We start from the raw sequence: 63,246 nt of genomic DNA, 5'->3' as shown, positions 1-63,246 counted from the left end.
ACCGTAATTCATCATCATCCCTTGTGAGGGCATCGACGTTAGGCATGCTTGGCAAATTATCAAGGTAGGGAATATTTCGCTCATGAAATGGCACGTGGGACTCGTACACTCTTGGTCTAGCGGGAGGTGGAGGAACATGCTCCCTAGTCAGCTCAGGTTCAACATTCAGTTCCTCCTCCTCATCATGGAAGGGTGTGTCATCCCCAGACTCATCCGCATTGTTGTCATAATCACTATCATCCTCCTGACTCTGCGCATCTGCCAAATCACGAGTAAAAACGCCGTCTATGGGCAACTGTGTGAGGTTAGGAGCTTCAAGAAGCTCGTTTTCACTGCACAAAAAGAACAAAAACATAAGTTACCCAATACTCAGGAAAAATACTTTAGATATAGCTATATCACTTTACTTACAAATCGTATTGTCTTGACGTTTCATGATGGATATTTTCATGTTGGTGATGACTCCCAGATGGACCACCGTGGTCCAATACTCCAGACCTACGCATATTCCAACTAGGGGCGGGGTCATAACTTGTAAAATTCAAATTCGGACGGTACCCCCTATAAAAAAATGAGTGTTAATACAAATTCAATTAAAACATGAAAAAAAAAACATCGCTAAGCGTAGTAAAATTGAAGTTTACCAGTTGTCTTGTTGATTATATAAAGTGGAAAAATTATTTTGTGGCTCCTCATTCGCCGGTGGTGACAAGTTTAAATCAAGGCAAGCTCTTTCATCAGCAATCTGTCCGGCAAAAACTGCTCCAGAATAACCACCCGATGACCGGGGGTTATCCCTGCTATGCATGCCCTCATTACTGGGAAGGTCCTCCACCTTGACGTACATTTTCAATAATTTTATTACAATAAATTCCCTGTATTCATCTGGAATCCGCAAAAAATCTCTAAGAGTTTCATCATCCTCGATGTTAAACTCATAATAATAAGCAAATCCCTGCGGAGTCACTGAATAAGAAAATCTACCGGTTACTTTAAGGCTAACCGAATGCCTCCGCTCACTCATTTTTTTACTTAACAACGATACCAATGTATTGTACTCCATATTAAGCGGCAATTTAACATGACACTGTGGAGGTGAGCTATACCTCACAGAGTTATTCTCCACCACAACCTCACCCCCCAATACAGTGAAACCCTTATTTTTGGCACTTCAGACATTGTAAAAAAATGATTGATAAGGAGAAGAGAGAATAATGAACGTATGTTTGAAGTTTAAGTATTGAATGAATTTTTATAAAATTGAAACGCCTATAAATAAGGCAAGTCCGAGCTTGGGGTGTAGAATTTTTCAAAGTAATTCGCAGTATTATACTGCATTTTATGTATTTGAATTATTACTGCGAAATGCTATTTCAAAAATGAGCTGGGCCCATCTCAAGCAATTCTCAGTATAATACTGCCAATTGCATAAAAAAAATTATTTTTTTTGATAATTCGCAATATAATACTGCGAATTGCTTTAACGGCCAAAATTTCAGTTAAAGCAATTCGCAGTATTATACTGGGAATTACCTATTAATGTAACTTTTTTTTAAAACATTAGAAAAGTGCTTTTTGTACAAAAAAACATCATTTAAGTTTCGGACTCGATGAGGAATATCTAATGTCAGGATGCCATGTGTATTTGTATACGGTTAAAATCAGACTTGTCTGGAACGAGGCATGCCAAGGTTCGATCCTATGTTATATCGAACTGCAGTGTAAATTAGATTGCCGAGTTCATGACTCAGAGACCGATCGAGATCGAGGTCGGCCAAGATTGAAACCAAGCAGGATAGAGATCGAGCAAAATTGAGGGAAGTTAATCAATCCAAATAACGGAAAGCCCAAAATATCCGCAATCGGGCGAGGATCACGACGGGAATCTCGACGCATATCAAGAAGAAGCTGATTAATTAGCTAATCATTGGATTTCTTACTGTATTTAGAATTGTATCAAAGGTAGGACTTCTCTAGTATATAAAAAGGGCATGATCATTTGTAAAGATCATGATATTCAGGCAATACAAAGCAATATACTACCTTTTTCTTAAGCTTTCAATACTCTATTGCTCTGTTCATATTTCCCAATAGAATACTCGTTTGGTTCGAGAGCGACCTAGCTCGAGGGCCAAAGCCATACATTTATTTCGGTTTGCTTTTATTTTTATTTGCAGTCAATTTCAATATCTACTTACCTATTTTCTCAGTGTGTGCCAAGCAAAATTACGTGTCTTTAAAACCACATATAAATTCAATTGTTACCTGTTTTTAGGGTAAACAGTATTATGTGTGAATTGTTTGTGCTTGTAACTCCACTTATATTTGTTAAATATCGGGTTTCAATCACTCACAAAAAATTCTAACTTCCTAAAAAATACTTTGTTTCGAAATATTTGAATGGCGTTGCTATAATCCAGTTGACTTGTCTAGTTACGTCAATGTTGCAAAAGTGCAAGTATTTGTAAATTTGATGGTCCCCTCTTACGTGAATAATAATTACTCCTCTTGGATTTTCAACCTATCTTTTCTCTCTTTCCCTACTTTTTACTACAGAAATCGAAATGTGCATGCCCAGCTAGTGCTAAATAATTCATCAATTCGCTTTTTTTGGACAACACATATCTTTTTTGTTATTTGTTGCAACCTCTAATCATGGAGCTTTTGAAATGGAGGAAATAAAGTTAAAAAGAAAAAGCAGAGAACCTTTTGAAAAGTTGATTATTACACTCAAAACTAAACGCAGATCATAATTAGCTAGAAACACATCAATTAAAGTCCCATCAAATTATGAATTCAAATATGAGCTGGCTTTACTAAAACTATCCTTAATGTTTTACTACTATCTTTCATCCGTATACGAATTTGACGAGGAAGAATTGTTGATACTACTAAATTTAGTTTTAAACTATAGGACTTTTGGATGAAAATTTAAGATTCTTCTCTTTGTCTGGAGAAGGAGATAACCTATTATGGTAGAGACTTTTTCTATAAACAAAAGCTTAAACTCGAGGAAAAATGAGATTTTACCTTCCTTTGGCACGTCAAGTTGGGCCATTGGGTTAAATGTTTCAAGAATAATAAAAAAAGATATAATCAGATTATAGATAAGTTTTTTTGTGCTTGAGTTTCCTCAGTTTGATAAAAAATTATGGTAAGCTTTTCACGGAGATTATTGGAAATGAAAATATGCTTAGGGTTAAGAACAATGATAATGTGGGGTCCATCCCCATTGTAATAAAGAAAAAAAAAGGAATGGAGTTAGATTTGGAACAAAGCAAAATCGGCTAAGTTGGGCAATGATAACAACTCGCCAATTTGCAAGTCTGCAACTTGCAGAACCAAAATTGGTTTTGGTTGTCGTGGGAAACATTTTCTCACCTATAAAAGGAGAGCTTCAGCTCTCATTTTAAACACACAGAGAAAGAAAAGTAACACAGTAGTTGCAGAGAGTATTTCTCAGGCATTGTGAGAAATAGATTATGTAGGAAAAATAGAGAGTGTGAGCGATATTGTAGTGAGGTGGGAATCTTAAAAGAGGGCTATTTCTTTTGAGTGTATAGTGGTCCCTGAAGTATTTTACTCGGACTACTAGGTGTAAAATTTCTCATTATAGTGGATTACTTTGCTCCTCTCGGGCATCAGAAGGATTTTCCACATTAAAAATCTTTGTGTCCTTGTTGTTCTTTTTATTCTTGTTGATCACCGTATCTCGGTACTACATTATTGTTCCGCTGTTATTACCGTGAATATTATTTCTGTGGGGGGTTTATTTCCAACAACTGGTATCAGAGCACAGGTTCTGCTCGTTCACAGAAATATTCTTCACTGTCGGTAGTACTATACTCGGTGAAACAAAAATGTCCGGAGTAAAGTACGAGGTAGAAAAGTTTAACGGAGATAGCGGTTTCTCAACATGGCAAAGAAGGATGAGGGATCTGCTTATCCAACAAGGATTACACAAGGTACTAGATGCTGATGCCATGAAAGCTGAGGACTGGACTGACTTGGATGAAAGAGCTGCTAGTGCAATCAGGTTGCACTTATCAGATGATGTGGTAAATAACATCATTGATGAAGACACCGCACGTGGCATTTGTACAAGGTTGGAAAGCCTATACATGTCCAAAACACTACAAATAAATTGTACCTGAAGAAGCAATTATACGCCTTACACATGGATGAAGGTACGAATTTTTTGTCATATTTTAATGTGTTTAACGGACTAATCACACAGCTCGCCAACCTCGGAGTGAAAATCGAGGAAGAAGATAAAGCCATCTTGCTATTAAACTCGTTGCCATCTTCGTATGATAATTTGGCAACAACCATCCTGCATGGTAAGACCACCATTGAGTTAAAAGATGTCACATCGGCTCTTCTACTCAATGAGAAGATGAGAAAGAAGCCTGAAAATCAAGGATATGCTCTCATCACAGAAGGTAGAGGCAGGAGTTATCAAAGGAGTTCGAGCAACTATGGTAGATCCGGAGCTCGTGGGAAGTCAAAGAACCGATCCAAATCAAGAGCCAGAAATTGCTACAATTGTGATCAACCAGGTCACTTCAAAAGAGATTGCCCAAATCCAAAGAAGGGCAAAGGTGAAACCAGTGGCCAGAAGAATGACGACAACACAACCGCCATGGTGCAAAACAATGATAATGTTGTCCTCTTTATAAATGAGGAAGAGGAATGCATGCACCTGTCATGTCCAGAGTCGAAATGGGTGGTTGACACAGCAGCATCTTAACATGCCACACCGGTAAGAGATCTTTTTTGCAGATATGTAGCAGGTGATTTTGGAACTGTGAGAATGGGTAACACAAGTTACTCAAAGATTGCGGGGATTGGTGACATTTGTATCAAGACAAATGTCGGATGCACATTGGTTCTAAAGGACGTGCGACATGTAGCTGATTTGCGGATGAACTTGATCTCGGGAATTGCTTTAGACCGAGATGGATACGAGAACTATTTTACAAATCAAAAGTGGAGACTCACCAAGGGATCATTGGTGATTGCAAAGGGAGTTGCCCGTGGCACGTTGTACAGGACAAATGCAGAAATATGCCAAGGTGAATTGAATGCGACACAAGATGAGATTTCTGCAGATTTGTGGCACAAAAGAATGGGTCATATGAGCGAGAAGGGATTGCAGATTCTTGCCAGGAAATCACTCATCTCGTTTGCCAAAGGTACAACAGTAAAACCTTGTGACTATTGTTTATTTGGTAAGCAACATAGAGTCTCATTTCAGACATCGTCTGAAAGAAAATTGAATATGCTTGATTTAGTATATTCTGATGTTTGTGGTCCAATGGAAATTGAATCGATGGGCGATAACAAATATTTTGTTACTTTTATTGATGATGCTTCACGTAAATTGTGGGTTTATATCTTGAAAACCAAAGATCAGGTGTTTCAAGTTTTCCAGAAGTTTCATGCTCTGGTGGAAAGGGAGACGGGTCGAAAGCTAAAGCGTCTCCGAAGTGACAATGAAGGTGAGTACACTACAAGAGAATTTGAAGAGTACTGTTTAAGTCATGGTATCAGACATGAAACGTCAGTTCCTGGAACCCCACAGCACAATGGCGTAGCCGAGAGGATGAACCGCACCATTGTTGAGAAGGTGAGAAGCATGCTCAGAATGGCTAAACTGCCTAAGTCATTCTGGGGTGAAGCAGTTCAGACAGCCTGTTACCTGATCAATAGGAGTCCATCAGTTCCATTGGAGTTTGACATCCCAGAGAGAGTTTGGACCAATAAGGAGATGTCCTACTCACATCTGAAGGTGTTCGGTTGCAGAGCTTTTGCACATGTACCAAAGGAGCAGAGAACAAAGTTGGATGATAAATCTATTCCCTGCATATTCATCGGATACGGAGATGAAGAGTTCGGGTACAGATTGTGGGATCCCGTAAAGAAAAAGGTCATTAGAAGCAGAGATGTAATCTTTCGAGAAAGTGAAGTTGGAGCTGTAGATGATCAGTCAGAACAGACAAACAATGGTATAATCCCTAACCTTGTTACCATTCCTTATTCTTCTAACTATCCCACAAGTGCAGAAAGTACAACCGACGAGGTTGTCGAGCAGGGAGAGCAACCTGGTGAGGTTACTGAGCAGGGGGAGCAACTTGATGATGATGTCGAGCAAGTGGAGTATCCCACTCAGGAAGAAGAACAACCTCAACCTCTGAGGAGATCAGAGAGGCGAAGGGTAGAGTCATGCAGGTACCCTTCCACGGAGTATGTCCTCATTAGTGATGAGGGGGAGCCAGAAAGTCTTAAGGAGGTGCTGTCCTATCCAGAAAAGAACTAGTGGATGAAAGCTATGCAAGAAGAGATGGAATCTCTACAGAAAAATGGCACCTACAAGCTGGTTGAACTTCCAAAGGGTAAAAGACCACTCAAATGTAAATGGGTCTTTAAACTCAAGAAAGATGGAAATGGCAAGCTGGTTAGATATAAAGCTCGATTGGTGGTTAAAGGCTTCGAACAGAAGAAAGGTATTGATTTTGATGAAATTTTCTCACCTGTTGTCAAAATGACTTCTATTCGTACAATCTTGAGCTTAGCAGCTAGCCGAGATCTTGAAGTGGAGCAGTTGGATGTGAAAACTGCATTTCTTCACGGAGATTTGGAAGAGGAGATCTATATGGAACAGCCAGAAGGATTTGAAGTAGCTGAAAGGAAACACATGGTATGCAAACTGAATAAGAGTCTTTATGGGTTGAAGCAGGCACCAAGGCAGTGGTACAAGAAGTTTGACTCATTCATGAAAAGTCAAACTTACATAAAGACATATTCTGATCCATGTGTATACTACAAAAGATTTTCTGATAACAACTTTATTATATTGTTGTTGTATGTGGATGACATGTTGATTGTAGGACAAGACAAGGAGCTGATTTCCAAGTTGAAGGGAGACTTATCTAAGTCCTTTGACATGAAGGACTTGGGCCCAGCATAACAAATTCTGGGAATGAAGATTGTTCGAGAGCGAACAAGCAAAAAGTTGTGGCTGTCTCAGGAGAAGTACATTGAACGTGTACTGGAACGCTTCAACATGAAGAATGCTAAGCCAGTCAGCACACCTCTTGCTAGTCATCTGAAGTTGAGCAAGAAGATGTGTCCTACAACAATGGAGGAAAAGGAAAGCATGACCAAAGTTCCTTATTCTTCTGCCGTCGGAAGTTTGATGTATGCTATGGTATGCACTAGACCTGATATTGCTCACGCAGTTGGTGTTGTCAGCAGGTTTCTTGAAAATCCTGGAAAAGAACACTGGGAAGCTATCAAGTGGATACTCAGGTACCTGAGAGGTACCGCAGGAGATTGTTTGTGCTTTGGAGGATTTGATCCAGTCTTGACAGGCTATACAGATACAGATATGGCAGGTGACAATGATTTGTTTACATTTTCAGGGGGAGCTATATCATGGCAGTCGAGGTTGCAGAAGTGTGTCGCACTTTCTACAACTGAAGCGGAGTACATTGCCGCTACAGAAGCTGGCAAGGAGATGATATGGCTGAAACGCTTCCTTCAAGAGCTTGGCTTGCAGCAGAAGGGGTATATTGTCTATTGTGACAGTCAAAGTGCAATAGACTTGAGCAAGAACTCCATGTACCATGCAAGGACCAAACATATCGATGTAAGATATCATTGGATCCGAGAAAAGGTAGAGAGTGAATCTCTGCAAGTCCTGAAGATCTCCACAAGTGAGAATCCTGCAGATATGCTGACCAAGGTAGTACCAAGAGACAAGTTCGAGTTGTGCAAAGAACTTGTCGGCATGCACTCAAGTTAGATGTCCGGTGTTACCTCCTTCAGGTGAATGGGTATAGAGGGGGAGATGGGGTCCATCCCCATTGTAATAAATAAAAAAAAGGAATGAAGTTAGATTTGGAACAAAGCAAAATCGGCTAAGTTGGGCAATGATAACAACTTGCCAATTTGCAAGTCTGCAACTTGCAGAACCAAAATTGGTTTTGGTTGTCGTGGGAAACATTTTCTCACCTATAAAAGGAGAGCTTCAGCTCTCATTTTAAACACACAGAGAAAGAAAAGTAACACAATAGTTGCAGAGAGTATTTCTCAGGCATTGTGAGAAATAGACTGTGTAGGAAAAATAGAGAGTGTGGGCGATATTGTAGTGAGGTGGGAATCTTAAAAGAGGGCTATTTCTTTTGAGTGTACAGTGGTCCCTGAAGTATTTTACTCGGACTACTGGGTGTACAATTTCTCATTATAGTGGATTACTTTGCTCCTCTCGGGCTCGTGGTTTTTTCCCTTATTCAGAAGGGTTTTCCACGTTAAAAATTTTTGTGTCCTTGTTGTTCTTTTTATTCTTGTTGATCACCGTATCTCGGTACTACATTATTGTTCCGTTGTTATTACCGTGAATATTATTTCTGTGGGGGGTTTATTCCCAACAGATAAAATAATATTATGTTATATGTTGCCATAATATAGGTAGGAATTTGTTTTATGCTTGGAAAGCCTCTTTCGCGCTCTCTATCTCCCTTTTTTTGGGTTCCGATGGACCGCATCATGGGCTAGCACTCATTGTATGAGTGAAATACTACTTAATCAAGTGAAAATGCCAACTTAAGAGCGAAGTAAGTTTGAAATAAGCTTAGACTTGTGATTCGAAAACCAAGTCAGAGATTACTAGATATTTCGCAAAAAGAATTTATCCAACTATTCTTAATGACAAAATTTAGTTCCCGTTTGGTCATAAATTTTGGCTATTTTTTTCAAAATAAATTTTGAAAACATAATTTATTCATGGAATATGATCAGTTTTTGAAAAACAATTAATTTTTTTTAGTTCCCAAAAATTGGTTTGGGCACTTTTTAGATTAATTTTTTTTTCCACTCACAAATTTTAAGTTTTCTTCAAATAAAATGTATGTCCAAACACATCTTTAATTTTAAAAAATTATTTTTCAATACAATTTAAAAATTTATTTTTTTAAGAATAAACCAAATCTGTATCCGAATGCTATCTTATTCTAACTGAACAAAATTTTCCTCATTGCAGAAGGACTATAAACGAGTGACTGTGAGTCGTGACTTGAGCTTGTTGATATTTTATGATTTCGCAAGCATAGCTAAGGCGGCACGCGAAAGTACTCATATTGACTTCTCTGTCTCGTTTTTGACAGCTTCGTAATTGTACGTATATACACTGTGAAATGACAAAACCTCTTTTCAGTCTTTGCACTGTTTGGTTGTTTCGTTCTTTAATCATATGCTCCACTGAAATATTCATATGCCGGGTCTTTTTTTTTTTTGGTTCTCACTCGGTGTTCGGTATCCGTATTGAAGTCCGACTATATCTGGATTTGTGCCGCATAGGGCCCCATTTGGGGGAAGCGCTTCCTACCAAGGATATTTCTATACCCAAAGTTCGAACCCAAAACCTCTAATTAACGAAAGAACAGTCTCATCTACTGCACAATATCCTTTGGTGGTATATGCCTGATCTTTACTTGATCTTCACGCTGTCATCACTTCTTTTTCCTAAGTCCAATTTCACTTAGCAATGGAAACAAAAGAAAGGAAAAAGAAAAAAGAAATGAAGTGCTAAGTCCAATTCATGGCTGTTTTAATGTTCTTAACACTTACCTAATAAGTATGTTTTGATATTATTACTTAAATAATACATTAAGTGCTTCGTTACATTGAACTCTAAAAAAAGTTTGTGCAATAAAAATATTTTCCTTCGAAAAAATAACACATGTCAATTATGAATAAAAGCCATTTTCCTTTACAAACATTTTAACCAGATTTTATTTGATATTACGATCTTCAAATCAATGCTTAGGACATTTTTGTCAACATTTACTACTCCAATTTGTCCAAAACACTATAGTTTAGTTGGTCTATTATTTGTCACATGCTTTTAAACCCATCATTTAAATCCGAAGTGCTATTTTTTTATTTTTTTTACAAAATAATAATAATATTTGTTTCATTCTAAATACACCCTAAGATTCAAATGCAACAGCTTGGGTCCTTTTGGTTAATTAACTACCCTTGATAATGTAGAAATAGCGTCCTCTTGTTACTTCTCGGCTTTCTCTTTAACAAATAACCACTATTATGAAATATCAAATTACACCAGTGAAATTTCAAGACAATGGCAGAAAAGTGGCTATTTTTGAATAACTTACCAATTAGTACAATCTCAGGGAGAAATTCAAAAATAGCCAGATTTACCACTGGTCGTTAAAAAATAGCCAAGTTTCAAAAGTCATCGAAATTTAGCCACTTTAAATCTGCGCGAAAACACTGTTCAAAATCCGGAAAAATACGCCCGCAAATTTTATGGGAGTTCCAGCATAAGTATGCTTGAACTCCCGTAAATTTTACGGGAGTTCCAGGATAACTATGCTGGAACTCCCGCAAATTTTACGGGAGTTCAAGCATAATTATGCTGGAACTCCCGCAAATTTTACGGGAGTTCCAGCAAGTATAATTGTCCAGTATAATATACTGGAGTTTGGAGCACTGGTGCTCAAGTCTCCCGCAAATTTTACAGGAGTTAGCAAAGTATACCGGTCCAGCATAATATGCTGGAGTTCGTACACAAATGCACCAGAACTCCCGTATATTATACTGGACCGGTCCTTGTTGCAGCAAAATAGTGGCTATTTTTCATTGACTTGATAAACGCTGGCTATTTTTCATTGACCAGTGTGAAAACTGGCTATACCATGATATTTTAACACAATCTCACTTTCCACACCGATATTCTTGTGGGCCTTTACATCAACGAGGAATGTGGATTGACCCAAATTCGTCGGTTGTGGGAGTTGTAGGTCCGGCCCAAGTTAGGCAAAGTAGTTGAAATAGTAGGGTTTACATAAATGGGATACGCCGTCACACCCGGGGAATCAGCTCGCATTTCTTGGTTATGGAGTTAGACAGGTCTGACCCTAGTTAAAACAATTTGGGATTGATGCGTAGTGGTTTTTGCTTAAGATTTATTTACTATTTCCAGATTGGATTTGATAATTATCTTGTGTTCCAATTGCTTGTCTTCTATATATGATTACTTTCTTATTTTCATATCGATTATATTATCTTTATTTATGCAGTTTCACAAAACATCTGGAGATTCAGGTTGTCTAGGCTTTAATTACATGCTCTAGCTTTGTATCTTCTATGTGATGGAAATTACTCTTTTAGCTAGTTTATTGGAGTCAAACCATTCAATTTTCACATTTAAAGTAACATTATGCTAGATTTCTATGTCCAGAAACTGTATATATCTATTTAGTGTTTCCTCTGCTACTAGATGCATAATATAAAAAATATATCCCTTCTAGTTGTTCGGCTTTGATGTTATTTGCAAAATGAATTATATTAATTTTTATATTATGTGGTTATAAAGAGAATTTAATATTTTTCAATAGGTTTCATGCCTGATCATTGCCATGTTGCTAGCTCTTAACTGATACATCTCTTATACATATCTGTTGGATTATTGCACTATATGGTTATAGAAGTTTCATTTCTCCGTCTGAAGGATATAGGTTTTGTATTACTTTTATTTGTTATAGACTCATATCTTCTTATTCTTAGGCAAAATATCTTTGAGCCCTAATTAGATTATGCCCAAATGTTTTATTTTATTTTTAATAGAATTTCTTGTACTTATTAGCTATGACAAAAATCCACTTTAAACAGTTGGTATTCCCAGTTTCCTAGTAACAATGTCGAGAAAGAAGCGACTCAAGATATTCAGATTTTAAAGAGGTTGGAAACGTGCTGCCTTAATGATGAGTGGTGAGTCAATTGGCGGAGAGCTCTGTCCTAGTAAAGTCTGTTGGTCATATTAAAATTATACGCATTGTAAAGAAAATGGTTCTAAGTAACATCAGAAACTTGAAGTGGTAGGGAAAAAAGTTGTAGGTAAGTGCAAAGGTTTCCTTTAGTTCTTAAGACAGTTACTAGTTTATTAAGTTCCGAATAAGAGATTGAAGAGCCAACACATTTAAAGAAGTGAAATATGAGGCTTACAATTTGTTGAGAAGTGAATGTGGAAGCTCACATATTTGACTTTTCAAATCTCCACTCTCCAATCTTTGATTTGGAGCTTAATAGGCCCACAAATGTCTTTAGAGCTAAGGGCAAACCTTTGCACGTTTCTGCAATTCTTTTTCCAACCTCTTCAAGTTCCGAAAGTTTCTTAGAATCCATGTTCTCAAATGCGCCTCTTTTGTATAAAGGCCAACAACTTCACTGGACAGAGTTCCCACACTAATTGGCCACTACCCATCATCAAAACAACACTTTTCTTATGCTAATTGGCTCACTTTGACGCGTTAACTACAATGGCAACCTCATGGAAGAGTGCGGAGATTCCAAATTTTTAAGCAGACTTCATCGAGAAAGAGGCAACTTGAAACTGCGAAGTCTTGACTTTTGGGGTTCCTGCACCCATGCTTTTTATTGTCATTCTCCATTACTCTCGTCTTCCCAATCTCACCCCAGCAAATCTGTAAAGTCAATTTCCTTCTCTTCCTTGCAAGATTTCATAGTTTGTGCAAAAAATTCTCATCTCCTGTAACATCTAAGTTTAGGTTTACTAAGAAGTTTGGGTAAGCAGTAGCTGTGGTTAAAATTTGATCACCTTCTACTTTGTAAAGTTACAGAAGTTATTAGTTGATTATTTTGATGTATGCTTCTCTAAAATTTATAGGCTGATAAGGAAAATTTTGATACTGTGAATGTTGGATGACATGCTTTTCAAAGATGGGAAGCGTAGGGATTGTACATCACGGTTCTGAAGGTAATGTAGTCCGTGGCTCTCCTATATTTCTTTGATACTTCAAATTCAAGTGTATAATGTTGTTCCTTTGTATTTTCATATGTGGAAACTAGTTCTTGTGAAATCACAATGAAAGGTCATAACAAGTGAAAATTGATTTTCTATATATCATAGACTAGTTTTTGAAGGCATTGCAGATAAATTCTCTCTCACTTGTGGGATTACACTGGTTTGTTGTTGTTGCAGATAGGATACAATTGTCATCGTTTAGTGTTTCATAGAAGATGAGTGGATGCTGAACTTTACTTTTATTTTTTACCCCGTAATATTCTATTGTAAAAAGTTGTTATGTATATACTGAATTTAGTAGTGGAAGGATAGACTGCTGAGACAAAGGCATTTTGCTTGAATACTGCACAAACATATCTACCATGGATATGCACAGTCCTAGAGAAGGCCAACTGGTTTTGGAAGGTATTGCAGATCTTTTCTAATTTGATCTACTGTATTTTGTGTTCACTTCATAAGCCACAGCCTCTCTTGTGTGCTTTTGCATATATCTAGTTGTCGATACTTATCATAATGTTTTTTTTTTCTTTAATCAATTGAATTGGACCTTAGTCTCTTGATCTATACGATACAGACTATATTTTAGATCAGGGTATCACCAATTGAAGATCAGGCAGTAGGATATTTCGAAAATAGCTTTCGGGACCCGGTAGGGGTACTTTGAGTTTCTGGTGTAGCCCTCCAGTTGTGGCCCCTGCGAAGAGTTGGAGAATGATTTAAGATCAACGGAGCTTCTAAGAATTAAAGAATGAATGAGATAAAGCTTCATAGCAAAAGCTTGAAAATAATGTATGTGGAGCTTGGTTTGTTGAAGAGACACAGGCAACTACGTCTGCAGGAGGCATTAACCATCTTCTAGTACAACCTCGAAAATTTTGAAGCTTGAAGATCGTGTATGTAATAGCCTGAAAATAATGTATTTTCAACCCTGGATTAGTCCACCAAAACTTAGTCCTCTCCAATGGTAGATTAATGATTGTCTTGTTCATCAGATGTTACAGTGAACTTTTAACGATTGAATATCTGAATGTGCATGCATTTTGTATGTACCCAGAACTTGTTGACCCTTTTACTGACCATTTCAATCCAATTCTCCTGCTACTTAGCTAAGTTTGACTGCAATGTGCAGAAAATCGAGAAACCAGACCGAACCAAAGTAAATGGACATGTATTTGTTTACTTTTAAATGTTGTGATTTAACAGAGGATCATTGGAGATTGCAGGAGTGGTGTGTCATTTGAACCCAAGCCTGGACTATACTACTGGAATAGTTCTTTACTACAAATTTGAAATTGTTTGGAATGAGGTGTGTAAAATAAAATTGAGAGCTATTAGCAAAATAAAATTCAAAGAGCTGCTAGTTGCTACCTTGTCAAAGTCATGCCAAGAATATTCTGCAGAAGGGCCAAAAAAATATTCAGACTACAAAATATTGGTCATCTCAAAATTTGCTTCAGCGAAGCTACTGTTGCCTCAAAGTGAAGCTGAACATGTCGAATTTCGCCACATATGGCACTCTCTTCAGACCTTAATACCAACATCTCCTGATCCATTACGGTCTTCTCCTGATCTATTGCCTCCATCGTGTTCTTGGCTGCCATAAGTTCTCTCTCCAGATCTTTTATCTTCATAACCTTCTCTTCAATCTCTTTTTCAGCTCTTGCATTCTCAAGATTGCAGTTTTTTATTCTGCCATCTACTGCTTCCAACTTCTCTACAAAGTGATTTTGCCTCTCGTTGTTCAACAGTATATCATTCAAGCCACGTTTATACAGAATAACATCAAATCCATTTTCCTCCCAGTCCTTGACAAATGCCAGCATGTCATTAATGAGAGGTGAATTACTAAGTTCTGTGGATGTTAATTTTGGTATCTTCTCAACAACGTAAACATAATTTATCATCTTTTGTAAAGCCATGTCTTCTCGTTTATTCTCCTCATATTGAGCTAATGGTGAAAAATGTGGATTTTGTGGACTCCTTGCAAATACTTCCGCAGATTCAACTATTCCCCAAAGAGTGGAGTTCTTCCTAAATGGAAGAACAAGACTCTGCTCAGGCGTACTGATGGAATTAAGTTCAGTATCTGGCGTTCCATCAGGTTGTTGAGTACTGGTCTCAACACATGGTTGGTCTGCTGCAGCAGAGGCACCTGCAAAATGATGACTAGATTAACCATGCTACTAACAGGGCTAAAAGAAACCTGATCAGGACAAAAATGATAGAAAGCTGAGCAATATCGCAAATGACAGGCACCTAAGTAGAGCACTATTTAGTTGGAAATAGCAGTGCAAACTGACTTATCCGTTCAATCTCAAATCTTTTATTTTTCAAAAAGACATGATTGATCACATCATTTGAAAATGAACATGGAAATTGTCAACTGGGCAACTCAGGAAGCTGGCTCAAGTACTACTTTGATTGGTAGTGGACTAGTGGTTATCTTCCATCTAATATTTAACATTAAGTAACCCGACTAGAGTATACTTTTTAAGGAAAATACTAATGTGGCTAGCCAATCTGAATAAGAAAGGAAGTTTTGAAAAGTACTTTTTCCTTCTTAAATTCTTGAAAAATCATCAAAGTTGAGCTTGTATCATATTTTAAGGTCTAATTGAGCTCAAACTCGTAAAACCTATCCATAACTAACTCCAGTCTTGCACAAGCGCTTCGATATTCAGTATTTTCTGTTCAACTGCAGTTCCTGTTGTAAATGAAGACATTCAGGATGCCTAATTCTAGAAACCTCTTTCATAATATAATAGTGTCAAATAGTGCAGACAGCTTGGAGTTCTTTAAACTCCTGGTGCAAAAGTAGTTATCAAGCTATCGAAATAGAAGTTAAAACTAGTAGGAATAAATTAAGTATTTAACATTAAAATGCAATCACTTTGAGAACAACAAACTTTGAAACAAGAGGCTAAACACATAGGAATTACTAAACGCCATTAAGATGAGCAATCGCAAATAGGATTTGTGACAATGTAATTGGTTAAATTGCATTGCTTTACCTGCTGAAATATTTATACCACTAGTTGAAGATAACTCAACTTGCTTGGTTGCATTCTGTTCATTTACCAATTCATGGAGAGTGCTTTCAACTACTTGTTTCTCCACATCTGTCATCAAGCAGAACATTTATGCAATGAGCAAACAAAACTGTACACCAAAATCAGTTACCTTGTGGCACAGCAAGTAATCGGTGGTCAGACAGGTCCCCAGTGTTTCTTTTGCTGCTACCCTGGATAACAAAGAAAAGAAAGCAAACACCAGAATTGATAACGAACAGAAAAGCGAACTAATTGAGGAGAAATTTCAGGGAACTCAAGCTTATAGAATATTCATACTCTAATCAGTGAAATCTTTTACATAATAGAATAGACACAGATGAATGAGCCCTATAATAACATGTTACCTCAACAATCAGAAATCCAGAATCACTTTGCTTTCCATCCTTATCTCTGGTGCGCTTGGGAAATTCTTGATTCTCCAACGCAAAAGAAACATGTTTTCTACTTTTTAACTTCTTCAGCGGCTGTACCCCGCCAGTCTCAGTATCCAACATCTCCAGTCTCTTCTTCAAAGAGGCTGTATCCTTGATGCCAATTTAGTTGTTAAGTTCTTGACGAGTAGTTATCAAAACCCAAGTAGAGAGAAAAATATAGTAACTTACCCCCATCATTAGAATGTTCAGTTTCAGCTGGTGAACAATCAATTCTTTCCTCCACGCCATGACTTGATTGATTATCAACTGAACCAACTCCTCTTGGTTTTCCGATCTGCAAAAGTCAGCACCAAAAACAGTCAAGCTCTAGGAAACTCTTTCTCTCCTTCTATTTTCCTACTGTGACACATTTGGTATGTAAATCAACAGCCTTTGTCTAAACATTGCTGAAGCAATCAGCTTATAGCAACTGAATATGTTTATTTGACAATCAGATTGTGAATATTCCAAGTATGTTGGCAATCATACGGGATGTATTCAGTACCCAGTGAAGTTCTATTAACTATATATCAGATCTTAGAGCTTATTAATCAAAATACATATTGGAGAAGCAAAATATGTTCTTCAAGTAACATGATTTTGGAATCTAGTCTCTTTTGCTTTACAACTTTATTGCTGGGCTGGTAAAGAAAATAATAAGACATCCAAATTTACCAAGAGAAAAAGAAAAGGGCGATTTGCAGTCGTACCCTATATTTGTGCCACCTTTTAACCTGTACCCTATTTTTTAAAATTATTGATTTGGTAGCCAGCTGACAAAAAATTCATAATAATATAACAATTATACCCCTGACAAAAGATGCATCATGCATTAATCGCTCTACCGTTCTCCTCCATCACTCCGTCAATTGCATGGGGCGCCCTATTTGGTCCCCCTTTTTAACCTGTACCAGCTTTGCTTTTCTGTTTGCATTTGTACCTTTTTTTTTTTTTTTTTTGCTAAAAGCGTTTTAAAAAGACGATTTTGCCCTTCTTTAGTAAAAGACTACTTCCTCTCCAAGTGTACGGCATATTGTCTATTGTGTCACTCTCCCCTTCTTCGCGTTTTTGATTTGTTCTTCTCTGAAATCAAACGGTTTTCATCATTGCATTCTTCTTGATTTTGCACCTGTTTGTTCCCCAACAACATTACGTATAATCACAGGTACAATTTTAATGGTTGCTTTTGTACATTGCATTAACTTTGTATGGGATTTTATTTTAGTATTATTTTTATGATTTAATTTTTGGATTTTTTGTTGATAGTCATCTTAGTTGAATCGTTTCCTTTTTTTATTTGTGGTAAAATAGTTTCCTAGGATTTACTTTGATTAGTGTATTAGTTTTGTAGGTTTTACTTTTACGATTGTGTTTTTTGAAACTCTGTTTGTGTTTTTTATGAAAATTTTATATATTCTTCGGTGAATTTTGCAGACGTTGAAATTTCTAAAAATTTTGAGAGGTAAATAGATGATGCTATTAAAGTGTGAAGTTTATAATACTTCAAGGATAACTTAATTCTAGGAGCTAAAGTTCTGTTTTGTGTTTTGTATAAGTAAAGTATGTCTGCAGTTTTTGTTATATTTTTTATGAACTTCAGCATTATTGGAGTTGAATTTGTATTCTGTATTTGTAAAAATTACAGCACGTTTTGGCTGAAGTTTTTGTTTTGTAATTGCTGAACTTCAGTATTCTTTATAGCTGAAGTTTCGTTCTGTATTTGCCGAACTTCAGCATTCTTAGAGCTGAAGTTAGATGGCTTTAAAATATAACTTAGGCCAAATTGTGCTGAAGTTTTAACTGATTTTTTTGATAATATTCTGAAGTTATTTTTCCTACCTTTAATTTTCTTTTTGAACAGATGGCATCTGTGAAATCCAAATCACCTAAAGATCCTAGAATACGTAAAGCTCCTTCGGTCCCTGCTGATGTACCTACAAAACCAGGACAGAGATGTTATGAGTTTGGAGATTGGTTTAACTCTCATGCTTACCGGAAGGGGAACCATGATTTGAAGCGTTTAATTACAACGCCTATATCTCAGAGAATCTCTTGCATATGAGGTAAAACTATGACCTATTCTTTACTCTCTTCTTAATTCTAACATTTGTCCATAAACGCTAACTAGAGAAATTAGAACCAGCTGATAGAATTCATCTCAAACTTCCTGTGTCTCTACACCTAAAATTTCTTGGCAAATAGCTATTGCGTCTGCAAATGGATTGCTTTTCCCAATAGTAGTACCTTGAATCATATGTAGAAGATGTGAGAAGAAGAGAGAGTGAAAGCTATGGTTGTGAAAATACATATTTAACTCCATAGCTTTTAGAAGCAATGGTTGTAAGAACACTTATTTTGAATTTGCTAGTGCTTTCAAAATATGTACAATAGGGGCTAGGTAGGGTAACACTTAAAAACATGGGCCATTTTGTGTTATGGTGTGAAGCCATGTGTATTTTCTTGTAATTTCTTCATTTAGAATATTTCCCACATGTGTATTTTCTTGTAATTTCTTCATTTAGAATATTTCCCACATGTTACCAAGAGTTCTACATGTTCCAAACACATAGTACCAGTTATTGGTGAAAAACTCAGAAAGCATGGACACAACATACAACATCGATACAACATGGAAATCAAAGGAGCACAGCATACAACTGGGATATAAATAAACTACTTATTACTTCATAAAATAAAAAATAAAAAAATAAAAAAATCAAAGACAGAAAGCATGGAAATCAATTTAAGATTAGAATTCTTTCTGTTTCCTATTACTTTAAAATGATTACTCTATCATATATTGCACACCTACTGTAGCTTAAATGATAGAAGACCTATAGAAATCCAAAAAAGATACTTAGTACAAAAATGTCACATAAGTTATCAAGCAAAGTATGAGAGTAATGAAGCATCAGCTAAGAAGAAGAGGGTAGAAGTATGTACAAATACCTTCTCATATGCTTTTTTGCTACTATCAGAATTCTTCCGCTTGTTCTGGTCAGCAGCACTTGAACTTCCAGACTGAAGATCAGGCATCTGTTATCATGGCGTGCATAAAAAAAGCCATTTTGTTACTTAAGATTCCATATGTAGCTGGAAATTTGTAAATATCCAACTTCCTTGTATATAAACAATATTTAAAATAAAATAAAAAATCTTTGCTCTTTCGTACAAAATCGACCTTAAGTAGTTCATGAGTCGGAACAGGGGGCACCCACTTCCCGCCAACCCAATCAACATGTAATCTCAAGTCATTTTGAGAAAACTCAAGCTCCTCATCCGGATCTTTAAAAGCGACCCGGAACCGGCTACCTTTACCACCATCACCACCAACAACTGAAGCAATCACTCCTTTCCACCAACCAGCGAGATGAAATGCATCAACAACATCCTTCACCTTAAAGGACCTCCGCTCATCCACCGTCGCAAGCGGCGGCGGGCCGGGCCGTAAGAGTGACCGTTTTGTAATGAACTCGCGTTTAGGTATTGATTCACTCACATCTTTTATGTCAGATAAGAGATGCTTGTACTGAACTAAGAAACCCCTTTTTTTCTTTTGGATAGGGTTTGGTTCCACAATGATGGCTTCGTACCAAGCTCCTCTATAACCCACTTCTTCTCTGGTAACTTCGACTTTATTGCCGATGCTGAAGGGCGACGAATTATTAGTTGGTGATAAATTCCCCATTTCTAACTCCGTTTCCTCCATTGTCGTCATTGTTGCTCCGTGAAATTCTCAGCAGAGAAATGGGATTGTTAAAGAGAAGCGGGACCCATATAAGTCCAGGTGTCAAAATATGATGTCCTCACACGTGTCTTCACTGTTATTATTATTTTCTTAGAAAACTGTTTCCACAAATGAATTTTTAAAACTAAAATACAATTATTTTTTGTTAATAAGACAAAATCAAATTGAAGTTGTTTATTTAGTACGTAAATTGTAATTTTGTTGTCTCATCAGTAAATTTCTGCTCAGTATGGATAAATCCATTTTACTGCTTTCGTTTTGCGATTTTTGTTGTTACGGATTTATTATTTTTGAGCCTAGCGGCGAAGCCACATATTAATAAAGGTGGTTAATTGATCATCCTTCATCGAAAAATTGCACTGTTTACATAGGTAAAATATTTCATTTTAAAAGTATATAACACATATTGAACGCCCTTTGTCGGAATTTTTTCCACTTCTTTTAAATTTGAACACCCTTGGAGAAATTCCTAGCTTCGCTACTGTTTGAGCCGATGATCTTCCAAAAATAGCCTCTCTATCCTTTTGAGGTAGGATAAGGTCTGCGTAAACTCTATCCTTCCCAGACTCCGCTAATGAAATTTTACTGGGTTATTGTTGTTGTTTGTTTTCGTTTTGCTTTGCTGTAGCTAAGAAGAATATGATTGAAAGATTAAGGTAGAAGATGATGCTTTGAAGATTTTAGTGTATTCGAGTCTCATTTTAGTAAAGCTCTAGAAAACTGAAGACTTCGAACTTTTAGGACTTAATAATGTTTTTAAGACTTTAAGTTTGGAATTGATTTTCCTGTTAAGAAAAGGGAAACAACATAGAAACATTAACATTGCAATTGCACAACTGACAAGCGAGATTTGCCTCATTATTTTTACTCTTTTTGAATACAGGAAGAAAACTCCTTATTGTATATTATCTTAAGATCACTATGAAAATCGATAAACCTATTATTCTAGATTCGCCTTTGAATAGGGCTATTAGTTTTCATATCAGATAACAATAAATTGTTGTATTTCTTTGCCAGTGTTACGTTTACAAGCTAAAAGACAGTGGTTATTTGTTATTAACAAAACAAATTGCAATTGTTGTCTAGAACTAGAAAAAGATCCAAGATTTTCTATAACAAATTAACAAAAGAGATATGTGACCTAAAGTTGTGTATGCAATATACTCCCTCCGGCTCTTGTTATCAGTCGTGGCTACTAAAAATAGTTGTATCAAATTATTTGTCACTTTAGAAGTTCAAGACAAAATTAATTATCTTTTTCCTTTTTTACCCTTAGCAATGATTATCCTTGAAGACTACACACCTAACTTTATTCAAATATCAATGAAGAAAGATTAAATAGTACTCCCTCCGGTCCACAATAAATGACCAATTTGCTTTTTTATTTTGGTCAAAATAAGTGTCCATTTATATAATCAAGAAAAAATTTAATTTGTTTTTCCAAAATTACTCTTATGTATGCATCCCTAAAAAGTCATTTACTCCTCACATTTGAGAAAAGAAGTAAGTACTACTATAACTATGGTGCAACATTTAATGAAGAATAGTTTAACACACTAACTATTTTCGTCTAGAATTTAATATTTCCTTAATGGGTGTGCCCAAAGCAAATTGGTCACTAATTGTGGACCGGAGGGAGTAAGACATGAATAAGGGTAAAGTAGTCAAAATCTCATCCTAATCAATTTTTCTTAAGGGACATGTACAAAAGAATCATGACACATAATTTGAGACGCAAGGAGTACCATTTAAATATTTGGAAACATATAATTAGAAAAAAGGCAAAACGAAGAAAACCTCAACTTTAACCTGTGTAAATCTCATATCATTTCTCCATTGGTATAGTCTACAATTTAGGAGATTTAATTGAGTTAGTGTACCAAATTGTTTGAGTAGTCACGCGATTCTACTGGGGATTTGTGCGGCAAGGTATTGATCGATCACAACCAGCTAATCAACACATAACATACACCACAAAAACCATTCCAATGTATTATTCAGAAATTGACTCAACGGCCAACGCAAATAAATAGCAGCAGCAACTTATTTTCTGTCTTGGCCTGGCTAATAAACTAATGTCAATGTCCAAGTAACCATACTCATGTCCTGTTAAGAGGAATCCAAAGTATTCACATTTTGTTGTTGGCACTTAATATGGTCAACAACATGTTCGATCCAAGCAATGGAAGTGGACATACGTTCTGCACTTTCTCAATGATCTTGTGATCTCGAGCTTTTGTGCAAATTGCTTCAGTTCTAAGTTTAGCTCATTTGGGGTAAACATGTCGAACAAACTCTACTTTGCACCTTCTTGGTATTGACATTATACATAATTACCAATACCATATAAAAAAATAGAAAGAGGTCAATGTGACCTGGAGCTATCTGTAATACCATACAACTTTCAGATACACAGTTGGATATTAACAGTCTCTGTCTTAAATATTTGCGGTCATTCACATAACTCCCTAATTAGTTTCTAAGAAACCATTTAAGATACAAAAAAGACAAACTTGTATGAAGGGACCATGTGCGGCATGTCAGCATAACCATTACCAGGCACCAAAATGAATTTCTTGCATTACATCAATGAATAAATGTGGCCCTCAGACTCGAGAGTAACCTACCTTAAGATTGCTCCCTCACAGCTATAACACACAATCATCAAAAGTTTCATCTGTGTTTCCTATATCAATACATATCACCCATGTTTGGCATGCGGTTTGCAAGTGGGTTTTTCTCTCCTTGACGGTCCACAATGGCAGCCTCAGTTGTTGTCAATAGCAAAGACACGCTGCAGTATATATCCAGTTTCTGTTAATAGAATTGAAAGATTTCACTAGTGTTTTACTGGGACATGTGATCCTTACCTGGCAGCATCCACTAATGCTGTTCTAACTACTTTCAGGGGATCAATAATTCCAGCCTTGACCATGTGTCTATACGTACCTGCTTATGCAAAAGAGCAGTGTCTTAAGTGTAATGGACAACCAAAGTATTCTACGCCCATTCACTTGTTTGACTCGTTACTGAAAAAGTAAACAAGAACTACTAGATCGTTTGACCCGTTCACCTAAACTTTGTTTATTATGTTACAACTTTGACTAACATACAATAAAATAATTCTCACAACCATATATAGAGCAAAGTATAAGTTTAGTAACAATGAGTAGATGACACTGACAGATTACTTTAAAATGCTAAACTCTATGCAGAAGACATTGTCGGGAACAAGGAACTATAGGCATGGAAAACTAATTTTTTATAACAGTACTGTTCCCCAAGAATCAAAACAATGTAATCTTCCCATGTAGTATAGAGTTTATGGCAAGTTCCCTGCAATTAGTAAAATAGCACTTCCCATGTCCCATTTAGATGGCACAAGTACAATTTTCCAAACAACTACTATGTTTTATACTTTTATTGACAACTTCTCTAAAAAGTTCTTAAATATTTTAATATATATGAAACTCCAATTTATAAATTTCTAAATATATAATAATGATCTCCAAAATTCATTCGTCTGATGCTGAAAATCACTCAAAGAATGAATGGTTTGACTGTTGCACTCCGAACTGAGTCATCCACTCTGAGAGAGGGTGGATTCTTTTACTTGATGTGTCTTGAAGATTACTAATTTCCCAAAAAAAAAGAAGACTACCATTAGGTAAAACAAATAAATTGTGTTCTCATATATAATGAACCGAACAAATTCACTTTACAAATATTAGGCAACATTTTCACAATGTGATCAGAGTATCAGACATAACAAGTTCGTGAGATGCGAGGCACAAACCTTTAGCTGCATCAAATCCTAGATTCAGATCATCTTGTTCTAAGAGCTTGCCTAGAACTAAGGCGCCATCTACACCAGCATTTGAAGCTATTGTAAAGGTAGGTGCCTGTGAAGTGGCAAAGAATTCCGATGTCAGTACAGCAAGTAACCACTTGAACAGAAACTAGTACAAAAAGAAATTAAAATCTAGGAGAAATGAACCTTGAGAGCATTCTCAATGATCTCAACTCCCTTCTTTTGGCCATCATTTGCAGTCTGAAGGTCTTTAAGACATTTGGTTGCGTATAGGAGAGCAACACCACCACCTAAGGAAAGAGCATTACTTTGTCAGGTCAACAGAAGAAGAGACAGTTTATTCAATAAAATAACATACCTGGAACAATGCCCTCTTCCACAGCAGCCCTTGTTGCATTTAAGGCATCTGTAACCCTATCTTTCCTTTCCCCAACTTCTGCTTCGCTGGCCCCTCCAACCTGAAACAGTGTGCAGATCAAACTAGAATGCGAAGAGTGTAACTGAATGAAAACGTAGGATGCTCAAATCCTGAGGAATATACCTTAAAAACAGCAACACCACCAGATAGCTTTGACAAACGCTCCTGAGCTTTCTCCTTATCAAACATGGCACTACTCTTTTCCTTGGCTATCCTTAGCTGTTCAAGGATGCACAACTTGTCAGTGTTTAATCTACCCAGGAACATTGACAGTCAATGACATCTAACCAAGCAAATCTATAAAGTCAATGACTCTCTCATCTAACCAAGCAAATCTATAAAGCCAATGGCTCTTTTTTCCAGATATGCCCAGAGGGAATTAGCCTTACACATAATAATTTGGAAATACAACAGAATGAATTAATTCAAAGAGGATAATACAGAATATATGACAGACTACACTCTCCCGGCTGTTCAAAGGTATGACAAAGTAGAGACAAAAGGAAGTGGGTACAACACCCACAGTAATTTCCGCATGACCTAAAAGGAAAGAAGAGGAAAATGCGTCATCACCTGCTCACACCTTTCTTCAATTAGCTTCTTGTCCCCACCTCCATGCAGAACTAAGGTGTCATCAAGGGAAACGGTAACCTGCTCAAAAGTGAAGAGTTGTATACTATGCATGTATGCAAACTTTTCAAATTGATGCAAAATAAAACTGAATAAACAAACCTTTTTGGCAGTACCAAGCATATCAAATTGAACTTTGTTCAGATCCAGACCACGTTCTTCACTAATGACCTGTATAAAACATTAAGCATTTGAAACTATAGAGACAAACCGACAATAATCGGGGCATGAAACTGGTGTCGAACCTCTCCTCCAGTAAGAACTGCAAGATCCTCCAAGTTGGCTCTTCTATTATCCCCAAAACCAGGAGCTTTAATGGCACAGACCTAAAAATAACATGAAAAATAAGATATTCTGGGTATGGACGAGGGAGTAATTGCAAAAAAGACGCGCAGAATAATGATCCTCAAATTTATATGCTGAAACAATATAATCAAAAATGAAAACAAGGCCAAAGCTGACTCTTCTATTATCCCCAAAAGCAGGAGGGTTAATGGCACAGACCTAAAAATAACGTGAAATAAAATATATTCTGGGTAAGTAAGGGGGACTATTTGCAAAAATGAAAAAGATCCGTATGATGAAACAATATAATGAAAAATGAAAACAAGACCACCACAAACATGGCTCGCATAGAGAAAGTTTAATACCTTAACCCCAGCACGATGCTTGTTTAGGATGAGCATAGATAATGCATCACTTTCTACATCTTCAGCAACAATTAACAGAGGCCTCCTTCTCTATGACAGAGACAGGAAAAAATATTATGATGATTAGTTTACATGTACTGCAAAAGAACAATTTCTTTACATTTTCAAAGGTATCCACTGGTGCAGCTATAGTATTCAACATATGTAACTTGCACCGACATATTTTATCGCAACAAAGTAATGTGGCACTTGTGACCATGCAACATAGTTGGCAGGCTCCCTTCCAAGATGGTTAATTAAGCTCTTTTTCAGATTTTGCCTAATTTACTTTTTCTCCTTATCATAATGAATAACACTTTTTCTAGATAAATATTCTGAATGATATTCATATTTCTTTGCCTTTTTATCACATAAATTTCTTCTTCATTTAGATAAGAAAATGGAAAAGATATGCATCGTACTTTCTGGTGAAGAACATATGTAGAAGTTAGAAGTTACTGATCCAGAAAAAGAAAAAAGAACACACACACACACACACACACAGAGAGAGAGAGAGAGAGAGAGAGAAGATACTGGATACCTTAACAGCAAGCTCCAATATCCGCACAAGCGAGTTCAAGTCTGAGATTTTCTTGTCATGAATAAGGATCACTGGATTTTCCAATTCCTGTTTACATGCAAGTCAAAAATATCATGTCGTGAACTTTATAAATTGACACAAGATGCAGATATAGTTGCATGGCATGACGTATGCATTGGCTGAGACAGCTACTTTCTATGACTTGTAAGTCAGAAACAGAAGAGGAAAATATGCCAATCTCCACCAAGAAATGGAATAATTGGGGGAATATCATTAGAATGTTTTGGTTTTCTGAGGTACTAATGGAAGTTGATAGCATCAGAATCATTGAGTCATTCTTCTATGCTTCAAGCCACTGACCAGACAATTTGGAGAAATCTAATTCTAACCTTCAATGTAGAAATTGGGGAAAAACGACTCAGCTGTAGAAATTATTACATACACATTTTTGAGTCTTTGCATCCGTGACAAAATAAGGAGATATGTAACCACGACCAAGCTTCATGCCTTCCACCACTTCCAACTCATTATCTAAGGTATTTCCGTCCTGTTAATTCAAAATATATGAGGTTTCAGTTTCAAGCTTAAACAATTCTCAATGTATTTCTATCAGAAACACCAATATGAGCATAACTTACAGCAACAGTAATCACCCCTTCCTTCCCAACTTTTTCCATACCTCGAGCTATTAGTTCCCCAATTTCACGTTCACCATTTGCAGAGATAGTAGCCACCTATTGGAAGTAAGATATTGAACTCTCAAAAAGGGGACCATTTAGGGTAAAAAGAACATGTAAGAACTCCACATGCTTCTCTGAGTTAACAGCACTAGCTTTCAATGAGTCTTCTTAAAAAAGTTATAAGGAACATACAAATTTACAGGTGCATCCAGAAACTGGTTTGCTTTACAAGTCATGCAGTTAAATTCCAATCATAGCATCATTCTTGAGCATAACTTGTAAAGATCTGATTCTAGCTCTAATGTAGGGAAAGAAAATAAATGTGTGTTTTCTAGTAAAAGGAAAATGTACAAAAGGGAAAAGGAGAGCAGCAACAAGAAAAATTATGGAAAGAAACCAGAACGGGAAACCATCATTTCATTGTATTTTCAGAAAGATGAATTTTTCCCAGTTGACAAATCAGTTTGGCAAACAAAGAGTCAAAACCACAACTAGAACTGGAAAACTGAAATTGGAAAAGCTATATTGACTTGTAGGAACAGTTGGTGAAGTGGTTTTGCCTGAAACTGAATTATAACTTGTAGAAAGTAAGGATTAATAAGTGTTTCAGATTTAAATCTTATAAGTTTGTCCACAGCCCTATCTAGTTTGGCATCCCCAAGTATATGAGTTTGCGGTGTAGTCTATTGATAGATTGGTTGATGTGTTTGTCCACAGCATGATCCAAGTTGGACATAGAATCTCTATTAGCCCTTCACCTGTGTAATCTCCTCCGGGGTGCTAATCATGACTGCTCTGCTCTTCAAGTCAGCAACAACAGCATCAACGGCCATGTTAATACCGCTACGCAAATCCATCACACTTACACCTGCAGCAACAGCTTTGCAACCTTCTGTGAAAATTGCCTGAGTAAGCACAGTTGCACAGGTGGTACCTGTTGTCACATGGCATCCAATTTAGGAAATTCGTGAAGATACATAAGCTTGGGAAGACCCTACAACCATCGTAATCAAAAAAGCGCACCTCAAAGTATCAAGACTATGATATATACTAAAGATTTCTTTTTAGGATGAAAAGATGATGAACATAAAAGCTCCTTCACCGTGGCAAATGTATCTGATGTAACTTGAAACATTTATTATGATTCACAACTAAGCTAATCCAAAGTAGAGATCTTACCATCTCCAGCAACTGAATTAGTAGCATTAGCAACCTGCTTCACAAGATCAGCACCCACATTCTTTATCTTTTCCTTAAAGCTGATGCTCTTGGCTACAGTGACACCATCCTTTGTGACCTTAGGATTCCCTTGGCTTTTCTCAATGATCACGTTACGACCCTGGATTGTGACAAAAGAAGACGAAGAATAGCCTTAAGTATGATGACAACTCAGGTTATTCTTTTCAATCAAGAGACCTTGTCAAATGCAATATCCTAGATGTTTTAGACATTCTCAATAATTCATTTAAATCTTGGGAGGAAAGTCATTTATAGCATGTAGGACCTTTAAGAAGAAAAGGATGACAAAGATAAGTGAAATCCTAACATCCGCTAGTGCTATAACCTCCGCTACCCAATAATCAAAATTAGTAAACCTTAGCAAACACCATTTTTGCATCTTTTTGGGTAGGTGAATAAAAAACAAAACATTCCAAAAGTTTCCGCACAGTGTGAAAATTGAAACTCAAAAGTCCATCCTTTGCTGTCCAATATGGTTTTTTTCTTCACCAAATACTCCATAAAAATGAAACATACCAAGTAGTATTCATATTAAGTAATAACATGTGAAAATCAGAAGAAAAAAAAAAGAAGCTAAGCTCCATAGTCCGTATCAGTAAAAATGTCAAATTAGTTTCTTTTTTCAGTTAACATTAAGATTTATTTCAAAATTCGACCTAATATAGCATATCAAGTATAAATCTTAATTATTACCTTTGGTCCCATAGTGACTTTTACGGCTTCTGCAAGCTCATTAACCCCTTGTAACATGGCTAACCGTGCCTGGCTACCAAAACTGATATCCTTTGCAACATAATTTCTTCTCGAATTAATCCTACTGGCAACCTTTACCACAAAAAAATTAAAAATAAAATTAGAAAGTAAATAAGTCAGAAATGCAATGTAGCCAATTGACACAATCAATTATTAGACATAAGTTCTGCACTCCAACAAGAAAATTATACCGAGCACTATCAATAATTAAATCAAATGTTGCAATTTCAGTTAGAGAAGGTCGTGGTAAGGTAAAGAGTAGATATTTTACCAATTTTCTGGAAGTTGAAGACCTACAAGAAGCAAAAATATAATTGTGAGGACCCAAAATATAAGTATTTGAAAAAAAAAAAAATTGCGACAAGAATATATATGTATATACCTGATTGATGAAGCAACAGCTGCAGCAGCTCTGAACATTTCCCAATAATTTTAATGTGTAAAAATTAATAAGATAGGAGCAAAAGCAGATTTCGGATTAAGAGGAAATTGGAGAATTGAGAAGAAAGTATGGCAGCTGTTGAGAGTCCCACAACTGATACACAAGTTCTCCACACTCTCACTGTTTCGTGTTTGAATGCTTTCCATAGGGTTTAAGGTTTAACAATTCGTTTTTTTTTTTATTAATTATTTTACTTCTTTTAGTTTTTGCCTCCTCCTTAGTACTAACTACAAACATATTAGTGACTTTGGGTTTGTTCGAGTTTTCAGGATTTGCTTACTATTTTTAAATTATTTCTTTTCAGATAAAGTTTTAAAGTAAGTACTTTGAAAAAGTAACTTTTAAAATTAGAAATAATTTGTATTTGACAAACCTCTCTCAAAAGTAATTTTAAATATAGAATTACTTTCTTTTGAAACACCAAATAAAATTCGGCACGGGAAAAAACTTTCGTAATTGAAAGAATAGTACAACGCATATTCATTATCTTACGAAGACAACAACCTTGAGATCTCAATACGGTTATCGGACTATAGGTTAAAAAAAAAAAAAAAATTGAGATCTTTGAGTTTTTTGCATTCCAATTTTGTTAATCAGATACTACTAGCATTTTTGTTGAGCAGATCAACAAAACTTGAACTTGAGCGGATTTCTTCACTGAGTGAGAAGAATTTTGATGGAATACTTGTTGGTATTGAAGTACCACATCAATATCATATGTTAATATACTACAAACGAGGACAACAATACGTTTTCACATCATCTTTCATTTCAAATTCCTTTCTCAAATTTTGCAGTTCTCGAGATCTTTTCAAAGAGTACCAATAATGTCTGAAGAACATATTAATGCTTTTTTTCTTCATATTTCATTGTAAAACTTCACCAAAACAGAGTTTGTTTTTCTGATGAAGTAAGATGTTATATTGCTGGCATAAAGAAGATGCAGTGAGTACAAATGTGAGATGTTAGCTCCATTACAGCACGTCCTAAACTAAGATCAGGGAGCTAATAAAAAATATAGAGCACAGAAAAATAGGCTGTCAAGCCAGGGTAAGAAAACTAATAAAATCAAGGAAAAGGACAACATTATTTACAGGAGTAAGATTACTCCAGCTAAACAGATTATGTAGACATCTATTCTTAAAAACAGAGTTTGTTCATACTTTAATTTGTACAAACCATTGGTTAGAAGAAGGGTGAAGCCGCTGTCCGTTCAAAGTCAAGTTGAACTTGATGTATTTCATCACGAATGACACTCTCTTCAGATCTCAATACAAAGATCACTTGATCCTTCATCTCTATCCTTTCCTTGGCTGACATAAGTTCTTTCTCCAGATCTTTTACCTTCATAGTGATCTTACTGATCTCTTTTTCAGCTTCTTCACTCTCAAGATTGCAGTCTCTGATTCTGCCCTTTATTTCATCAAACTTGTTTTGGAATTGAATTTGCCTCTCCCTGTTCAACAGATCGTCTAATGGACGTTTAATCTGCATTACATCAAATCCACACTCCTCCAAGTCCTTGAGACATGTCAGAATGTCATTGATGACCATTGAATTTTTAAGATCAGCAATGGTCAACTTTGATATCTTATCACCAAGGAAGGCATACTTTAGCATCTTTTGTAAAGCTAGCTCTTCTCGTTTCACCTCCTCGTGTTCTGCTAAAGGTGAAAAGTGTGGATTTTGTGGAAATTTTGCAAATATTTCCATAGATTCAAGTGAGCTCCAAACAGTTGAACTTTTCTGAAATGGCAGTGCCAGGCTCGGCTTAAGAGTTGCAATGGAACTAAGTGCAGCATCTGGCCCTTCATTAGATTGCTGAGGACTGTTCCAGGCACATGGTTGGACTGCTGTAGGAGAAGCTCCTGCAAATACTGACTGGTTAACCATGCTACTGACAGGGTAAAAGAACAACATGATCTAGACGTAAAATATCCGAAAACTGCATGATATCAGAAATGAAAGGCACAAGCACCTGAGTTGGGCAAAAAGGATAACCTGCAGCCCTTGTTTTTATTAGAAATTGAGGTTTCCTAATTTTAGAAACCCCTCTTTAATATTTAAATTGTATCAAATAATGCAGGAAACCTGGAGTTCACACTAAAGCTCTTGCTACAAAGGAAGTCTGATTAAACTTGCTCAATAAAAATTCAAACAAGCAGGAATAATTTAGCATTACAACGCAATTTCATTGAGAACCATAAAATTCAAAACAAGATGCTTAGCACACAGGTTATCAGGAATCGTCAAGATGAGCCGAAATATTGTGTTAAAAGGCATGCTTTACCTGCAGAAGTACTCATCCCGTGGGTTGAAGTCAATTCAACTTGATTTGTTGCATTCTGTTCGCTAACCGTGTCATGGAGTGTGCTCCCAGATACTTGTTTCTCCACACCTATCATCAAGTAGAACATTTTGCAATGATGCAGTGAGCCAAAATAAAAAGTGCAAAGTCAGTTACCTTCTAGCACTGCCAGTTTTCCATGATCAGACAGATTCTTAGTACTTCCTTTGACGCTATCCTGAATGAGAAAGAACAGAAAACAAACACCATAATCAATCAGAAATGAACAGAAAAGTGACTTTATGGAGAAAAGCAAGGGAACTCAATCGTATGGAATACATACTTCTATCAGATACATATCACCAATTTGGCCCATGCTGTAGGTAAAATATAAGCATCAGCATGCATTATTCTGGTACTAGGTCTAATTTTTTTAATAAGGAAAAAAGAATGCCGATTATAGATTCTAATTACCCTACAGATTTGATGACAGGTGAATAAGCACCATTATAAAATGTTACCTCAACCATCTTTACTTTTGGGTCAATTAGCTCCTCATCCTTATCTTCTTCGTTCAGCTCTCTGTTGATAACATTTTCAACATCTCCTTGTTTACTGCAGTCTGTATCCGCAGTTTAGTTGAGTTCTAGACACTAGCAATGAGTCCCAACTGTGGAATTTAAAATTTAGAGTCACTTACCCCTATCGATAGAATGTGCAGTCCCAGCTGGTGAACAATCTGTACTTTCTTCCATGACATGACCTGATTGATTATCTACCCAACCAACTTTTCCCGGTCTCCGAGTCTGCAAAAGTTAGCACAAAGTACAACAACAGTCAAGCTATAGAGAACTCTTTCTTCCCTTATCTTTTTCCATTATGATAATTTGTTATGCAAATTAACAGATTTCATCTAAACACAGCTGAAAACAGTCATATGTTTGAATAGGTTTATCCGAAAATCAGATAATCTGAATATTCTTTGTTGATGATTTACCAGACGTATTAGAACTCAGCAAAGTTCAGTTTAACGTAGAAGCAAAATTAAATCAAGCTGTGCCCCCAAGGCATTAGTCTAGTGGTAAAAGAGATGTGTGGGTAAGGAGCACGTCACAGGTTTGAACCCACTATCAGAGACAAAAGCCTGGTACTTAAGTGGAGAAGAGTAGAGGGGGCAGGCCCCCGGGCCTAGCTCAAGTGGCAAAGGGTGGTGATTTGTGTCTTAGGTCACAGGTTCAAGCCCCCACACCATGCAAAGCAAAGCTTGGTATTTAAATGGAGAAGGGTAGAGGGGCGGGCCCATTATCCACCGAGTTTCGAAGGCTGCGGTTGGTCCAAAGGATCGGCCCCAGACGGATTTCTCGGTCATCAAAAAAAAAGAGTAGAGGGGGCACGCTCATTATCCATTGCGTTCCGTACCATGCGTCGTTGGCGCTTGCGGGTTTCTTGGTTATTAAAAAAAGATCAAGTCGCAAGATATCAGGAAAAGAGGAAATTAAATTATTAAATTCGGGCCGGTCAAGCAGTAGCAATAATAAATCTCTTTTTCACAGTTGACAAACTGAACAAAAAGATTGACAAACCAATTTGATATCTGACAATTGACCAATTTTTGTATATTTTCGCATGTTACCGAGATTTTTCCGGCGTGTACAGGGGAAAAACTAAGCTCTACCAGTTATTGTTGAACAGTCTTAGAAAGCAATGGAGCACAGCGTATAACATGGAAATCAATTACGATTAGAAGTCCTCCTATCCTTGTTAGGTAAGAAAGAACCACTCTATCAGGTATTGCACACATGTTGTACCTTAAATGAACAATAGATGACTTAAATAAGTCCAAAAACGCTAGAGCAAAGATGCAAATATGCATGAGCTAAGAAGAAGAGGGTAGAGACCAAAGGCCTGGGAAAATGTTGATTATCCGATGCTTCCATAACTTTTCTTATACTTCTTAATTTCTTCACAGGCTTTACCACATCGTCTCTAGATTCAGAAATCTCCAAATTCTTCCTAAGCTTCTTACAATCTGATGTCCCCTTGTTAGTCTGATCCTTCGTAGCAGTTGAAATTCCATTTCGAAGAGCCACCTGATATCATCGGCATAGAAGTAAGTAATTTTGTTACTTAATGATGCAATATCCTGAATTAATAGACTCTAGTCTCTAGCTTTGAATAATAGATGTAGCATCACAACTCCAAGCCCTCGAATCAGCAATAAAGCATCAGAAGTGTAGTGAAATCCAGTGAGAAATATCTTAAGACCTTTCTCAATGGAAAGCATTTCTCAATGGAACAAGGTGAGATATATGACAGATAACATCTCCTAATAGGCAACTGCTCCCAAGGTTTTGACATAATATCATCATTAACACAACAGAAAACCATGCTTAAAAGCAGGTTATATTTAGGCATTCACATGACCAGCTTAGATTGTAACGTAGAAGTAATGAAAACATCACAAATCACATGCTTTACTATTCTACTAGCAAGTGCTATTCTTCCGGTGGCAAAATGACCTGCTCCCCGTGAAGGTGCTCAATTTTGCTTGGTTCTACCTTCTTGCATTTGCAGGCGCCTATAAACTGCCAATCCATTTATAATTGAATTAGTAGCCATTCATTTTTCCCGATTTACACATTTATACTCTCACCGAAATGCTTTGAAATAGCAGGTGAACTATAGGATGTAAATCAATTAGCAACATCGAAGTTACTTATTCATAAAATAGTAATGCCAATTTATTGACTGATATACGGGCATAGAGGTGTGGATCCATTTAACAAATGTTTATACTCAACCCAGAATCCACATTTTCCTTTTTGGCCTTTAGCCCGAGTTTTGGACTTCAGTGGTGCCATACCAAGCTGGACTCAGCACTAACGCATTTACTTCCCTGGTGGCTAAAACTTGAGAACCATGCCGAAGGGCTCAAGAAATGAATTATTACTCCTATTACGAGGTGATGCCATCGGGTTTTCCATTTCTACTACTAACTTTTCCTCAACTATCTTCATTGTTGAGGCAGTGAGGTGAGATGTCCACGCTTAAACAGTTTCAGAAGGCTAGGGTTTTGTTAAAAATGTAAAGAGAATTGGAGTTTTAATTAGGCGTTGGCTGAAAAACTAAAGCAGCTACTAGCAAGTATGTTATGAATGGAAATAACATCTTGGAGGACGTATTGGGAAATTTAGCAAGTTATGTGTGGGACCAGGGTTAGAGAATGTTTTAGAGAATGTTTAAATTGCAGTAGGTTAGTAAAATAAAGGAGACGATTATATTGTGAAGTTCCCTTTCTCTAAGTCTGTCTTCTCCCCCCTTTCTATCTCTGGATTCTCATCCCCTTCTGGTTATGCTTCCTTTCCCCTTTAATTCCGTTAATATGTCTTGCTTCTAGTGTAATTCTATTCAGTAAGTATAATACACAAGTTTGTGTTTGTGTTGAGAAATTGGATTCATTACATTGGCGCTTTCATCGTTCGTACTCCAGTGCCAATGGTGATTTTAGATCGATTCAGCGGGGGTGACCCAGAGGATTGGATTTTTCGGGCTGAACGCTACTTCATCTTTCGTGGCTTCTCTGAGAAGGACTGGTTATTTCTCGCTTACCTCTACCTTCATGGCGATGCATAGGCTTGGTTCGATTGGCTATAGCAGAACAATCAATTTTGGGATTGGAAGCATTTCACATAGAAGTTAACCATGCATTTTCGGAAGGGAGACATTGTAGATCCGGTTTGGCGTCCAGCCGTTATTGCACCGGCTCGTGGGGACTATGTTGGTTATCCTATCTCGACTCCGGCAGAAGCACATGTATCTTCCTTTGCTACTCCGAGCCATAATTCCAACTTGCATAATTTTGCATCTAGAAAATCCGACACACAACAAGTGTTCGACGAAACACTTACAACAGGAAGTCCCAGCATTCATTTTCCTTCCACGGTGAGTTCAATCCCTTATTTACAAGCCCTTGAACTCCATGCTTCTAACGCTCGACTGTCTCATGGAGACAAGTCCGCCATCGACGAAGACAAGGTGTTTGATGAAAGTCCCAAGTCGACCACAACTGTTGTAATCTATATTTCCCCTATGGTTGAAGAAGAACCAGATTTTGAATCCTCGAATAAGCATACAGACTTTGTAGACGCAACAGAGGCTCTCAATTGTGAAGCTAAATCAATGCAGGAAGGTGCAAGTGCCTTTTCTGCTATTCCCTTGGCAGTGGGTCATGGACAGAGTGATCCTATTTTGTTCGAGCTGGAACACTTAATCGAGACGGACAGCAACACAATTCCTGTACCCAATGGTGTTACTCATCCAGAGATGCTAGGTCCAAAACTCAGCAATGGCCAAGTGTTCGACTAAATTTCTCGATGGAATGAAACAGGCTCACTGATTAACTTCAACTTGCTGGCACCAGGACAGCATTTAAGTACGTATTGGATCCTGGTGGTAAACTGGTTTCAACTTTCAATCAATTGTTACTAGTTAAGGATTACGTGACTCGATTCCCATTCGAACACGGAGCGGATCTACTCATTGTGAACCTTGGTGGACCTGCTACTATTCTTGGCGTAAATTTTAAGACCTTGAGTCTAACCGGTCATACCGAGTACATGCAGGCACTACTACTGTTGGCATTTGCTGGCAAGTTTTGCTCATTTGCATTTTCTAACTCTACGACTAAAGTATAGGCTCCCGGACAGAAATGGTATTTACATTCCTACATTTTGCAATTTAATTTGATACTGGCAGTTACATCTCCGGGTTTTCATCCTCATTATAATGCTGAAAAAGATCCTTCATCCGACTTGACGGAATTGGAACCAGGAGCGACGATGTTACCCAGGAGACAAAACCTTCTTGTTTTGTTATTTGCATTGCATGCTGAAATTATGTTGCGATACTATGACAAAGATACTTTAGCGAAGTGCGTGCTTAATGTTATAACAGAAAAAGGCGCCGAAGTTTTAGTAGATGAGGTGCTGAAGTTGTTCGATCAAAAATTTCAAAAGGCCGACGCATGGTTTGCAAGAACTGGTACATGGAATATGAGCTATGAACCTATACTGACAATTAACAAACAGACAATAGTTGAGCTCAATGACTTCCGCGTAGTTATATCAGACTGTCCTCACAAGGTTGCTAACCTTTTCTGGGGTAACACAAGACAAAAGCAGGGGATCTATTTGATGTTGTTATTGCTGCCTTTACTGTTCCTTGCAACTTACATTTGGCACGAATATGCCACAACTTACTAGAGTTCTTAGAGAAACTAAGAGAAGTGATGCCCATAACAGTATTCTGTGGCTTTACCGTGATTTTTGGAATACGTGTCTACAATTGGGTCGACACAGGGCAAATACTCGAGGTTGGTAGTTTTTGTTCTGAATTGTTTATAAACAACAGTCGGGATGGTATATGTGCTAAATATGAATGGTGGTACAAGGCATCAAACGATCATTTTACTAGAATTACAACGGAAGGAATGGGGGTGTACTTGGTGGAAGTCGCTATTGTTGGTAGCGATGATGAAATAATCAACGCCGTGAAAACCTGCGAGCAGGTTTAGAGCAAAAGATTGGAGAAATGGATTCAAGGCTTGACAAACTTAAGGCGGAGTTGAGAAAAGTTGTTGCCCTTGAAATTGTTCTTTACTCAATGGTATCTGAGCATGAAAGTTCTGTCTACCAACTGCATGCGCCTGCCAGGCACCTTTCTAGACTCTACCTTCATGCTTGTAAATATTGGTGTCTAGACAAAAGAGCTACAGTTGCTAAAAATACTGTTCTGGCCTTGTTTTAGTTTCTATTATCCTAAGAGACCATGCTTTCCAGGAGGCTTTGAAGAGATTGTGTCCTGTTGTCAATGGATGGGTGATGGAACAGCGTGTTGCCAGACTAGATGGGGCTAAGTTCCATATGGTTTTTCATGAGTCTGAGATCCCAACTGCTGCTCTATATCTAATAGTTGACTCAAAGGCGTTGCATATTCCAACATTGTGCTTTGCAACATTACTCTCATGGGATCTGTTTGATAGCCGTTTTTCAGACCCATTTCTCATTGAGGAGATGATTATATTGTGAAGTTCCTTTCCCCTTTCTCTGAGTCTGTCTTCTCACCCCTTTCTATCTCTGTATCTCTGGCTTCTCATCCCCTTCTGGTTATGCTTCTTTTCCCCTTTAATTCCGTTAGTATTTCTTGCTTCTAGTGTAATTCCATTCAGTAAGTATAATATACAAGTTTGTGTTTGTGTTGAAAAATTGGGTTCATTACAAAGTACCACTATGTAATTGATCAAATTTCTTTGGGGATTATTACTTAACGAAATTCAAGGAAATGTAGGATTTTCTAGTTGCAGTTGGGTCGTGGAAAAACTATCAACAATCGTCAGCTTTATCACTAATGTTCCATATTCATCCTCGACTTTTCCAAATTCAGAGAAATAAAAAGTAAAAAAAATAAATAAAGTAAAATAAGAGAAAGAAAGAAAAGAAACTAACCTTGAATCGGACCATCCTCAAAAGCTTCACGCATTCGCCGGCAGCAGCGAGAAGAAGGGAGGGCAGAACGGCAAGGGTTTTCTTTCTGTTTCATTGTAGAGCATTTCTGCTTTTTGGTTTTGACAAAGTTGTAGAGAGCGTATAAGTTTTTAGCAAACATCATTCTTCTAAAGTTGAATTATTATATTTTATTTCGTAACCATTTTAGATTACTTCTCCTTGGTCATGGTCATTTCAATTATTAGAGTAAATTCCACTTTACCTCCTTAACCTTTTAGCATAAGAAAACAATACCTCCTTCACTTTTTGAATGGGAAAGGGAACCCCCTTTGACCCAAAAGACAACCAACGAAATGAAAAGATGGTCACCATAATTTACAAAATGATATAACAATCCTTGTTTGGAGAGAAAACTAGTGTCATCACGTCTTAACCAATTTAATTACTTTTTTAGTTAATGTCATGATAATAACCATCAACCTACAAATATGAATAATACAATAGACATGTAATCCGATGTTAATAGATTGGACAAAGGAAAAAGATCAAATATCAAAAGTAACTTACATTAAGTTGTATCTCGCAAGTAACCTTTATTCTTCATTATTCAACAATTATGGCTAATATCAATTTGAGTTAAGCTTGTTTGATGCCAATATCAAAGCATATGAAAAAAACAAAGTCGAATTCTCCTTTTTATGGTGCGCGCAGAGTTATCTGTAGCAAAGTAACTAACGAGAAGATAAATTAAACTAAGACAATATTTAACCCATTACTAGTCTGTGAACATTGTATTTTACTACAATAACTCAAAGCTATACTAGCTACTAGTTGGTGCCACACATCGATTTCGTGAATATTTATGAGATTAAGCAGCACCATGACTTAAATCTATTTTCGTCAACTTTTATTAGTTGGCACAAAAGAATTTGGAACGTTATTGGAGCCAGATGCTCGCATATTAAGGATAACAAGATCCACAAAATAAAATGAAATATACTATATGTATTTGAATCAGTTTAATAACAACCAAATTAAGTAATTAAGTTTCTTAAAGTTGATTTAGTTATCTTAAAAGCTGGTTGAGTTTTCCGGTGATAGTTTTCTCATTATGCTTGTTAATTCTTTAGTTAAAGGGGGCTCTCTTTCTCATTCAAAAGGTGAGGGGGGTATTATTTCCCAACACTAAAAGGTTAAGGGGGTAAGATGGAATTGACTCCAATTATTACGAAGTGTTTTTACTTTTGTACCTCGATATTGAAAGGATCATTATAATTTGGAAATTATAATAAATAATAAGAAATTTGGAAAAGAGATATTCTAATTTATTATCTAATCGTAAAATAAACTAATTAATAATTTTATTGTTAAAAAGTTATTACATTCATGACATTACCAATTCACCATACAAGAATATAATTAGAACATCCTAAATTTCATACTCAAATCGTTCTGTCTCTGGCATATTTGGTTAGCTCGAAACATTTTTCGCACACCGTTAAAACAGCTTTCTTCCTCTCATATCCTCAACTTGGTAGTCGAATTTTTCCATATTGTTGTTTTACCAGTGTCCTCGCATAGCCGTATACCCATACAACTTCAATGGCACTCACATCGCAGTACTCTTTTCACACTTATGGGTCGTTTGGTTACCGGTTAGAGTTATGCAGGTATTAGTTATACATGTATTAGTTATGCAGGTATAACTTATGTATGTATTAGTTATGCAGGAATAGGTAATGCAGGGATTAGTTATGCATGCAGTATTAGTTATGCAGGGATAAGTTATGCAAGGTTGAGTTATGTTGGGATTAGTTATGCATGAATTAATTATGCAGGGATTAGTTATGCGGTAGTTATATAAGGATTAGTAATATAAATGTAATATGAGTGTTATTTATTATTATCTTACTTTATTTTTATTAAAATTGTTAGTATAGTTTAAATATATTTATTTAAACAAAAAAATACAAGTTTGAATAAAGGGTATTCTTGTCATTTTGCGTTTTAATACAAGTATTACTAATTATGTATAAGTTATTCCACCTTATACCTTGCATAAATAATACATAGATTCCCTCATAACTTATACATGTATTAGCTGTACATGTATTAGTTATGCGGAAAAGAAAACACATGAACCAAACATTGTATTAGCAATGCTATATTTTATGTGAAAAAGAGGAAAAAACAACCAAACATTGTATAACTTATGCTAGCTTCTATGTGGAGATTATTCTTCCCCCTTCTTTTAACCAAACAATGTATAAAGTTATCCTGCATTTAATACATGAATAACTCCACTCTAACCGGCTACCAAACGATCCCTTAATACTGATGGTTCAGCCCACTTAGATACATGCTAGGGCTGGATTGGTAGTATCATACGTGACTCCACGGGTAGCTGGCTCAGGACGTCACATTTCTCCTTGGGAATGTTAAAACTGAATTACGTGCCCTTTATCACTAATTACAATTGGCTTATAATCATGGATATAAGCCTCTCCAAGTGAACCTAGACGCTCAAATAGTAATTAATATATTACAGACCTCACACCCTCATTATGCTAACCTTATACATGATTGCAGCTTTTTGTTCGTGTGGATGATCCTATCATACGTTACACATACAGGGAGCAAAACCAAGTAGCTCATTTGCTAGCGTCTAGCAAAGTATGGCTGTCATATGGATAACATTACCGGCATTACTATTTTTGCACAACCCCCGCTTTTTGTACAACCGGCTTTGGAGGATGATCGCTCACGCACACTTTTGTTAGAAGGGTTACACCACTAGTTCTTCAGCGCGCAACCTGTTCACAAAATCCTCTTAACCAACCATTTTGTATCTCAAGAAGTACGTATATAAATAGTAGTAGTAGTGATTCCCTTAGTCCCCCCCCCCCCCTTCCTCCCTGGGTAACGACATAAAAATTAATTACAGCAACAATTTTATCCATATACGCAACAGGGAAAAAAAAAGATGAAAAAGTAGATCAATATTTCATATATATTTAGAGTTTCGAGCTTTTTATCTACAATATATTAAAAACAGGAACTTGTTTAGCTAAAAGTCAAATTACAAAATTACCCTTATTTTAGTAACTTTATTCAAAATTACCCTTTACTTATTTTTTTTTTAAAAAAAATCAAAAAATAAAAACTAAACAGACGTGCCTCTCTCAACAATTGCACTCTTTCCTCGCAACAGACGCCTTTTCCAAAAAAAATTCATCTATATTTGTTCTCTTAAAGATCCTATGGCAGTACCTCAATCTTCGGTCTTCTCCATTAAAGCAACATGCCAACATGTGTGGATCTTATTTTATTTCAATTAGTCTTTTCTTCTGAGTTTTTCCTAATCTCTTTCTTTTATCAGATCTTTGGCACTATTACTATTCCATCTACTCATACCTAAATCTTAGCTAATACATATCTTTGGGAGAGTCAAGTTGTAAGTTCCTTGATTTTGTTCTTTAGTTGATTTTATTAATTTTACCTTAATTGATTTTTGAATCGTTGTTTACAATTATTCAACTAGATATGTTTTCTGAAATGGTTTGAATTTGAAGATGACTAGCTATAAATAAAGAATAACTGTCAGATTATTCAAATGGTTACTTAAATGTCCTATTAAATAATTTAAATACCCTACTAAATAATTTAAATAATTTCCTACTAACAATCTTAATTAGCAAATCATCATTCTTTAAAAGTCACAGCCCTTGGAGAAAAGAAAAAGCCTACACTAATGAACATGCACAGACGTCTTTGCCACGCATTAGCAAGTTTGCAATTCTCAAGTGAGAATTGAATTCCGGTAGTAATTTAAGTATTAAACACATGTATCTTCGTTACATTAAGCATTAAACTTAATCAAAAATTCTTAAACGCATCTATTTTATTTTGATAGTAAGGCCTTCTCCCTCTCTCCTTTTTGTGGCTAATTTTTCTGGATCGAGATGGTTACGTATTAGAAATATCACATAATTAAACTATGGTAATTCGAAGTTAGAGGCAAACTTCATAACAAACTTTAGGTAACTGATTATATTTTCTTTGACACATGTAAAAGTTTTGCTCTCTGCATTCCTCTACTCCAGTTTTAAATTGTTAGGTTCTATATAAGTTTTTTGGATTCTTGAATCTATTTGTGTCTTTTAATGATTAAATTGATGATTATGTTACTCCTTTGAATTTTTTTATTTCCTTTTGTTTAATACTGTTTATACAAATGGATTCTCTAAAAGTGCTAACTTGATAATCGAATTTATGCATCTATTTATTGTATTCTTCCATACATTATTCTTCCACATTTTTGGCTTATTTCAACTTGAATCATTAATGTTTGTTTGATAACCTTTGAAAATTGGACATATTGTGTTGGACTAGGATAAGAATAAAATTAGTTTCGAATATTAGGCTTTTATTTGGATCATGTAGAAAAACTGCCACTACTAGATGAATGTTGGTTTCAAATGATACTATTTCTACTGCTTGAATTTGTACAATGACAAAGCACTTTGGAGATAATTTGAAATAATAATGTCTCTCCTGTGACTTTTGCTTCCCTAATTAGCATCTTAAATAATGAATAACCAAAAGAACTCTCTCCGAAATAATTAATTAATTAAAATTACTAATCATGGTACATCAAGTGGAGTTTGATTATAATAAGTAACCAAGTTACAAAAGTAAAGAGAGAAGTGTGCTTGAGCCTTGTAACTTGTAAGTACTACTATTATCTTTATTTTTTTCTATTTTTAGTACATGTCACCCATTATATTGAATAGAATACCTCTAGCAGATGATCACTGGTACTCCAAAAATTTTAATAAGTTAAATGTTTATCGGTTTGTGTAATGCGGCTTAGTACTTATGATGGTGGTTCTTGATTCATTTTTAAACTAAAATATCCGCATCTTTAAAATGGCAATCTCAATTGATAAGTTAAATGTTTTCGTAGTGTAAGAGGCTGCTTAGCCTTTCCGATTTATTAGATATTGGTTCTTCATTTATTTTTTGTAATTTTTGAATGTTCTCAACTTTGAAGTGGTAGTCCTAATACTTTATAATAAGCTAAACGTTTTTCGGCGTGTGATGTTCCTTAATTAGTACTTCTGATTTATTAAAGTGATAGATAGCTAAAGGCACAATTAAAGCATGCACTTAGCGAAGAAAGGCACAATTGATAGGAAGATAAAAATTAATACATGCGCAGTTCAAATAAAGCTGCCAAATAACATTTGAATAGACGAAAAATATTTAAAATTTATAATTAGGTAGAATAATTTATTGTTTTTTAAGTGTGGGTACACGAGGGATTAATTATTTGTCGGGTAAAATATGACTCGATATACACGTGCAAGGCACGTGCCGAGGAACTAGTAATAGTATAAATAGATAGATAGATAGATAGATAAATAGATTCATGTACATTTTATAGTCATGGATAAAAATACAGGGTACTATAAAGTATGGTTATTAATATTAAACAAAGATCTAATATGATATGAAATTAAAGATCATTTCAATCCTTTTTAGATGTTAAAAATAGCGTAGCATTTGACCTGTGACTTTGAAACTAAATGTTTTTTCTCCTTTTCCTTTTTATTCTTGAATATTTAATTTTTTTTACTTCGATATGCTAGAAATTACTGTGTCCACGATGCAGTTATAGTCATGAATACGTAATTCTATTTAGCAAAATACGCAATAAATTATAGTCTATAAAGCTCTTACCGGGAAATCTAAAATGGAAAAAACTTTGGTAAATGAAAAATAGCACAATGCATATTTACTTTGTTGAATCTATTGAGTTTTTGCAATCTACTTTTCTAAAAGCCCGTCTGGACATAAGAATTTTTTCACTTTTTTCGAACTTTTTTTACTATTTTTCGAAATCAGTGTTTGGCCATGAAATTTCCAATTTTCACTTGAAGATGAATTTTGGAAGTTTTTGAAATTTGAAAAACTCCAAAAAACTGTTTTTCAAAAGTGTCACTCAGATTACTCACAAAACTTCAAAAACAATCCAAAATTATATTCATGTCCAAACACAACTCTAATTTTCAAATACCATTTTCACTTTTAAAAAAAATTCACTTTTTTTAGAATTTTCCAATTCTTATGTCCAAAACCCCACCAAGTCAAATGTTCAAAAACTTTTACTGTGGTATTTCTGGTGAGCAGATCAACAAAAACCAGAGTTCGTTCATACTTAAGTTGTACAGAGCATTGCTCAGCAGAAGGTTTGCTTCAACGAAGCTGATGCCCCTTCAAAGTCAAGTTGAAATTGACGTATTTCGTCAGAAATGGCAGTCTCTTTAGATCTCAATACAATAATCTCTTGATCCTTCGTCTCTTTCATGTTCTTGGCAAACATAAGTTCTTTCTCCAGCTCATTTAGCTTCATAGCAATCTTGCTGATCTCTTTTTCAGCTTCTGCTCTCTCAAGAATGCAGTCTCTGATTCTGCCCTTTATTTCATCCAAATTGTTTTCGAATTGAATTTGCCTCTCACTGTTCAATAGTAGATCGTCCAATGGACATTTAATCTGCATAACATCAAATCCACACTCCTCCAAGTCCTCAAGAGATGTCAGAATGTCATTGATGACCATTGAATTTTTAAGATCAGCAATGGTTAATTTTGATATCTTATCACCAAGGAAGGCATACTTTAGCATCTTTTGCAGAGCTAGCTCTTCTCGTTTCTCCTCCTCATGTTCTGCTAAAGGTGAGAAATGTGGATTTTGTGGAATTTTTGTAAATATTTCCATAGATTCAAGTGATCTCCAAACAGTGGATTTTTTCTGAAATGGCAGTGCCGGACTCGGCTCAGTGATGGAACTAAGAGCAGCATCTGGCCATTCATCAGATTGCAGAGGACTGGTTCCAGTACATGGCTGGACTGCTGTAGGAGAAGCTCCTGCAAATGCTGACTGATTAACCATGCAACTAACGGGGCAAAAGAATAAAGTGATTTTGATGTAAAACAACAATAGAAAACTGCAAGATATCAGAAATGAAACGCACAAGCTCCTGAGTTGGACCATTTTTAGATGGAACTATGCAAATTATTCTAGCTCTAACCAAAGAGTTCAGTCTCCTATGGGAGGAGGGGGAAGGAGGAGCACGATTGATTGTTGCATGTGAATATGAACATTGGAGTTGTCAATTCTTAAGTTCAGGAGGCTGGTTCAACTACAAATTTGGTTGGTAGTGGTTATCTTCCATCTAATACTTAAAATTAGGAAACCCAATTATAGTTTTTTAAGGAATATACTAAAATGATAGTAGAAAATGTTGCTAACTAACCAGGAGGAAAAAAAATAAAAATTTAATATTCTTTTCATTCTTCATTTCTGAACTATTATGAAGGTCGAGCTTCTATCAAACTATAAAGTTCAATTCATAAAACCTATCAATGACTTACTCAAATCTTGCACAAGCGCCTTGATATTCGGCTTGACTATGCTCAGCTACAGCCCTTGTCGCAAGTTGGAATTGCTATTTAATGCCCCGAAGGATTCTTTTTTTGATTCTGGGCCGCGAGAGTTATTTCTTTCGATCTCCATCTTTTTACCCGTAATAGGTATTGGTATATACCCGGATTTCGTTCTTTCATTAGCTAGAAATTGAGGACAGCAAATTTTAGATACCTCACTTTCTCTTATTTTAAGAGTGTCAAACAACGTAGGAAGCTTGGAGTTCTTTATGCTTCCGGAACAAAAAAGGTCTAATTGAACTTTCTAATTCAACAAGCAGGAAAATTTAACATGGAACACTATTTTTTTGAGAACCATAAATTTCGAAAAAGAAAACAGATAACCTGCAGCTCTTGTTGTTAGTTGGAGTTAGAAATTGAGGATGCCCAATTTTAGAAACTCCTCTCTAATATTTAAATAGTACTATCAAGTAATGCAGGAAAGCTGGAGGTCACACTAAAACTATTGCTACAAGGGAAGTCTGATTAAACTTTCTAACTAAAGATTAATTTAACATTAGACACAATTTCTTTGAGAACCATAAATTTCGAAACAAGATGCTTAACACGTAGGAATTACTAAACAGTGTTAAGATGAGCACTTGGAAACATGAATCCTGAAGAAAGTAGAAATATTGCGTTAATTTGGATTGACAAGGCAAGTTTTACCTGCAGAAATACTTATCTCATCAGTTGAAGTCTGCTTAATTTGATTTATTGCATTTGTTTCGTTGACCGTGTCATGGAGAGTGCTCCCAGGTACTTGCGTCTCCACACCTGTCATCGAGTAGAACATTTTATAATGACGCAATGAACCAAAAAAAAGAGAGTACCAAATCAGTTACCTTGTAGCACTGTCAATGATCCATGGTCAGACAGATTCTTAGTACTTTCTTTGCTGCTCTCCTGAATGAGAAAGAACAGAAGACAACACCATAATCAATCAGAAATGAACAGAAAAGTGAATCTATGGAGAAAAGAAACGGAACTCAAACGTATGGAGTACATATTTCTATCAGTTACATATCATCAAAATCTTTATTTTGGCCCATACTGTAGGTAAAATCTAAGCATCGCCGTGCAACATTCTGGTACTATGTATCATATCCAAATGCTGGTGATAGATTCTAAGTACTTACAGATTTGATGCAGATGAATGAGCACCACAATAATATGTTACCTCAACCGTCTGAACTTTTGGATCACTTATCTCCCCATCCTTATCTCCAGTGCGCTTGAGAGAATGGACACCGGGATTTTTAGCCGCTAGGATTCCCACATCCACAGTCCCAAAATCTTCTTCATTCAGCCCTCTGTCGACAATCTTTTCAACATCTCCTTGTTTACTGCAGTCTGCACCCACAGTTTAGTTGAGTTTTTCACAAGTAATGATGAGTCCCAACTAGGAAGAGGAAAATTTAGAGTAACTTACCAATATCGGTAGAATGTGCGATCCCAGCTAGTGAACAATCTACATTTTCTTCCATGGCATGACTTGATTGATTATTTACTGAACCAACTTTTCTTGCCCTCCTAGTCTGCAAAATTAACTCAAATTACCAAAACACTCGAGCTCTAGAGAACTCTTTCTCCTTTTCTCCAATTATGATACATTTGGTATGTAAATCAACAGCCGTCATCTTAACACAGCTGAAAACAATCATATGCTAACCCTGCTGAATAGGTTTATCTTGAGAATCAGATAATCTGAATATTCTAAGTTGATGATCATACAAGACATATTAGAAACCAGTTAAGTTAATTTTAACATAGATCAAATGTTAATGCTTTCTATCAAAGTACATTGAAGAAGCAAAATTAGTTCAAGTCGCAAGATATCAGGACAAGAGGAAGTGAAATTAATTAGATTTCGGCTGGTCAAACGGTAGTAAAAGTGTCATTCTTTTTCACAGTTGACAAACTGAAACAAAAGATTGACATAATCCAATTTTTTTTTGAATATTTCCCACATGTTACCAATAATTTTCCTGCTTGTCCAAAGAATCGGGAAAAATTACACTCTACCAGCTATTGTGGAACAGTCCTAGAAAGCAAAGGAGCATAGCATGTAGCACGCAAATCAATTATGATTATAAGTCCTTCTACCCTTGTCAACTTAGAGAGGATCACTCTATTCCCTTGCACTCAAATTGTACCTTAAATAAATGATAAAAGACCTATAGAAGTCCAAAAAGGATAGAGCAAAAAAAAGGCAAATGAGTTATCATGCAAAATATGAGAAGAATGACACATGAGCTAAGAAGAAAATGGTAGAAGTCCCTTACGAGTACCTTCCAAGAGACCAAAGGCCCAGGAAAATGTTGATTCTCCAATGCTTCCACAACATTTCTTTTAGTTTTTAACTTCTTCAAAGGCTGTACTACATCACTTCTAGATTCAGAAATCTCCAGATTCTTTTTAGCATCCGATATCCCCTTGTTGGTCTGATCCTTTGCAGCAGTTGCAATTCCATCTTGAAGAGCCGTCTGATATCATCGGCATAAAAGCAAGTAATTTTGTTACTTAATGATGTAATATCCTGAAAGAATAGACTCTAGTCACTAGCTGTGAATAATTAAATGTAGCATCACAACTCCAAGCCCTCAAATCAGCGATAAAGCATCAGAAGTATAGTGAAATCCAGTGAGAGATATCTTTAAGACCTTGTGCAAGGAAAACATTTCCCAATGAGAACAAGGTGAGATGTATGAAGCGAGAACTCAGAAAAAAGACATCGACCACAAATTTGATAGCCATATCATGGTATCTCCAACAGGCAACTGCGCCCAAGGTTTGGACGTAACATCATTATTAAGACGATAAATAACCATGGAACTTAAAAGCAGGTTACGTATCATGTGACCAACTTAGATCGTATCATAGAAGTCACGAGAACTTCACAAATCACATGCTCCACCATTTTACTAGAGAGTGCTATTCTTCTAGTAAACAAAATGACCTGCTCCCCTTGAAGGTGTCCAAGCAGGTGCCCAGAAACTTCCACTTGATTTACAATTGAATTAGTAGCCATTCATGTATCCTGGTTAACATATTTATACTTGCGCCAACATGCTCAGAAATAGCCGTCCAATTATAGAAGGTGTAGATCATACTTTAGCAACGTAGAAGCTAGTTATCCATAAAATAGTACTGCCACATTATTTCCTCTGACGTTGTTGATGTTCCAAGAAGACTTTCGCTTCATTTACCTTAAGTAATCCACTTCAGTAACAACCATACTGTATAAGACTCATCGCGGTTCACACTATCTTTCTCCAAGTAGTTCAAAGCAGTAAAAGTTTGAAAATATAGCAACACATAAAGAAGCACTACTTCTTCTGGTGTAGGTGTACTTACAACATTTATTCCTATTTTAGACAGTAAAATTTTGCAGCTATTTTAGAACTACAAAAAAAGGGTATCTTTGCATAATTAATGTGACAAGTTACCTAAGTCAATAAGTTTGAGTAATCAAACTGATAAATATTCTTAATAAACTCGGATGCCCCTATATTTCTTGCATGTATAAGTGTCATTAATTAAATTGTTTCTAAATATAAATAAAGTAACATACTAAAAAGGAAATACATCGCATAAACAGGATGGAAAGGGAGTACATTTTGGTGTGACGTGACGGCCCGTTTCCAATTTCCATCAACCCAATCAAGATGGAACCTCAGGTCACGCTGAGAAAACTCGAGCTCCTCATCCGGATCCTTGAAAGCGACCCGGAACTTGCAACCTATACTACCAGTACCAGTACCAACAACACGAACAACAACTCCAGTCCACCACCCTGCAAGATGAAATGCATCAACAACGTCGGTCACGCGAAAACACAGGCGCTCATCCTCCATCCAATTTGGCGGGGCAGGCCGTAAAATGGACCGTTTTCTAATGTACTCACGTAGAGGTGTCGATCCATCTTTGTCATCTAATAAATGCTTATACTCAACCCAATAACCCCATTTTTTTCTTTTGCTTTTATTAGACGAATCACTGTTGTTCGAAGCCGGAGTTGTGGACTTTGGTGGTGCGATTATAGTGGCTTCATACCAAGCTCCACTGTACCCTTTTTCTTCTGTGCTGACTTCGACTTCAGAACCAATGCTGAAGAAGGGTTCAATAAATGAATTACTAGTAGGTGACGATACATCGTTTTCCAATTTTACTACTTTTTCCTCAATTGTCGGCATAGTTGCAGTGATGAAATGCTATAACAAAGGCTAGGGTTTTGTGAATTGTGAGTAGAATTGGAGTTTTTAGGTATTGGCGTGGAATTGAGCTGCTATTAACGCTAGCTCTAGGTATTTGATTCAAATTTCTTTAGCGGAAATTCAAGGAAAGGAGAGAACATTGGCGGGAAGTATCTGGAGAGCTTTTAACCCGACAGACTCAGCAAGTACCCTACATTTTATCCCTTTCCTCAATTTTTATGAAGAATATATTCTGTTTAATTTCACTGATGTCCCTTTTTAGGACTTGTGTTTAATTTTTATCTCCATTTTAAATGTTGCCCAAAAATATAAAAAATAAAAGGAGAAATTTAGCAAGACTTATGAATTTTGATGAAAAATACTTGGTCGTACAGTAAAACTTTTTTTTTTTTGTGCGCTTTTGTAGAACATGGTACAATAGTAGTAGTACTACTACTACTAAGAGACATATCATTGAGGTATCGAATCTCAAAAGCGCTTCCTATCATCCTCAAAAACTTGCTTCACAAAAACTGGTACAGTTGCATAAACACATTGTGTAGATTTAGTTGCAAAACATTTGCCTTCCTTTGCTAGTTGATCCGCTACCCTATTTTATTCTCTGTACGCATATTGGATTACCGAATTATCGAGTTGGTCCAGGAGGTACCTGCAGTTATTTAGCATATTGGCAAATGAGATATTATTAGTTTGTAACATTGTAACAATTTCTTTTGCATCCACATCCACCTCCAGTGGTTGTACATTATATTCATATACCAATTTGAGTCCATTAATGAGTGCATGTAATTCAGCTGACACTGATGTTCCTTTTGGGGCAGTTCCTGCAAACCCTAGTATCCATTCACCTTTTGAGTTTCGAATTATTCCTCCAATTCCATCAGTCGTGGTAGCATGAGCTCCGTCTGTGTTTAACTTATAATGAGTTGCCTTAGGAGGGTTCCATTGAAGGCTGCCAGTTGTTCGTTTCTTACCCTTGTGATAGGATGCAGCCATGTAGCTAAATTCAGTTGCTTGTTGGGTTGTAAATTTGACATTGACCTTTTCCCTAGTTGCGTTGAAATTATTTTTTTTACGAGTTAGCCAAATATTCCACAAGTTTATTGGTAGATAGGTTTGAGGATTTAGATTAAAAGGAAGTGTTAGACATTTAGAGTTGATTAGGAACAACAACCAATTTTTAGTGCATGGTATAACTGTTAGAGAAGTAATAAGATTTGTAAGCCCCAATTCTTGCCAGTAGCTCTTAGCATTGACACGTGTAAGGAATATATGCTTAATATTTTCCTCCTCTTGTTGACAGTAAACACATGATGCACTTTGTGTTAGATTAATTTTCTTAAGGTAATATTTAGTAGGTAGCTTATCATGATAAAGAAGCCAAATGAACGATTTGATCTTAGGTAGTATAGGTAGCTTCCATATCCGGGAGAAATTTGATGGAGTTAGGGATCTTGTTAAGTCTGTTTCCATAGCTCTATACAATGAATGGGCTGTAAAATTTCCCATGGGTGTTAAGCCCCAGTAGAGGATGTCGTGAGTGTTTTGTAATTGAGAAATGTAAGTGGCTTGAATTGAATTTCTTATGTCCTCAGGTAAATCAAAAGGGATGTTGGTCTAATCCCACCCGGTATCATTTAAAAGTGATGATTGTTTAATGTCATTATAGCCTGAAGGCAGTGGACCATGAATTAAAGAACGGATAGCTATGCCAGCCTTTAACCAAGGATCATCCCAGAATTTTATGTTTTGACATTTTCCAATCTTCCATTTTATTCCTTGTTGGCAGTATTATCAGCCTCGTAAAATATTAGCCCAAATTTTGGAGTGAGTACTTGCATTGTACTTAGTAAGGTATTTATTAAGGAGTAAGTTTGCCCACATTGCATGCGGAGATTTAAAAACTCGCCAAGCTAAATTTGCAAGTAGGACAGAATTCTTTATCCCAAGGTTTTGTATTCCCAAACCTCCTGCTGCTTTGGAAGTAGTTATCACATCCCATTTTAGAAGGTGAATTTTCTTTCTTGTAGCAGTAGTTCCCGAAAGAAAATTTCGCTGATATTGTTCCATTTTGTTAATAGTATGTGCTGGAATTTGTATATATTGCATAATATGGTTGGCTAAATTGTTTAAAGTTGATTTTATGAGAGTAGCTCTTCCTGCCATTGTTAGAAATTTCGTTTTCCATCCGGCAAGTCGAGTTTTGAAGTTATCAAGTAAAAATTGGATGTCTTCCTATTCCTTGGAACATAGGAAATCCTATATATTTTCCAAAAGAAGTGCCTTCTTTAATATTGAAAGAATCAGTGACAAATTGTCTATCAGAAGGCTTGCAGTTTTTAGAGAAAAAAACTTTAGATTTATCAAGGTTGATTTGTTGTCCTGAGTGATGTGTAAAGTGATTTAATACATCAATAATTGCATGACAACTTTTAGTAGTAACTTTGGAAAATAAGATAATATCGTCAGCAAAGAAGAGATGTGATAGTGCTGGCCCTGCTCTTGATAAACTAATTGGTTGCCATTGGAGGCAGTCCACAGCAGAGGAAATGCTACGTGAGAACATTTCCATACACATTATAAATAATTAAGGTGATAAAGGATCACCTTGTCTTATACCTCTAGTTGGTGTAAAGTATGGTGTCCTGGAACCATTGAGTATGATAGAAGTGGAAGTGGTAGAAATGCACGACATAATTAAAGCTACCATAGGTGTAGGTATGTTAAAATAGTGGAGGGTCCATTTTATGAAAGACCATTCCAGTCTGTTAAAGGCTTTTTCCAAGTCCAGCTTCAAGATCATTGCAGAAGATTTACCTTGCATCTTTGCAAGGTAATTTAAAGTTTCTTGCACTATTATGGCATTGTCCGAAGCTCGTTTCCCTTGCTGAAAACTAGTTTGTGTAGGGCCTATTATTTTATTAATGGTTGGCTTAAGACGATTAACAATAATTTTTGTAATAAGCTTATAAGTAGTATTACAAAGACTAATAGGTCTGAACTACTGTATAGAAGTGGGATGCTTTATTTTAGGGACCAAGCAAATGAGAGTTTTGTTCAGTTCCTTAGGTATAACCTTAGTATTAAAAATTTCCTCACAAAATTGAGTTACTTTTCCACCTACGTCTGACCAATATCTTTGATAGAATTAGGGGTGTAAACCATCAGGACCCGGTGCCTTATAAGGTTTAAAGGTGTACATAGCATATTTAATCTCTTCATGGCTAATTGACTCATCTAACTTTTGTATGTCAGTTGGAGAAAGATGGCATGTGCTTAGGTACCTATGAGATTTAGTGGACCACAAATCCTTAGTAGTGAAAAGATTTTGATAGTAATTTATGATTAACGTTTGTAAATCAGAGGGGTTAGTAATCCAGTTACCTACTGGGCCCTTTAAAGCGTTGATTCGATTTCTCCGTCGTCTGTGTAGAGTATACATATGAAAAAAAATTGTGTTCGCATCGCCATCATTTAGCCAGTTAATACGAGATTTCAATTTCCAAAATTCTTCTTCTATCCGTAATATGTTACTGTAATCTAGGTTTAGTTGTGTTTCCAAGTTTTGTAGGAATATGCTTGTAAGATAATGTTTTGATGCTTGTATGTCTGCTAGTCTAGCTAGTATTTTCCTTTTTTCTTGAAATATATTACCAAAAGTTTGTTTATTCCAACGAGTAGTTACTAATTGAAACTTATTAACCGTGTCAGGAAGAGGCTGATCTTCAAACCAGACGTTATGGACTAATTGTTGATACTGTGGATGTGATGCCCACATAGTTTCAAATCTAAATATGTTATGATGTATACTAGGTGTGGGCTCTAATGTAATTAAAAGCGGGCAATGATCAGAATGAGTACGTGGTAAATGTTTCACTATCACTTCTGGGTATAGACTTAGCCATTCATAGTTTGCTAGAAAACGGTCAAGTCTTTCTAAGATTGTGTAACCATGTCTACATTTGTCCGTCCATGTGTAACGACTACCTTGAAAGCCTAGATCAATTAATTACAATAATTAAGACATTTACCAAAGTTATGAGATCTATTGTTATTAATAGGTAGGCCACCAAATTTTTCTTTTGACTCTAATATTTCATTAAAATCACCCCCAACTAACCACAACATACAAACAGTGTCATGCAAATTAACTAGATTATTCCAAAGAATATTACGTAATTGGTAGTGACTGCTAGCATATATCGCAGATAAAAGCCATGGAGGTTTATTGGGACATACATGGACTACACCAGTGTATCTCCTGATCAGAAAGCCTCATCTCCATTACATTGATACTAGCTTCATTCCATAGCACGAGTAGACCACCTATGAGACCATTAGCCGGTACTTGGGACATATTTGTGAAGATAAAATCATCACACAGCCTGGTGTGATCTTGCATGTGGGTTTCAAGCAAGATGGCTAGCACTGGTTTATGATTATCTACTAAAGATCTAGAATGCCTACGGAACTCCGAATTGTGTGACCCCTTACAATTCCAGACTAGGAAATTCATATAAGAGTTAGGGTTATTGATCTGCCTCATGGGAGTTGGAGTCGTCGGATGGACAGCATGAGTTGTTGTCTGATCCAGACTCAGTGAGAGAGGGAGCTGGTGAAGTGTTGGAATGATCACCATGGCATATTTTCCTACTTCTGGATTTGTTGTTTGACGAAAATTGAGACTGCATGCTACCATTTCTGGTGGACATTTTAGGATAAACTTTTTTTCGAACTGTTCGTGTAGGTTGTAAAGCTGAATTCCCTTTAACCACCAGAATTCTGTTCTCGTTTCCCTCATCTCTACAAGTATCTCTGCTAGCTCTTGCCTTGTTTGAGTATCTAGTGCGGGAGGAGATTGTGGTGGTGTGTGTTGTGGACTGTCCTGAGGTGTGAGGCTCTCTAGTGGACTCAGTGGACTCGAGTATGGAGAGAGTGGGTTGAAAGTGTTTAGTGCTTGAAACCAAGGGGCATACACCTGCCCCATATGATGTGGTAGATAGAATGGGAGAAGATGGAAATTTTGGTTCCATATTGGACTCATTGGACTCACTGGGCAGGGCCATGGAGATTGTGTTGAGGAGGATGCCTGGTGCTCTAGCAGGAGTGGAGTCTGTGTCGTGTACCATTGATTCTGAGTGTAGGCTTCCATTCCTAACCTCATCCCCTCTGTCGCTATTTCCGCTAAGTGTGTAGGGTTATGTACTAGTAGGACAACCTCCTGATTGTTCAATCCATGGTGAAGATTAGTGCGTAGCCTTGCAGTCCCATCTCTAACCAAGATTGGAGAGGTTGATCCAATGACATCTGTTGAGATGTGTAGATCATTGGTGTTGAGATGTGAGGAAGCTGTGGTCCCTGCATGGTTAACCTTGGTAGATGAAAGAAGTGATTGTTGGTCTGCATATTCTCCCTGAAGGATGTGTTTTGGTTATTGTTCATGAAGGAAGGTCTTTGCATTTTGTGTGTTTTCAGAAAAAACTAGGTAAATTAGTAGTGTTTTATGACTGATATTTGGAATTGTTTCTTAAGGACTCAAGTGGCGGATTTAACAAAGTAGACTCTAGGCAGTAGCGGATCTACATTAGCTTTTGTGGGTGCTTAAGCACCCATTACCTTTAATCATATGTAGTAGATTTGCATAGGCAATTATAAAAATATGTAGATAAATATAGAGTGAGCACCAACAATTAAATTTCTTTTTTCTCTTCTTTTGAAAATTGTATTGGTTAGCACCCGTAATTTTAAAATTCTGAATCCGCCACTGACTCTACGGGAGCGGATTTGTGTGTGATATCTTGTGGTGTTTCACGTGGATTGCAATCATTTTGTTTGCATGGAGTTTGAGGAGATCTAGTATCCTTATTGTCACATATTACTGTGGCATGCAAAAGTAGTAAATTTTGGCTGAGTGGTAAAAGGGACGCGTCTAAGAGTTGTGGAGCCATGTATGATGTGCTAGCAGGTGATAGGTCTTTGTGATTGACTGGACCACTACATGGAGGAGCGAACTAAGGTGTTAGTGCTTGCTGAGGAAACGTGTAGCAGTTAGTTAAGTAAGGTAGGGGCTGAGATCGTGGATCAAGTAATATAGGCTTAGGTTGCTCAATTTTGTGATTGAGCAATGAGGATGGCTGTGATAAGGCGTCGCCTAATTGGTCAAAAGTGGGCTGCTGGTTTGATCTCTCTATGGCGGCAGCTACACATGCATTACTTGGGTCAGTATGTGTTGGGCTTAAGTCCATTTTGTCTGCCCCTTGTACATGTAGTCCATAATCAGTTAAGGGAGCAAATTTATTAATAATTTCCTTATTGGGCTGGCCAAGCCCATGTATGTTAGTGGGAAAAGACTGGCCCAAGTGTGGTGTTGTAGGGTTTGAGGACTTACCTGGTGATGGCTGCGTCGGTGGTTGCACCGCTAGTGGAGCCGTCGTGTTTATAGTGGCTTTGGGTGGGTTGTATGCAGAGGTCACCTTTCTTGGAAAAGTGATTGTTTCATTCACTCTCAGGTGTTCTGTCAGTGTTCAGCGTCGTATAGGATGGTGTAGTCTGATTGTTGGGAGCATGTTCTAATGAAGCATGAGTAATAGAAGGACAACTCTGCTTTACATGCCCAAAACGTCCACAACTAGTGCATAACATATTAAGCCCCTCATATAGGAGTGTTTGTCTATGGTTGCCTGTATGTATATGGGTTTTCAAAGGTTTTTCTAAGGGTATTTCAATGCAGATACGTGCATATCATCCTCGTGTAGTCGTTGAAGTACATGTATCTATTTTTAACAATTGTCCCAATTTTGATCCAACTCGTTGTAAGATTTTCAAATCATAGAATTCCGTTGGTAGTTCAGGGAGCCTGACCCAAATAGTCGTGTATGTAAGCTGTGTGGATGACGCTATGAATTTGGGCTCCCACTTGCGTACCGATAGGAAGTGGTTTAAGATGAACCATGGACCTCCTTGTAGAGCCTTCAACATATTTTCTTCCTTCTGGAATTTGACAAGGAAGAAGTCTGATCCCAGGTCAATGATAGGAAGGTCTTCTGTAGGTTTCCATAGAGTTATCAGCTTGTTCTTAAGTGTGTGGTGGGCAATTCTTCTTTCAAATAGCTTTATTATTACCGAATATTTCCAAGGTTCATATAGACGTGATTTGTCAGTTGAAGTAATTGGGATAAAAGTACCGTCGTCAGCAGTGTTGTGGTTGGTTTCATTAGAAAGGTCAGGTGTAGGAGCTGTGCTCTGCTGGTTGCTTAGTGATGGAGAAAGATATTTATTGGATAGTAGTGTTTGAAGGAAGGTTGCTAGCTTGGAGTTTACATTAGTGTCGTCTATTTGCATAGAAGCTAGATCAGGTGGTTCATCGATTAGTTTATGAGTTAGCAGTTGGTGATTTGGATCAGTCATAGTTAGATTTTAGGATGTAGATGTTCGTTGAAGGATGGTTGTCAATGGCTGGAGCAGAAACATGACGGGAGAGTGTTACATTATTGATTACCGGTCGAAATTGACTCATGTATTGATGTTTTACATACAGTAAAACTTTAGATATGCATTAGGGGTAGTTGGGAAAATAATACTCTATGTGTTTCAATTTATTTGAACTTATTTGATCTGGAAGAAAGATTAAAAAAATTGAAGCTTGTAATCTAAACAACAACAACAACGACAACGACCTAGTGAAATCCCACTAGTGGGGTCTGGGGAGGGTAGTGTGTACGCAGACCTTACCCCTACCCCAAAGGAGTAGAGAGGCTGTTTCTGAAAGACCTTCGGCTCAAGAAGACAAAAAGACAAAAGAAGACAATATCAGTAACACCACAGTAATAATATGAAAAATAGGAACAACATGAACTCAAGAAAAAGGATACAAAGTAAAAGCGAAGTAGTATCCCTACCAAACTAGTCTCACAAAGTTATGGCATAAGGCAAGACTCAACTACCTCCTAACCTACAACCCTAATACTCGACCTCCATATGTTCCTTTCAAGTGCCATGCCCTCGGAAATCTGAAGCCTCGCCATATCCTGCCTAATCACCTCCCCCCAATACTTCTTAGGCCACCCTCTACCTCTTTTCGTGCCCTCCACAACCAGCCGTTCGCACCTCCTTATCAGAGCATCTGGGCTTCTCCGCTGAACATGCCCGAACCATCTGAGCCTTGCTTCCCGCATCTTGTCATCAATGGGAGCCACACACACCTTCTCCCGAATATCATCATTCCTAATCTTATCCATCCTAGTATGACCGCACATCCACCTCAACATCCTCATTTCTGCTACCTTCATCTTCTGGATATCTGAGTTCTTAACCGACCAACACTCAGCCCCGTACATCATGGCCGGCCTAACCACCACTTTATAGAACTTACCTTTGAGTATCAGTGGCACTCTCTTGTCACACAATACTCCAGATGCTAACCTCCACTTCATCCATCCTACCCCAATAAAGTGTGTGACATCCTCGTCGATCTCCCTTCCCCCCTGGATAACCGACTCAAGGTACTTGAAGCTACCTCTACTCGGGATGACCTGTGACTCAAGCCTCATTTCCACGCCCACTTCGCCCTGCTCAGCGGTGAACTTACACTCCAGGTATTCCGTCTTTGTCCTGCTAAGCTTGAAACCCTTAGATTCAAGATTTGTCTCCAAACCTCCAGCCTCTCGTTAACACCGGCCCGCGACTCATCAATCAGAACTATTTCATCGGTGAATAGCATGCACCACGGCACATCCCCTTGAATGTGGTGTGTTAACGCGTCCATCACCGGGGCGAATAGGAACGGACTGAGCGCAGAACCTTGGTGTAACCCCATAACAATCGGAAAATCCTCAGAGTCGCCTCCTACTGTCCTAACTCGAGTCTTTGCCCCATCATACATGTCCTTAATCTCCATAATGTAGGGAACCGACACGCCTTTGGCCTCCAAGCTTCTCCAGAGAACTTCTCTAGGAACCTTGTCATACGCTTTCTCAAGGTCAATAAACACCATGTGCAGGTCTTTCTTCCTATCCCTGTACTGTTCAACCAACCTCCTAACAAGGTGTATAGCTTCTGTAGTAGAACGACCCGGCATGAAACCAAACTGGTTGTCGGAAACGGACACCGCCATCCTCAACCTCGCTTCAACCACCCTCTCCCATACTTTCATAGTATGACTCAGTAATTTGATACCCCTATAATTGTTACAACTCTGGATATCACCCTTGTTCTTATATAGTGGAACAATCGTACTCCACCTCCACTCATCCGGCATCCTCTTCGCCTTCAAAATAACATTCAACAACCTAGTCAACCACTCCAAACCTGCTTACCCCACACACTTCCAAAATTCTACCGGGATCTCGTCAGGCCCAGTCGCTCTACCCTTACTCATGGCTCCCACGACCTCCTCAACCTTGATGCGCCTGCAGTACCCAGAGTCCCTGTGACTCCCGGAATGCTCCAATTCACCTAACACAATATCCTGATCCCCTACTTCATTAAGAAGTTTTTGAAAGTAAGTCTGACATCTCCTCTTAATCTGGGAATCTTCCATCAATACTCAACCATTGTCGTCCTTGATGCATTTCACTTGGTCCAAATCTCGAGCTTTCCTCTCTCTCAGCTTGGCCAGCCTAAATAACTTCTTCTCACCACCTTTTCCCCTAGTTCCTCGTACATACGACCATAAATCGCAGTCTTAGCCTCCGTGATCGCGAGCTTCACTTCCTTCCTTCCTAGCTACCTTATACCTCTCCATGCACGCCGCCTCTCCTCCTCACCTATGCTCCCCACTAATGTCTGGTACGCCTCCTTCTTCGCTTCCACTTTACCTTGTACCACTTCATTCCACTCCTTTGTGCCTGCCGGAGACGCCTGTCGAGACCCCTAACACCTCTCTCGCAACCTCCCTTATATAGTCTGCTGTCGTTGACCACATAGTGCTCGCGTCACCATTGCTCTTCCAAGATCCCATTGCCGACAACCGCCCCTCTAGTTCTTGGGCTTTGTCCTTAGTTAAGGCTCCCCACCTGATTCTCGGTCTTCCTCGAGCAGACATTTTCCTCCTCTTCACCATAATACCAACATCCAGCACCAAGAGCCTATGCTGCGTCACGAGTATCTCACCTGGAATCACCTTACAATCCTTGCACAACCCTCTGTCACACCTCCTGAGGAGGAGATAGTCAATCTCAGTCTTCGCCACCGCATTTTGAAAAGTAACCAAATACTCCTCCCTCTTCGGAAAGCTAGAGTTTGCAATCACCAACCCAAAAGACGTAGCGAAGTCCAGTAACGAGGTACCTCCTCCGTTCCTCTCCCTAAAATCGAAGCCTCCATGTACTTTGTCATACCCACCTGCGGCCGACCCAATATGACCATTGAAATCCCCTCCTATGAATAACTTCTCAGCAGGTGGTACCTGATGCATAATCTCATACAACCCCACCCAAAAACGTCGTTTAACCTCCTCATCTAGGTACACATGTGGCGCATAGGCGCTAACGACGTTTATGATGCACTGACCCACCACCAACTTAATAATCATCAATCTGTCATTACTCTTCTAACCTCAACCACAAACTCTCTAAGATCCCTATCCACCAAAAATAATTATAAATTATTTCACTAAAGGGTTAAAAAAATTTAAAGTTAAATTTTTTATTCTTTTCTAAACAAAGGGAGTAACAAAAAAGGGGATAAGTTCATTAATTTTGGATGAAAAATACATGGTCAAGATGCGTTTAATTTGTTTCGTCCGTAAGTGTTCTTAATATGACACAAGTGGGAACATTTAACTTATGTAAAATTAATATAATACCAAAGTCTTGTCATTCCATTAAAACTAAACAATTGAATAACATACACAAATTTTATCAATTTATTAAAAGTTTGAACAATTTCACAAATAATCAGAATGAAAAACAGTACAAAGTCTTTTTAGTCTGATAAAACTTGTGCATAACTTAACAAGTATAACACATGCAACTTTGCCAATCTAGAGAACATGTGAATACTTTTGTACAAGTTATACTCCCATGTCAAATTGTGAGCAAGATAAGTGTTTACCCTAAAAACGGATAACAATTGAATTTATACGTGGTTTTAAGGACGCATGATTTTACTTGGCACAAACAGAGAAAATATGTAAATCGATATTGAAACTGACAGCAAACAGAAATAAAAGCAAACCGAAATAAACGTATAGCTAGGTCGCCCCTCGAACCAAATGAATATGCTACTGGAAAATATGGACAGAGCAACAGCGTATTGAAAGCTCAAGAGAAAGGTAGTATACTGCTTTGTATTGCGTGAATATGATTTTTTTTAAGATGATCAGATCCCTTTTATATAGTGGGGGAGTCCTACCACTATTACAATTCTAAATACAGTAAGAAATCCCATGATTAGCTAATTAATCGGCCTCTTCTTGATATGTGCCGAAATTTCCGCCGTGATCCTCGTCCAATCCCGGATATTTCCGATTTCCGTATTCGGCTCGAAAAGCTTCCCTCGATCTTGCTCGATCTCTATCCCGCTTGGCCTCGGTCTTGGTCGATCTCGGTCTCGATCGATCTCCGGTGCACGAGATCGACAATCTTTATATCAAGGTCCGATATAACATGGGGTCGAACCTTAGCCTGCCACGTTCCAGTCTCGATCAGTTATACGAAAAAAGGGCAAGCCCAATTTTGACCGTACACAGATAGTCCCCTCGTTTCTCGGAGAGTAGACGACAAGAAATGATATGAGCTTTTCCAATACCATTTTAATGGGCCATGACGTAAACAACGAACCCGGCCATGATGTCAGCGACAAGTGGATACCGAAACATCCTGTCAGTTCGGATACCGAGGCATTAAAACTTCCAAAACCGTGCCGCAAAAGGAAAACGCTTCTTCATCATGACCCTCCGGCGGTGAGGCTCCAGTGGAACCCCACCCTGAGTAATTCGTTCTGCTTGGGTGCCCAACCAATGTTGACTTCAAGCTCGTAAAGACTCTCGTCGTGCCGGACTGATGTGAACCGATTTCAAGATACATATGCACCATCACCCAAGACATCCTCAAAAAGGTGAAATAGGAGTGTAACTGGGTGGAAAAGGACGTAGTAGTTCCTACTTCTGAGGAATTGATCACTACTCACGTGGAAGGGTATCTAAGTGTTTACAGTTACCCCTTCACGATGGGTCCCTTAGACCCCATCATCGTCACCTTTTGCAAAAGGTAGGATGTCACCCTTGGCCAAAACCACCCTTCATTCTGGAGGATGGTCATTATTCTCCGCTTCTTCACAAGCAAAATCGAGGGATGTCCCTTCACCCTCAATCACCACATGCGCCTCTACAGTCCCCGGCTCTATCGAGTGGGACTAATTAAGCTTGTTCGTCAGGCCAATAGAGCCACGTTCTCCAACATAGACGAGTCTCGGGATCGAAGCTGGATGGGCCGATTTGTCCGAATAAAGATTTCGGACCTGATCCCTGCCGAAGATATGTCGTTCCCTGAGAAGTGGAACATGAAATATAAGTACACTTTAACTTGAATGTTTAATCTGTTGTTTTACTTCTTTCTTCCTTTTCTCATCCATATTTTCGTGTTGCATTTGTGGCCCAGATGCTGGAACCAATTCCGGAACTTAAGCAATGGGTCGAGAGCCTAGTGTCACAGAGACCCTACTCCGAACGTGCCTGGATGGAGTTATCGAAAGGGCCAGTGCGAAGCTCGTAATCATGGTAGCTTTCTTCCTTGGAATGGCTATTGCCTACGCTCCTCCTTTAAATCACTCATCCTTTTTCTTTTGTAGGTATCGGGAAGGACGTTACAACGAGGCCGCCATCTGGTGATGAAGAAGTCCTTCCCCAACCACGTGCTCCAAAGTAGGCCCAAGAGAAGAGGAGGAAAGAGGCTTCGAGTTCCCGGGCCCGGAGAAGAAAAGACCATCGAGGAGGTCTCATAGGCCCAAGGGGGCTGCTGTCACTATGCCTTCAAACTTCATCCGCCGATTAAAGGGGTGAGCACGAAGAAGAGGAGGAAGAAGACGACTCCAGCAGGTGGCCTATGCTCGGGCTGGTGCTTCGACACAAAAGCCCTCCAAATTGGAGAAAGCTGACGAGGGAGCTTCGGCCAGAGTTCCGGAGCTAGAAAAAGTCGAGGTCGCGCTGTCCCAAACTGAGGTGATCGAGGGAGGAACTAGAGATGAGGCTACTCAGATAGCTGACAATGCCGCGAGGGACAACCTCAGAGTAATTGATATCCCCGAGTCCCCTTAATTTTCAGATGGCACGATCCGCGAGGCTGCCAACTTGGTAGGTCATTTTGGCGAGGGTCCTCAGGGGGCAGTTGACATCCACAGTTACCTAGATGGGGTAGAGTTCGAAGCCATGGGAGATGTCACCGGGCTCGGTGACTTACCGGTTGTTGATACCCAATTTTTACCTCATATATTTTAAAATATGTATATAAATCTTCAAAATAGTGCAC

The 63,246-nt window shown here is 37.4% G+C and overlaps 4 protein-coding genes and 1 long non-coding RNA gene across 10 annotated transcripts; 1 reads left to right on the top strand and 4 right to left on the bottom strand.

Moving 5' to 3' along the window:
- Positions 1–10,941: 10,941 nt before the first annotated feature.
- On the top strand, positions 10,942–13,922 carry LOC109212475. The gene is made up of 2 exons (XR_002065861.1): positions 10,942–12,802; positions 13,028–13,922. It is a non-coding gene; the product is annotated as an uncharacterized LOC109212475 (long non-coding RNA).
- Positions 13,923–14,083: 161 nt separating this feature from the next.
- LOC109212474 (DUF724 domain-containing protein 3-like) lies at positions 14,084–20,086 on the bottom strand. Its single transcript, XM_019376119.1, has 7 exons — positions 19,516–20,086; positions 19,284–19,370; positions 16,524–16,629; positions 16,266–16,438; positions 16,031–16,091; positions 15,862–15,969; positions 14,084–15,002 (listed from the first exon to the last, which is right to left on the bottom strand). The coding sequence occupies exons 1-7, from the start codon at positions 20,050–20,052 to the stop codon at positions 14,287–14,289; spliced, it is 1,788 nt and encodes a 595-aa protein (XP_019231664.1). The 5' UTR covers positions 20,053–20,086; the 3' UTR covers positions 14,084–14,286.
- A 2,343-nt stretch (positions 20,087–22,429) lies between these two features.
- LOC109212479 (chaperonin CPN60-like 2, mitochondrial) lies at positions 22,430–29,470 on the bottom strand. The gene is made up of 18 exons (XM_019376127.1): positions 29,226–29,470; positions 29,115–29,136; positions 28,784–28,915; positions 28,031–28,190; positions 27,610–27,785; positions 26,810–26,905; positions 26,614–26,718; positions 26,172–26,258; positions 25,592–25,681; positions 25,187–25,267; positions 25,044–25,112; positions 24,885–24,962; positions 24,435–24,530; positions 24,252–24,351; positions 24,080–24,183; positions 23,879–23,984; positions 22,953–23,031; positions 22,430–22,876 (listed from the first exon to the last, which is right to left on the bottom strand). Exons 1-18 carry the CDS (start codon positions 29,261–29,263, stop codon positions 22,774–22,776), a joined length of 1,722 nt encoding a protein of 573 aa, XP_019231672.1. The 5' UTR covers positions 29,264–29,470; the 3' UTR covers positions 22,430–22,773.
- An 875-nt stretch (positions 29,471–30,345) lies between these two features.
- LOC109212481 (DUF724 domain-containing protein 6-like) lies at positions 30,346–38,252 on the bottom strand. 4 transcript variants are annotated; one of them, XM_019376128.1, is made up of 8 exons: positions 38,076–38,252; positions 34,092–34,157; positions 33,471–33,662; positions 32,273–32,378; positions 32,094–32,194; positions 31,750–31,810; positions 31,576–31,683; positions 30,346–31,153 (listed from the first exon to the last, which is right to left on the bottom strand). In XM_019376128.1, the coding sequence occupies exons 1-8, from the start codon at positions 38,088–38,090 to the stop codon at positions 30,471–30,473; spliced, it is 1,332 nt and encodes a 443-aa protein (XP_019231673.1). In that variant the 5' UTR covers positions 38,091–38,252; the 3' UTR covers positions 30,346–30,470. The 4 variants fall into 4 exon arrangements, with proteins under 4 accessions (XP_019231673.1, XP_019231675.1, XP_019231674.1 ...); XM_019376130.1 differs by having other exon boundaries at positions 33,549–33,662; XM_019376129.1 differs by lacking the exon at positions 34,092–34,157.
- A 5,972-nt stretch (positions 38,253–44,224) lies between these two features.
- On the bottom strand, positions 44,225–50,066 carry LOC109212478 (DUF724 domain-containing protein 3-like). Of its 3 annotated transcripts, XM_019376126.1 has the most exons (8): positions 49,471–50,065; positions 49,181–49,359; positions 47,849–48,049; positions 46,996–47,101; positions 46,744–46,916; positions 46,409–46,469; positions 46,233–46,340; positions 44,225–45,005 (listed from the first exon to the last, which is right to left on the bottom strand). In XM_019376126.1, the coding sequence occupies exons 1-8, from the start codon at positions 49,757–49,759 to the stop codon at positions 44,317–44,319; spliced, it is 1,806 nt and encodes a 601-aa protein (XP_019231671.1). In that variant the 5' UTR covers positions 49,760–50,065; the 3' UTR covers positions 44,225–44,316. The 3 variants fall into 3 exon arrangements, with proteins under 3 accessions (XP_019231671.1, XP_019231669.1, XP_019231670.1); XM_019376124.1 differs by having other exon boundaries at positions 49,181–50,066; XM_019376125.1 differs by having other exon boundaries at positions 47,855–48,049; positions 49,181–50,064.
- Between the last annotated feature and the right edge of the window lie 13,180 nt (positions 50,067–63,246).

The sequence above is a fragment of the Nicotiana attenuata genome, unplaced genomic scaffold, assembly GCF_001879085.1.
Source record: "Nicotiana attenuata strain UT unplaced genomic scaffold, NIATTr2, whole genome shotgun sequence".
Lineage (NCBI taxonomy): Eukaryota > Viridiplantae > Streptophyta > Magnoliopsida > Solanales > Solanaceae > Nicotiana > Nicotiana attenuata.
This window is presented reverse-complemented; position numbering and strand designations above follow the sequence as displayed.

What these genes read in the sequence shown, in the direction of transcription:
- LOC109212479 (XM_019376127.1), bottom strand. Translation starts at nt 29,263, where the DNA reads ATGTTCAGAGCTGCTGCAGCTGTTGCTTCATCAATCAG. An exon ending in CCCCGGAGGAGATTACACAG is followed by an intron (nt 26,906 to 27,609) that starts GTGAAGGGCTAA and finishes TACTTCCAATAG; the next exon opens with GTGGCTACTATCTCTGCAAA. An exon ending in AAGGGGTGATTACTGTTGCT is followed by an intron (nt 26,719 to 26,809) that starts GTAAGTTATGCT and finishes TTGAATTAACAG; the next exon opens with GACGGAAATACCTTAGATAA.
- LOC109212474 (XM_019376119.1), bottom strand. Translation starts at nt 20,052, where the DNA reads ATGACGACAATGGAGGAAACGGAGTTAGAAATGGGGAATTTATCACCA. An exon ending in ATTACTTGCTGTGCCACAAG is followed by an intron (nt 15,970 to 16,030) that starts GTAACTGATTTT and finishes GCTTGATGACAG; the next exon opens with ATGTGGAGAAACAAGTAGTT. An exon ending in TGGTATAAATATTTCAGCAG is followed by an intron (nt 15,003 to 15,861) that starts GTAAAGCAATGC and finishes ATCATTTTGCAG; the next exon opens with GTGCCTCTGCTGCAGCAGAC.
- LOC109212481 (XM_019376128.1), bottom strand. An exon ending in CAAAAGTAAAGATGGTTGAG is followed by an intron (nt 31,811 to 32,093) that starts GTAACATTTTAT and finishes TTTCTCATTCAG; the next exon opens with GATAGCGTCAAAGGAAGTAC. An exon ending in CGGGATGAGTACTTCTGCAG is followed by an intron (nt 31,154 to 31,575) that starts GTAAAGCATGCC and finishes CAGTATTTGCAG; the next exon opens with GAGCTTCTCCTACAGCAGTC.
- LOC109212478 (XM_019376124.1), bottom strand. Translation starts at nt 49,759, where the DNA reads ATGCCGACAATTGAGGAAAAAGTAGTAAAATTGGAAAACGATGTATCG. An exon ending in CCGTCACGTCACACCAAAAT is followed by an intron (nt 48,050 to 49,180) that starts GTACTCCCTTTC and finishes CGATGATATCAG; the next exon opens with ACGGCTCTTCAAGATGGAAT. An exon ending in TGAGATAAGTATTTCTGCAG is followed by an intron (nt 45,006 to 46,232) that starts GTAAAACTTGCC and finishes CAGCATTTGCAG; the next exon opens with GAGCTTCTCCTACAGCAGTC.